At 38.0% G+C, this 72089-nt stretch overlaps 1 protein-coding gene across 1 annotated transcript; it reads right to left on the bottom strand.

Annotated features, from left to right (window-relative positions):
• Nucleotides 1–28440: 28440 nt before the first annotated feature.
• Nucleotides 28441–33356, bottom strand: LOC101731053. Its single transcript, XM_012965297.3, has 2 exons — nucleotides 31829–33356; nucleotides 28441–31486 (listed from the first exon to the last, which is right to left on the bottom strand). The coding sequence occupies exons 1-2, from the start codon at nucleotides 33321–33323 to the stop codon at nucleotides 28539–28541; spliced, it is 4443 nt and encodes a 1480-aa protein (XP_012820751.3). The 5' UTR covers nucleotides 33324–33356; the 3' UTR covers nucleotides 28441–28538.
• Nucleotides 33357–72089: the final 38733 nt, after the last annotated feature.

Genomic DNA, 72089 nt, shown 5'->3' on the forward strand with positions numbered 1-72089 from the left:
CATTTCTGAAAACACTGTCTAAAACATTGTCTAAAACCCATATTTAACCATTTAAGTACCATGCATCATAATAAATATTCAGCACTGGTGTGAAAGTACCATCACGCCTTCAGTATATTTAATGTTTCCTGTTTCCCATTAGATCTATGCCACCCCCTTCCCTTTTGTTTGCTGGCAACATCCAGTGTATCTATTGTAGATCAAAGAACCTGTGGAATTAAAATCACAATACTTGACTCTATTTTGTACCTGGTGATATCTAATAATACTGAATTAATCTCTAACATTTGTGTGGGTGAGCATTTGGGGAACAGTGATCCCAACATGGTCTCCTTTGAAATAATGCTGCAGAGACAGCTCTATAAGGGATTAACTTCAACACTCAATTTTAGTGCAAACTTTGCCAGTATAAGGGCATCTCTGCAATGTGTCAACTGGGAAAGGCTTTTCATAATGTTAGACACAGAAGGAAAGTGGAACATCTTTAAAACATTGCTTAGCAAGTATACGGATCAGTATGTTTCCCTTGTAAGCAAGGAGAAGCAATCAAAAAGCAAAACCTTTATGGCTGAATTAAAGTGTTAGTGTCGAGTTTTGTAAGAAAAATGTGGTTTTATGTCATTTAAGTTTAAAATAGAGATGGAAAGGGGTATTACAGCTAGGAGTAAAAATATTTCAAAATTATTTTTTTATTATGTGAATAGTAAAAAAATGAGGCAAGAAGGTGTGGGAACCTTATTATCACGGAGGAAAGGGGGGTGGGTAAGTTGGTTGATGAGAACAGGGAATATTATTATTTATTATTTTTAATCTGTCTATACATCTGAGGAGCCGGCTAATGAAGGTTTTCCTTTTATTATACCCACTTCTAGTAATATAGCTACTGACTCATGGGTCACTCGGGAGAAAAGAGATTTGAACATGTAAAGGTAAACAAAGGTCCAGGACTGGATGGTATTCATCCCAGGGTATTAAATGAGCTTAACGTTGTGATTGCCAAACTTCTTAATTTTTCAGGATTCATTGAGGTCTGGCATGGTGCCGAGAGACTGGCGAATTGCTAATGTGGTGCCGTTATTTAAAAAAGAGATCCCGTTCTCAGCCTGAAAACTATAGACCTGTTAGTCTGACATCAGTCGTAGGAAAGCTTTTGGAAGGGGTAATAAGGGATAGGGTAATTGAATACATTTCAGTTCAAAATACTATAAGTTTGTGCCAGCATGGTTTTAAGCGTAACAGATCTTACCAGACAAATTTAGTCAACTTTTATGAGGAGGTGAGCAGGAACCTTGATGCTGGAATGGCAGTTGATGTCATCTACTTGGACTTTGCTAAAGTGTTTGATACAGTACCTCACAGGTTAATGATAAAATTGAGAAATATTGACCTAGAACATAATATTTATAACTAGACAGAGAACTGGCTGAAGGATATATTACAAAGAGTGGTGGTAAATGGAACATTTTCTAATTGGGCCAGTGTTGTTAGCGGAGTACCGCAGGGGTCAGTCCTTGGTCCTTTGCTTTTTAACTTGTTTATTTATTTTTTTTGCCTGGAAGGGGGCATAGAAAGTGATTTCTATGTACAAGTACATTAGAGGGGATTATAGGCAGATAAGGGATGTTCTTTTTTTCCCATAAAAACAATCAACGCACCAGAGGCCACCCCTTTAGATTAGAGGAACGGAGCTTCCAATTGAAGCAGCGTAGGTGGTTTTTCACGGTGAGGGCAGTGAGGTTGTGGCATGCCCTTCCTAGTAATGTGGTATAATGGCAGATTCTGGTAATGCCTTTAAGAGGGACCTGGATGAGTTCTTGAACAAGCATAGTATCCAAGGCTATTGTGATACTAATATCTACAGTTAGTATTAATGCCTGTATACAATCATGCCGAAGGAATATTTAATGTTTCCTGTTTGTCATTAGACCTTTGCCACCCCTTTCCCACCCCTTTCCCTTTTATTTGCTGGCAACATCCAGTGTATCTACTGTAGATCAAAAGCCTGAGGAATTACAATCACAATACTTGTAAAATCTACTGACATAACAAATAAAATCAGGGATGCATATATTTAAATCACAAGGAGGCTGTGATGATGTCTTTTAGTCCTTTACCCAAGATCATGTTTGAAATATTAAACATATTACTGTTACGTGTATAACTGAGTGTAACTTACAATTGATTAGTAACAAGCAGGGATCCCTAGGGTTGGCAATAATTTGGAATCACATGGGAAGTTTCGATCATAGACCCTGTTAGAGAGGGAAAATTAGCCTCTTTGGCCTAACCAAAGACCTTAGAATTCTTTATGATCAACTAGGTCAAAGGGAGCTCAAATTGTTTTTCACTAGAGGAAATTTGTACAGAACCGAAATGGTAAATATAAACTAAAAAAGCAGTTCTGCCTGGAAAACAAAGTTCCTGTAAATCTCAATCTGATTTCAAAGCAGTTTTTCTTGAAAATCCCTTTATTGTAATAGTCACCTGAAATTGTCCATTGCAAAGTTTTCGCAATTAAATAATATGTTGTGTTATTTAACAGACTGCAGTATGAAACAGTGCAAATAGCTTGAGTGTTTCATGAATCAATATGGTGTGCCTCTGGCTGGCATTGATTTTTATTTTGTTTTTTTAACTACAAACAGAATTCTTGGGATGATAACTATTTCTGATAACATATATTTGAACAGCAGTTTCACTGTAGCCATGCCTCCTGTAATCACTGAGACAATTGTGATGAAAAAATGTTATTTTGAAAAAAAAAATACTCCATGGATTATTTTATGTAACAAAATACAGTACAAGAATGGGATCTATTATCCAGACAACCTGAGTTTTTTCCAAATAACAGATCTTTATATAATTTGGATCACTATACCTTAAGTCTACTAAAAATAATTTAAGCATTAATTAAATGCAATAGGATTTGTTTGCCTCCAATTTGGATTAATTATATCTCAATGTGGATTGCATAAAAGCTTCTGTTCTAATATTACAGAGAAATCATTTTTAAAAATCATTATAATGGATATAATGGAGTCTATGGGAGATGTCCTTCGTGTAATTTGGTGCTTTCTGGATAATGCATCCCCATACCTGTACTGTATGATTAGGCAACTCCAAATTTTCCAACTCCAAATATCAAATTAATCAACCTTTGGTACAGCTAGAAATTATTTTTTATCATTGGACCAGGAAAGAGTGATATTTGGCTCAAACTTGCCATGAGGATTATTATTAATATAGCACCATCAATTAGTGCAGCACTTCAGGGTAAACAACATATACAGACAAACATTTCCCTAAAAATGATTCACAGTTACATTTGGATTTTGTTAGGAGACAATAGAGGGAGAGTGTGGTGGTAGAGTTCCTGTTGGTATGTAAAGTGATGGTAAGTGCAAAGTAAGAGGTTGTGGTATCTGCATGTTTAAGTTATGTACCTTTAAGGCAGAGAGGCAGACTGGGTAAGAAGGCAGGAACAGGAAGTGAGAGCACTAACTAACATAAGAGAGAAAGCAGAGGAAAAAATTGGAACTGTACAAAAAATCAAGTTGGAGCTCCACTGCAGGCTGTATGTGTAATACATGCTTTAAGCACCCACTGAATGATGCAGACATAACAGAAGTGAATAACAGAGGTGAATACGAGTGGTTAGTGAGCGTGTGAGCAAAGAGTAGGGGGGTTAAGTTGGTAATCAAGTTGCTGAGGGCCTAAGTTATCGTTTAAATGTAAAGGTGAGTTTTAAGTGACCATTTAAAAGCTTAGAGATTGAGAGTGTCTTATGGGTTGGGGCAGAGTGTTCCAGAGGATGGGTGCAGCATGTGAGAAGTCATGGATGCGAGAGTAAGTGCAAGTAGTTAGTGAGGAGGAGAGAAGGAGGTCATGTGCAGTGAAGGTTACGTCTAGGGGTGTACTTGGGTATTAGGGTGGTTATATATAGTGGTGTGGCACTGGTGCATGCTTTGTAGGTAAGTGCAAGAACCTTAAATTGAATCCTGAATATAACAGGTAGCCAGTGTAGGTGCTGGCAGAGAGGGGCAGCGCTTATGAAGCAGTAGGAGAGGTGTATGCAGCACTGTTCATGATGGATTGGAGTTTGGTCAGTTAAGACAGGGGAAGCCCACAGAGCAGTAAGCTACAGTAGTCTAAACGAGATATGACAAGGACATGGGTGAGAATTGACAGTCTTTTGTATGAGGAAGGGTCGAATGCAAAAGATGTTTTTGCGGCGAAAGTGACAGGTTTAAGTGAGTGTTTGAGTGGGAAATGAATGAGAGAGCCAAATGTGAGTCCTACACAGAGAACTTGCAGAACTATTATTATATTTCACACTGTGGATTTCAGTGATGTCAGGCAAATATGGAATAACAGAACTTTGTAGGAATATGTGTGAGGCCTATGCATGCATACATGCAAGTGCAAGATATTAATAAAAATTAATGTATGTGCAGACTTGACAAAGCATGAATACTAACCATCCACAGCTGTAAAAGTTTATTTACAAATGTTTCTAACAGAAATTAATATCCTCTGTTTTTAATCAAATGTTATCTAGTCTGAAATGCTCTGAAGAGCCCTTTGCGATGGCTAAATTGGCTATTTCCCCTAATTTCCTCATCTTGCAGCTGGTACAGTTTTGTAGTGATATTGCGGCTTCACCAGCAGCTTTTTTTTTTTCACAAAAGCGAACTTTTTCCAGGCAGAACGCTGATCCGCACCTCTCTGTGTGCGCACACTTAGGCTGTTGCCATTGCTTCTAGTGCACGCACACAGAGCAGTGTACCGAATCGGATCTGCTTCTCTCAGTCAGGCCAAAAAGTGCGGGGCTGAGAGAAGCAGAGATACGCTTCGTCTGACCATGCCCTAAGATGCAAAAATTGATTAAGTGTCTATGATGTGAAGAGGTTGCTTGTAAGATAGTATTGGCAGCACAGCCTTTAGTTTTTTTATAAAGAGATGTTGCTATTTCAGGTCCCGTACCCTCCAAATCTTAATACAGGTAGTCTGGAACTTGAAGGTGAACCTCAAATTGTATTAGTTAGTATTAATGTATTCCACAAATTTCTCAAATTTTGATCCCCCTTCCAAATGAAAAGGAGATCATCAATATAGGGTCCATAATATTGAATGCATTTCTTAAAAGGGTTACCATCACTGTACACTGTGTCTATATATATATATATATATATATAACAAGAACAAACGGAGCACACCCTATTGAAATTCAAATGCCCAGGGTGCTAGCTAAAAAATATAAAGCAAGAAAATGAGCTGCACTCACCAGGACTTGGCAAAAATATAATAAGTTTATTTAAGAAAAGAGATCCAACGTTTCGAGCACTAACTGTGCTCTTCCTCAGGGAGAAAAACCATATATATATAGTACACAGAGAGGAGCACACCCAAAAGTCCAAATGCCCTTGGTGCAGGTCAAAAACACAAATATAAAAGAAAGAGTGCCGCACACACAGGGACTTGATGCAAAAGAAAAAGTGTTTTGATTAAATTTAAAGATTTCATGGAAATTTTTTCAATAAAAACACTTTTTCTTTTGCATCAAGTCCCTGTGTGTGTGGCACTCTTTCTATTATATATATATATATATATATATATATATATATATATATATAGGAACAGGTCAAAGCAGGCACTCACGTATAATGAAGTAATATTTTGCCTGGGTGCAGTATAAAGTGAGCATACAAAATTAGAAAGAATATGCTGCACACTCAGGTCTTAGATGCAAAAAACACAAATTTTTTTTATTTGGATAAAGGACTGACGTTTCGGCCACACAAGCAGCCTTTCTCAAAGTGAGAAAGGCTGCTTGTGTGGCCGAAACGTCAGTCCTTGATCCAAATAAAAAAAATTTGTGTTTTTTGCATCTAAGACCTGAGTGTGCGGCATATTCTTTCTAATTTTTTATATATATATATACAGTATATATATGTTCCCACCATGCCATATACAAGTTGGCATAGGATGAAGCAAATTTGGCCCCCATGATGGTCCCCAGTTGGTGGTAATAATAACTTATTATTGAAAAGAAAAAAAAAGGTGTGTCAAAAAATCTATGGCATCATGTAGAAAATCTTTAAATGGGCGTTCATAGTTGCTATATAGTTCAAGATGAAGTTCAATTGCTTTAATACCCAAATGATGTAGTATGCAAAAATAAAGAGCACAAACATCTACAGTAGCCCATTTATAAGTGAAATGCCATTCCATTGTACGGTTGGAGATAAAAGTTTGGAGATAAAAATCGATTCGATCAAAAAGGGGTTCGCCAAGGGAATCAATACCCACAACTATTGCTCTACCCAAAGGAGGTTTCTCCAATTTGTATACCTTAATCTGCCTGTTGGCAGCTATTATCGGCCCATGTATCTTAAGGCTTAAGCCACAAAGGGCTGATTTTCTGCCTGGAATAAACACAGCTACTCCAATAGCCTACTAAATAATGATTGTTTGTGGCATTTTATGGTAGTCCCCTGATTAGCAGTCCAGATCTGTAAAGTCTATAAAAAATGTGGAGCACTAAAAAAGAACTGTAATAAAAACAATCCTTTTATGCAGTCATTTTAAAAATTATAAAAGTGACGAGAGGCCACGAAACACGTTATGTGTAAGGTCACATCTAGTGCTGAATTCGGTAACTGCTCCCGTGATTTACTATTGGCTTACTATTTTTCAGTCCAGATCTGTGCCAGGGGCAGGAACATGGAAAGGTTGTTCAGAGTGTATTGGCTGATTCCCAGCCTTTATTTATCCAGAGGCTCAGAATCAGCCCCATGTGCCCGGAGCCCAAGGAAACTGCTGGTACAGCTGTTTCTATTAAAAATTCTTCTAAAGAAATGACCTAAATAACTAAAACAACAAGATTTTGTTGTCAGTAGTGATGGGCGAAATAATTCAGCAGACATGGATTTGCTGCAAATTTTCATGTTTCGCTATTGGCGGATTATTGCACAAAACGGATGACAAAATTCATCATGTCAAAACAAATTGTTGGGTGCATCATTTTTTGTTGAACGCATCATTTTTTAGTCGCATGCACAAAAAAATGACACCCACAACAATTTTTTTTTCTGCGTGACATTTTCATTGTTTCGCAAATTTTTTGCAAGATTCACAGATTTTTCGGCAAAGTGAAACCAGAAAGATTCGCTCATCACTAGTTGTCAGCCAATCGTCACTGGAGAAAGGTTCCAAGAAAACTATAAATCAAGGAAGGTTTTCTTGAAGAAGGACCTTACTGTGAGGGCCTTAGGAAAAAGACATCTGATGTTTGTACCATATCCAGTATAATAACCTAAGGGCCCATTTTGAAAGACCTGTCATCACTTGCTGTGTTAGACCTTTAAAATTTGAAACTAATATTTTAGTCATATTTATCTTCTATTTTACTCACCTCACAACATAACAGTTTTGTTTTAAATTTGGTTTGTTTTGCCTGCCAAGCTTTGGTTTTGTTATATGAATTCATTTCTTGAATGTTTAGGAGTCTATATGTGTTACCATTTCCCTGTATCAGCTACTGTATTTACAATGTTGTTTTGATATTTTGTAAATGTTGTGTTTTGTATTCTGATTTTGTTAGATTTTATAATTGGGTAATTTTATGATATATGTTTGCTGCTCATCAGTGTGCCCACTATACTGGTCAATTTACTGAGAATTTCTCAAGAGCAGCCCATTTCTCTTGGGTTGATTACAATGTGATTACACTCAGGCAGCTCAGCACTTAAAAGAAACAAACAAATTCATCCAGTAAGTGGAAAAAGACCTGGAAAGAATTTCTTTCTTTCTCTATGTCTCTCTATTTTCACTCAGCAGTTTTAAAACTCTTGATCCATAATGCAATTATCTACACCTTTCTAAACTGATTAATGGTCAAAACAAACTAAAGTTCAACCATTTTATTCTTATTAAAAAAAGAAACAACAACCATATAGATCTGAATTAAGTTAACGGCCACAAAATTTCCCCACGCAAAATTCGTGGTTCCATCAATTTTTTGCCCTTTTGAGAATTTTTCCAAAGTTTCACAAACTTTTTGCAAAGCGGGAAATGGAACAGATTCGCTCATCACTACCATTGAGTATTAGACTGCCTCTACTTACAGAGGAGGATGGCCCCAAACTTTGCTACCAGCAGGTGCTGCATCACCAACCATGAGAGAAGTTCAGCAGCCCTGCTGCCGGTCCTGAATATGCTGTGTTTCAATGATAGGAAATCTAAGCAGGCTGTCACCTAGCACAAGAAGTAGTTGCCATTTGATATCAGCCATGTAGCCTTCCATGTTGGTCTTCCATAAAGCTGAAGTCTGGTATGAAAAAAGACAGTAGCAACTGCTGCTGCCATGTAGTCCCTGGAAAGATTACCATTGCATCTCAAAAGAATTATGAAAGTCTCATAATCTTAGAAAAGCTGCTCCATAAGGCTCTTGTATAGAGCAATGAGTTGTGTTCCCTTTATGCCAAGCTAAAGTTGTAACAAAAATATATTCAGCAATTTTTGGAACAATTTCTTTGAACTTTGAATTGAAAATAAGTAATTAATTGCAGCCTAGAGGCATTTTACCAATGTTTTACAAAATGTCCCTAAAGCCATGACAATACATTAATTGATAGCACATTAATTGATGTTTAATTTGTTTTTAGGGAGCTTTTTGGATTTTTACCGAGGTTCCCAAATGTTTAAATTCTAGATGCAGTGACGTTTAAATAATAAATATAACTAACATATAATTTAGTGCCTTAAGTCCTAAACTAATTGCAAAAAATTTCTTTCATATTTTTATAAAATTTTTGTATGAAGCTGATTTAAAATGAGTATCACCTCAACACCTAGTAAAAAAAAAGTACTGAGCCTTTCATGTTTTACAATTTTAATTTAAAATAAATGCTTACAATTTACAGCAGTGATTATCAAATTAGAGGATGCTGAACTCTAACACCCTGAATCATTTTGCAGAACTGACACTTCCATCTTCATCCAAAATCTGTTAACTCATTAAGCCACTTTCCTGACTGTCAGGGAAATGTCTTTGCAAGTTAAGAAAGTGTTAATAAATTGAGAAAAGATCAAACTCTTGGGAATCCCTCTGGATTCTCTAGTTTGATATTGTGCTACATGACATTCTTTAACATTCTTTTCTTTCCAAAACTAACTTTGAAACAATATTGTTTCTGTGCATATTATGGAGATAAGTTTAAATGTATATTTGGCTTTTTTAATGAATTTTTCATGTTTCCGATCTAATCATTTAATCACAAAATTTTAATTAACAATTCACATATGGTATGTTTAAACACAGGAAATTAGTTTGCTCACTGCAGTTTGGGTAGCACTATCATGTAGCCAATCTAGTTTCTTGAAATAAAGCAATGTCTATTGTTTATATTTCTTCTGTCACTAATTAATTCCAAATAGTGTTCCCTTGAATGTAATGTATTGTGTGGCAGAATTTACTTCACTCTTCAGATGCTGTAGAAAACCTAATCAATATGAGTGTAAATTAGTTATTTGTAATGTACTATAGCCTCTACAGTACATCTTATCACATTAAAGTACACAGGTTTCTATTATACAGACACAGTATATGGAATTGTTAAATTAATGATATACAGTATATATTTCTTACCTTACAGTTGTTTTTTTTTTAACTAAATCGTACTATTACTAATTTTGATTATTAAAAACAAGGAAATTAGCTAAAGTAGGAATAACAGGAAAGGGGAGTGCACAGTGCATTTGAATGACAGTTACAATGACTGCCAGTAAGAAGCTATTAGAGCTGTTTGGGTTTGTAAGAAAATGCCAAAATGGGGTATTCTCCAGAACTGCAGACTTGAGCAAAGCTGTGGCACAATGGATAGGTCTGAAACCCATTTTTAAAAAAGTTAGAAAAACACCTCAGAATCAATCTGAAAGAGTGAACATGGGACAGAAACAAGTGGAATGTTCAGAAGGAAACACCAGCAATGCAGTGCATGGGCATAGCGATGGTGTTGCTGGTGCTGAATAATACTATATTTTAAAATACTGCAGGTGTGTTCATAACAGATCCTTCCTGGGGTCCTAAAAAGAATTTCCTTAGGGGCAGATAAAGTGAATGTTGGCAAAAGTTGGGTATTTAATGCTCCAAAATATGTGTGTGTTTGTTTTTTTTTTTTATCTTAAATCAATGGCAATCACTAGCTTGTTTTCCTACATTTCTGAAAGTATGAAAAAAGCAAGAAATACATATACCGTTACAGTAAAATTATAGTGAAGGTAATGCTACTCTCCTTGAATTTGAAAGCTGCCCAGAAGGGCTTCAGGCTATTGAATCTACGATCTTTATTACCTGCGACATTAAAAGGCTTAATGTAACATAATTATTATCTATTTAACTAAACTTATTCAGTGGGCTACAACTTTACACAAAAAATAATTGGCAATCATTTTAATTCTGATTAATTAACATTTGCTTTGTAAATGTGATTTTTGATAAATTTGTTAAAAAAACCATTACCAGATGTCAGTAAATTTCCCCAACACTCAGGAAAGTTTTAGTAACTTTGATAAAATTCTAACTACTGGATTTCCATAAATCTCCCCTCTTGTTATTATGAATGTCAGAAAATGACCTTTAATGTACGTGCCATTCAAGTTCTTTTTTTCCTGTTCCTTTAATAATATCTTACCACTTCTCCAACAAAGAGAACATAGTTCACAAGCATTCCAGTAGTGATAGCCCTCAAGGCAATGACTGACCTGCATTTTTCAACACCACATAAAAAAGAATTCATTGAGTTTTTCTATAGATACATACAAGATTTCACTTCTAATTGTGTCAGCCTGTCATCTTTTATTTTCTATACCCTCATTGCCTTGCTACAAATAAATTGTTTATGCTATGCAATCTACAGCTGTTTTAAGATTATTAATACATTGATGTTTTTTCAACAAGCTAAATAAATAAAAGACTTTATTCCAATATTATAGCCTTTTAACTGCCAGATGATTATAAAAAACTGGCAAATGACAGTTTTAATATGTTGTGCTTACTTACTATAGTTGCATTTCCTACGAGGAAATCTTTGTTTTACCTAGGAATACTATATATTGTTTTTCTCAGGACAACATACAACATAAATTGCCTGAACTGCCTGGTGCGTAACTCTAAGGGGCCTATTTATTATGCTGTAACGCAGTAACGGTGAAAAATCTGCGATATGCGTTTGTCAACCAAATTTTGTGTCGCACATTGGTTTTTTTTGTCGCATTTCTTCTTTTGCCAGAACCGCACCAATTTTTTTAGAAGACCACGCTCCATTTTTATGTGAACGCACCAATTTTGCATGAGTGCAACTTTTTTTGACACACAACAAATTTTTTTCAAGGCAAATTTTTGATGACGTTTCGCTAAACAATTCACCAATGCCGATATGCAGCAATTCGCTGTGAATCCATGCCTGGTGAAAAAATTTGCTCATTACTAAAAATATACTTAAATATTTCAATTTAAAGCATAATATCAACTTGGATACAACTGCTCCACAAGAAAAGCATATGCATTGAGGAGACTATCTACTCATTTGTATGCAAAAATATTCTGGGAAGGAAACTCTGTATCCCTCATAAAAAATTTTCATGGCATACCCGAGTCTAGGATATAACATAAGATATGCTGTGAATACAATATCGATGTTAAAATTTCCATAATTATGACCCTATAGAATTGTGTGTAAAATTTACACACAAGAAACCAGCATCAAAAATCCGAAACCTCTAAGGTTTTGAAGTAAAAGAAAGAACCTCCAGGGAAGGGAAGGGACATCTGCCATTGACTTCTACATGATGTAAGGTAGTTTTAACTGGCGAATTGACAGATTTTGAATTTAGCCACTTTTTGTTTTCTGAGAAAAAAAATCAGAATAAAAAAAAAAAATTAGAGCATTAGTAAATGGACCCATTATTGTATATAAAAATGCTAAACTACAAAAAATTGTCATGTTCACTCAGAATAGTTTGATGCCTCATATACTTACTTAATAAATGTGTTATTTATTGACACAAAATCTAGGTAGTGCACATAAATCTACACTCTGAATGATTCAAACTGGATGACTTTGTACAACAAGATGCAAATCTCTGCTAAAAGTTTCTGAAAAGTTAACACAAAATGCAGCATTTTATCTCCCACGTGCTCTATGATAGAGACACAAAACTTCATAAATACAAATAGCAAGGCTCTTCTGAATTGTTTTAGATCACATACGCATAGAACTGCTAAAACTACATGACTCGAAGACCCTAAAATAAGAATAGAGCTTTATGTGTTAAATTAATAATGCTTTGCCACTTGCAAATCAAATGCAGTAAGATTGTTTTATATATGAATAAATTGTCCATATGTTGGGATAACCCACAAATACATTATATCTGGAAAATGTGAGTGTATAATCTTAAAAGCCAAACCATATGACATATGTGTTCCAATTAGTTTTTGTTATGTGCAATACATTTTTAATTATTATTATGAATTTGCATTCTATGCATTAAATATTGATGTGAGGAGATACTGACAATACATTTATTGTTTTCTATAGGCCATGTCCAATAGCACAAATCCAAACATTAGAGTCTCTACTCTAATGTTTGGATATGGTTTGGCTTATAAGATTATATTATAATTTTTATTAGTAGAGTATTATAATTTTTATTACAGCTGACCATTGCAGCTTATTTGACCTGGTAACCTTTGTCTTTCCTTAAAAAATGCACTTTACATGGTCCTGCAAACTCTTAGATAAAGATCATTATATAAACAGTTTTTCTGCACCATGGCGTGTTTCACAAATGATATACCTATTTTATTTTTCTGTAATTGGTTAGCTACATTAACTACTGCTTTGGCTCTGGCTAGTATCTCTAGAGAGCTTTGTCCTTTCTTAACTGGGTACAAAGACAAGCAAAGGAGTTTACATTTAATATAACTTTTAATCTCTCAAAATAAATACATCATGCGTTAAATCTCTACTATTGCCTTTTTAATGCTTGATATAAAGAGAATACCTGTTATAAAATTCCTTCAATGTTTTATATTCAGAGCAGCAGAGAAAATACTGATGCTGATACTGATGGATAGATATATAGATTAACTTTGTTTGACCCCTCTTAACTAGGTTCTAGTTATGTTAATGCTTATGTCATTGTCTATATCCATCTGTCTTCCCTCAAAAGTTATTGGTGCCAGCTAAAGACTAAAGAGGGACTAATTATACTTATCATTTATATATAGGATCACCAGTAGAGCTTAAAATTACACTTTATAGATATTGCAAGAAAAATACCAGTTTATCTAGTTAGAATAGGCATTGGTACAGATATTTTTCAGCAGCTGCAGACCTTTTTTGGGCATCAAATCAACTTAATGAAGCAATACATAGATTGACAGTTCTACCAGCGACACAAATCATTTAGCTAAACCAGCCTGTGGAGCGACCAAGGTCACTCTGCATCTTATGACAAGGAACATTTTTCTCTGTTTCCAATGCAAATGCATAATATATTTTTCAGTTACAGTTCATTCATTGTATGTAAAGTTATATGAAATCAGAACCCATATATGCCGTATTTGGTATGACTAAAATATTCTCATACATAAAAATATGCTATTCCAGCATTCCGAAGAGTGATCATTGAGTCTGTCAGCATAACAATGAGCAATCATTATGCAGCATAGAGAATCCACCCAAGTGAATCCTTTTAAGTCAGGTTAAGGTACATATTTACAAAAGACAAGTATTATTGTTATTTTCATCTCTTGCCCTTAAATTTTACAAAACATAAATAGAAGCTTTGATTGTTTAAATTTAAAATGGGTACAGTGCAATTCTGTTTTACTTTATATTATAACCCTTTATTGGCCCATTTTATGTTTTTGTCTCCTCCCTGGTAAAACACAGTTACATTTGTGATATTCTTTCTCAGCTGTGCCCTAACATTTGTGATTGGAGGAAAAGGATGGTGTTGTTTAGTGCAATTATCCGTATGAGGCAGTTGTAGTATAGTGATGTTCATATGAAATGTGCAAGCGCACACAGGTATTTTATAGAATACCTGCTAATGATTCAGTTTCCATCCAGTGGAAATGCCAGAGACAAGATACTAACTAATCACTTTCCAGCTGATTGTCCCTTTACTTTTGGTGAGTATTTCCTGGGAGAGAAACCTCAAGTCTATCAATCCTTGTTGGAGCCAATGCTGTTGTTTCCTTCTAAGCTGTGCTTACTATGTATATAATGATGAGCTTTTCTATCACTATTTAATACCTTTTTCTTAGGGTCTCTGTTACACAATTTCAGTAAGGGGGTTGTCCTTTAGAGCACACTTCTTTACTGGGATCTTCTGTTCCAGGCTTTCTAGCAGCATCCATGCCTGAGAACAGATGAATCCAAAGAGGACAAAGTGGAGCTTGACTACCTAAAGCATTATCCTTCGCGCTCTGTGGCCAATATAAATGGGTTAAACACCTAATAATAACAATGTGTAGCTTCTAATTAGTTCTGAATGTCAAAGAGGAAGAGCCATATGTTTCTTCCCATTATATCAACAGGATTTGGCCAATTAAATAAGGAAGTGTGCCCTAAGGAAAATAACCCCTTTATTAAAGTCCGGTTGCAGGGACCCCTTAGGAGAGGTATAAGATAGTGATAGAAAAGCTCCTGTCATTACACACCTTCTTTAAGGAGACTTTCTTCTCCATGATCTCCAACAGCATCCATAGTTACATAGTTACATAGGGTTGAAAAAAGACCAGTGTCCATCAAGTTCAACCCATCCAAGTAAACCCAGCACACTTAACCCACACCTACCAATCTATACACTCACATACATACACTATATATACAACCACTAGTACTAACTGTAGATATTAGTATCACAATAGCCTTGGATATTCTGATTGATCAAGAACTCATCCAGGCCCCTCTTAAAGGCATTAACAGAATCTGCCATTACCACATCACTAGGAAGGGCATTCCATAACCTCACTGCCCTCACCGTGAAAAACCACCTACGCTGCTTCAAATGGAAACTCCTTTCCTCTAATCTAAAGGGGTGACCTCTGGTGCGCTGATTGTTTTTATGGGAAAAAAGAACATCCCCCATCTGCCTATAATCCCCTCTAATGTACTTGTACAGAGTAATCATGTCCCCTCGCAAGCGCCTCTTTTCCAGAGAAAACAACCCCAACCTCGACAGTCTCACCTCATAGTTTAAATCTTCCATCCCCTTAACCAGTTTAGTTGCACGTCTCTGCACTTTCTCCAGCTCATTAATATCCTTCTTAAGGACTGGAGCCCAAAACTGCACTGCATACTCAAGGTGAGGCCTTACCAGGGACCTATAAAGGGGCAAAATTATGTTCTCATCCCTTGAGTCAATGCCCTTTTTTATACAAGACAGCACTTTATTTGCTTTAGTAGCCACAGAATGACACTGCCTGGCATTAGACAACTTGTTATCAACAAAAACCCCTAGATCCTTCTCCATTAAGGAAACCCCCAACACACTACCATTCAGTAGATAGTTTGCGTTTATATTATTTCTACCAAAGTGCATAACTTTGCACTTATCAACATTGAACCTCATTTTCCAGTTTGCTGCCCAGTTATCTAATTTTGTCAAATCGCTCTGCAAAGCGGCAGCATCCTGCATGGAACTTATAGTTTTGCACAATTTAGTGTCATCAGCAAAAATAGAAACAGTACTGTCTATGCCCACCTCCAGGTCATTAATAAACAAGTTAAAAAGCAAAGGCCCAAGGACTGACCCCTGCGGTACTCCACTAACCACACTGGTCCAATTAGAAAATGTTCCATTTACAACCACTCTTTGTACTCTATCCTTCAGCCAGTTCTCTATCCAATTACAAATATTATGTTCTAGGCCAATATTCCTTAATTTGATCATTAACCTTCTGTGAGGTACTGTATCAAACGCTTTAGCAAAGTCCAAGTAGATGACATCAACTGCCATTCCAGCATCAAGGTTCCTGCTCACCTCCTCATAAAAGGCGACTAAATTAGTCTGGCAAGATCTGTTACGCATAAAACCATGCTGGCACAAACTAATAGTATTGTGAACTGCAATGTATTCAAGTACCCTATCCCTTATTACCCCTTCCAAAAGTTTTCCTACTACTGATGTCCATGCCTGAGAACAGGTGGGTCCTAAGAGGAAGAGCCATGTGTTTTCTCCCATTTTGTCAAATAAGGATAGGAATTTGTTATAACACATTTGGGTCAATTATGGAAGCTTCCCTGCTAAAAGCATTGGAGATAGTAAGTTAATTTTGAGCTGTTGAAGATGGCATTCCTGTAATTGGATCTTCTGGATAATGGATTTCCAGACAAGGCATCCAATACCTGTATAAATATAGTTTTGGTTCTTATGCTAATGAATGTATTAAAAAGGAAAAAAAAATACTAGCATACAGACTGCTCTACTTTAGTGATGAGCGAAATTTTTTCGGCAGGCATGGCTCCGTTTCGAAATTCCGCATTTTGACATTGGTGGATTTTTTGGCAGCAAAAATTTGTTGGAAAAAATTAGCTGAGTGAGGAAAAAGTCACTGTCGCATTGTTAAAAGTCAGTCACATTAAAATAAAAGCTGTGGTCCTGTCAAAAAAGTTGCAGTCACATCAAATACATCACGGTTGCGTAAAAAAAAGTTGCAGTAGTTTAAAAAAAAGTTGTGCGCACAAAAAGTCATGTGGTAGACAAGTTTTGTGAATTTTTCAATGTTTTGTGAATTTTTCCTCAGTTTTCGCTAATTTTTTTTATCACTACTCAACATCTTTCTGCAGCATTTTATGGTGATAAATAGGTCCTATTTTGGTCATTGGAACTAATATGTTTTTATGTAAAGCATCACTCCATTAGCCTAGCTGCAGCTACCCCACCATCCCCACTGTTGTGACCCAGACATGTTCCTCTTCTGCCTACCCCAAGTTTTTACTCTGTATCTGATATTGTGTGTAAGAATAAATATGATAATGGTTTCATCTAAAAATTCAGGGACAGTGTATGTAGAAAGTGGATGAGTACAAGAGGCATTGTGAATTATGCTTTTAAAGTTTCATGGAATAAAGTAGAGAAAGCCTGGCAGGCAGGTGTAAGTTATGGGAGTTTTAGAATCTTCCATTTGGGGTACCTGAACCTCTTCTTAAAATAAAATAATGAAGTGGGTGCTTAAATTCCCTAATGTAAAGGTGAAGGAAAATAATAAAACACTAATAAATAGTGTGTCTACCAAGACTGAAAAAAGGGACCACTGTAGGGGACACTGAAGAAGTTACCCTTCAGTCAAATACTTGTGATCTTTGTCAAAGTGCTTCATAAACTTTCTTAAAATTTTTTAAAACCTTTTGACAAAGCTGAGAGGTCATATAGAGAGGAAGCCCTCATTTATTAGATTGCATTTTGGGATACCAATTGACCTCGGAAGCTGCTGTCACCTAAAAGTTGCTCTTAAAGAATCACATTCTAATAATGCCTTAATTTTACTCACTTGAAGCAATATGATTTAAGGCAGATATAAGACATATGAAGCTGTACATTTATGGATTTTATTATTATATTATTACTATTATTTTTATAAATACGTGTTGTATTTATTATTAGTTGTATGTGCATGAGTGGATACGTAGCCCTCTTTGGCCCTATACAATTTAATTACTAATATATTTCTAACTATAAAGGTGTACAGTATATTAGAAACACTATACAGAAAAAAGTAGGCTTAAACTGAAACAAAGAAGATCAAAGTCTTGTATCTACCTATGTGATATTTTAACTCTTCATTTATTCTCCAGAGGAGTTTTATATCTGTTATCCATCAATGGTGATTTCAGTCTAAATTACAACTTTGACTTTACTGATGTGTTAGACACAGGCTATTATTAGAGGTGCCTAAAAACCATTAATAATTTGCAGGAATCAGTTTTTTTTCCTCTATGTAGCAGTGCTTTTTCACTCATTACACTTATTGGATTGTGACCAGTTAGAAAGGGTGAAGAGGTCATTTTCTCACATTATTAAATTCTGGACTGGTTACTAGTATATAAAATCTACACAAATCTTATAAAAAGCCATGTGAATCTGTCAGCGAAGAGCAGAAAATCCAATAAGAAAGGAAATAAAAAAAAGAGAGCAAATTTTTTTTTATATTTGACCACAATTGCTTTCGTAGATTCAAAGGTATATTCCACTTTTACTGTTTTCATTTCATATCGGTTTCAACATGCCTTGCACAGTGGAACTGCTCTTTCTAATCAAGCATGGAGGGAAGTGCTACATTAAGATTCAGTAGTGTTTGTCTCCGCAGTTGAACTGTTCCGATGACCTATTTGTACAGTATCTGTTGGTGCTGAAGGGAGGCTATAAATGCTGGATGTTGACAGGTAATAAAAAGCTAATGGGTTTTACCACCTACAGTACTGTTGGTGCTGAACATTTGTTGTTTTAACTCTTTCTCTGAAAATATAAATTAAAATTTATTTCAACAAAAACTAACCATTGTGTTTAAACAGGCTTTCAAGTTCTATTATAGAATTTCTTAACTTCTGCAGCGCAAATAATTATTCATTGTCTTCTTATAAAAAGGCTTTTGCTATGTTTGGCTGTTTGTTATGCATGGCCTTTTTTATGCAGAGCAAATGGGTATATCTGTAAGATTTTTCCCATTGGTCAGATGAATTTTCTTGGCACTGAAACTCCACTCTTGAGAGATCTGCTTAATATTTGATGTGGCTTCTACATTGGACTCACGAGAGACAGAGCAGACACATCAGGTACAGTATATGTAGCATGAATGAAAATGAGAAGACCCAGCATGAACTGTAACATTCCACTGCCTCTAATTATGAATCTCATTGTTGTAGCCAACTTAATTAAGACTGGACATAATTTTTTTTCCCCGCGTACAACTTGCAGATTAGGAAAATAATGTGTTTACAGAGATTTCTACTGAAATATATTAGATACCCTAGTGTGCTGTACACTTTAAAATCAATAGTTAACTACAGGAAAATTACTTACATTTTGATGTGTTGCTGGGGCATGTCATAGCGTATGCTTGTTGTGACCATTTCTTTTAAAAAGTGTTCAATTAGTTTGCCTCTGGGCATTAAGCAACTAGTTAACTGCTTACAGTGACCCATTTCTCAAGGATTATTGCTTTAATAACAACTAAATTGCCAACATAAAGTAATGATGGTAAAGGTTCCATCCTTTGCCTTTCAACATTCTTGCCCTCAAACTGATTACTTATATTACTGCACAGCAACTTTCTTTGACTACACTTTCATTTACCAAGGACAGACCATTCTTAGTAAAAACACAGTAACTACTATGCTATTCATATTTTTTAACCTTTTCATGACACAAAAAAACTGCAAGCAGCACGGAATAAGTATAGGTTGATGTAGAATACAATGCATTTTAAATAATTTCACAAAAGAAAATTGAAACTATTTAAATGGTTATACATTATAGGTATTATTTACTAATGGTATTTACATTATAGTTACAATGGTATTCCCTTAGGGGTACATTCAGCAAAGTACAATTGATTCCCAATACAAAAAAACATATTTTTTTGTAAGTTTTAGAACTGTGCATTTTTTTTGCGTTTTTTTGTTTTCGTTAATGTGCGCAATTTTTTCGTACTTTGCGTAAATTTGTGCAACAAAATCGTATTTGTTGCAACGAGTACGAAAGTTTTGGATTCATTCAAGCTTCAGTATTGTGACTTTCCTTAGGCCAGGTTGGAGCTGCCGAGTGCCATTGAGTGCTATGGGAGACTTCCAAAATCATGCACTGAAGGTTCAAAGTCAGAAAGGTTTTCGGGTCGTTTACAATCATTAGGATATGATCATTTTGTAACTATCGCGAAGGATTGTTTCAAAACCAAAATTTCGGATCGGAAGTACGAATTTTTTGCATTCAAACGGAAAGAATTTTCAAGACATTTGCAATCATCAGAAATGATCGGTTTTCGTGATTCGGATTCGTACCTTAGTGAATCTGGCCCTTAGTGTCTAAGACAATGAGCCTTTATGTCCACAGATGCAGTGAGCAAAGTGCACTTTTGGACGCAGTCGCCATGTTTTCTTCCCAGAATGTATTGAATTGGATTCAATTGCTCTGCTTCCTGACTTGTGCGCATCGTGCCAAATATTTAAGTCTGTCTGGGATCAGTTTTGGTGTTTGCTCACCTCAGTTCCATTGGTTGGCATGCAAATGACATATGCACCCAATTCTTTAGCCAGAAGTGTGTTGTGTCTATTGATGCAGGGTGCTGAGGGGACCCTGGGGCCACCACCTTGTCAGGCAACCCCGGATTTGCACTGCACAGCAGTGGTCAAATTGGAATGTAAGGCAGAAAAAGGCTGCTAACCGCTGAACACAACAGTACAGACTATACACACTAATGAAAGATGTTACAAAATCAAAACCTTGGTATACTTTGCTTATAGTTAAGATCAGACTATATACTGCATATTTTTTGGATACCAATTAAAAGTTGAACAACTGTTTGTATAGATTTCCAATATTATTTAAAAAAAATAATGGCAGTCCAAAGTTTCTTGTTACAGCTGTGGCCACAGATCTGCTTGACCATGGGCTTGCCCCTGGCTTAAACAAAAAAAAAGCACATTTCTTTTCAAAAGAGGGAATATATTTGTTAGAATTGTTTTTGATTTTTGTTGCATGTCCATAGTGTTATTAGTGCTGTTTTATTTGCTAACGTAAGAGGTGCAAAAGTCATTTATTTATGCATTAAAGAGCTATGGCACATGATGAGATTCTGGGCATTTTGTCAATTAATTTGCAATGAATAGCTCCTTAGGGAGGTGAAAAAAATTAAAATGCACTCCTGTTGATTTCACATAAATCCATCAAAGCATCAAAAATGTTGAATGTTAACAGCAAACCAAAAAAATAAGCCTGTTTTTCCATGACTAAACCATTCATTTGCCTAAGAGAATATTTTCACATTTGAAGTGAGGAAATGCCAATCATTAAGTGACTTGACTGATCATCTTTGAGAAAAAGCCAATGCACCATTCTGAAGATGGCAAAAACTGTTCATGTTTTGTTTATGGTGGCATTTAATTCTAAACCTGGGACCAAAACAGTTTATGTTATAGATTTGATAAATAATTCAAATACATTCCAAAAATAAGTAAAAACATTCCAATACAAATTGGAGTCTTTTCCAATTACTTACATGTTACATGAATACTACTGTAGATTTGGATAAGAACGGGATCTGGATGGAAGGCACAAAAACATAAACTCTATTAATTGTATTTTTTATTTTACATTTATTATTTAATGAAATAACTCTTTTGTTATTAGTTACTGTAAATCAGAATATGGTAGTTATAGGTCTCCCTGCATGCTCAGCGAGGATCACAGACCAGGCCTTGCTTGTTGTAAAGGATCCCAATATGCAAGACCTGTAGAATGCCCCCGCTTGTCAAGCATTGACATACTAACATCATGTAAAAATAAATAAATCAATATTGGGCTCAGTTCTTCAAGCTCTATCCCTTCAGCAAAAGAAAACAAAGCTGAATTTTTAATTAGCAACACATACTAGTACAAGTATCAGACCTCTTATCCGGAAACCCATTATACAGAAAGTTCAGAATTACGGAAAGGCCATCTCCCATTGACTCCATTTTAATCAAATAATTCACATTTTTAAAAGTGATTTCCTTTTTCTCTGTGATTATAAAACAGTACCTTGTACTTGATTCCAACTAAGATATAATGAATCCTTATAGTAGGCAAAATAATCCTATTGAGTTTAATTACTTTTTAAATAATTTTTTTAGCAAACTTTAGGTAGGAGATCTGAATTACAGAAAGATCCCTTATCCAGAAAACCCCAGGTCCCGGGAATTCTGTATAATGGGTCCCATACCTGCACAATATTTATTTCCAAAGCCACATCATAAACAGGTTCAGTCAATCAGTCAAACAGCCATACAATAGCATGCAAATTATTATACAGAACCAGAAATTGGCCTTCATACTTGTTTCAAAATGGAAATGGTTTCTAGTTTGTTTTTTCTAGAAGCAAAATTCCAATTTATTATTTTATAGATGAGCAGGACAAGAGTTTTATGAAGTTATAAACAGCATTCTTTCATATCTAAGTTTTTATTTTTTCTCATTTTAGTTGGAATGCATTTTCTATCTTAAAGCGTTGACCTGTCAGATCTTTGCAAAATTGATACTGATACCCGCTACATCCTTTGGGTCTAGTTGTTGGAACATTGTCTGCTCATTCATTGCATTCTTCCTTCCAGACCCTACTTGACAGTTGTTTGGATGGATTCCAGCTGACAGCTCTTCAGCTGTCCTCCTTTCCTAATTTTTATAAAATCCATTTGTAATTTATGCAGACATTAAGAAGACCAGTGGAGTTTATTGCTCAGTTTAAGTATATATGAATATGTCTCTTCATAAAAAGGGGTTTGATTTTTATCATCTAAATAATTAAAGGACAATGCAATATACAGTATTAAACATCCTCTAGATCTGAACTCCTGCTTGGAAAAGATCCATGGCACTTGCAGGTCTACATTGAAAGTAGTTGAAAGTGCCTAATGTAAACACAGCTTAAACACTATAATGGAACATTTTAAGTTGTTGCTATTAAAGGAAAACTATGCCATCAGAATGAATACTTAACCAATAGATAGTTTATACCATCTTTTCCCTTGAGCCACCATTTTATGGTGGTCTGTGTGCTCCCTCAGAGATCACCTAACAGTAAATAGTGCAGCTCTAACTGTAACAGGAAAAGTGTGTAAAACACAGAATTTAATTGGCTGATGTGACTTAACATATATGTGTGCCCTTGGAATGTTTGTGTGCACCGTAAATCATATGATACCCGGGGATGGCCCTTAGTACTTAAAATGGTAAGTTTTTATTAGGATTAACCAGTGGCACATACTACTAAAAAAGTATATTTTATGAAAATGGTTTACTTAGATGGAGTAGGGTTTTACATATATGCTGTTTTATGCAATATATTTTTATAGAGACCTATATTGTGTGAGAGTATAGTTTTCCTTCAAATTAGTTCTAACAGAACTAGATCCATAAAGAGGCTATTTAGTACATGTGAAAGACTGAATATATCATGATCAGTTTTGAAGCTTTAGGGTTTGCTCATTGTATACCTGTATAGTTATAAACAGAGAAAATATTTGATCAGAATCAGTATTTTTGTTTTAATCAAATAATCTTACTTTTGACAAATTTACACATACTGTATACAGGTATATCCAGCATGTCATGTCTCTGGGTGCCCCATTGAAAGTAGTGTGACAACAAATTAAATGCCTGTCAATGTTAGAGTTTAATTTATATAAGACATAACTGCTAAGTGAGAACTATTACATTAGATACTATTAGTTATTACTGTGTATGTGTGGGACAAGCAATTTCATGAAAAACAAAAAATCAAATAACATGAATTATGCAATTTAAATATATTATGGCTCTTAGGAAAATAAGCCTTTCTATGTGCACTAAAGCAGATCTTTACATATAAGACATAGTTGATTTTTCAAAATCAGTCTGTATTAGCAAACAAAGGCATCACATAAACCACAATTTCAGACTGCTTCTTCAAGGATAGCTCTGGTGTTTGTAGGTCTAGTCTATACCTTGAAGCTAGTTTGTCCTGTACATTTCCAGCTTTGTTTATTTGAAATCATGATATATATCCTTCCACATCTTGTTGCTGAAAGCTGTTGTCAAGAATAATTTTTCTTCTGTGGTTTCCCTACCAGACACCATTCCTGTAAAAGGCCAATGTGGATCTTAAGTGTTTTAGATTTTTGATTCCTTAGTTTTTATTGGCAAGCTTCAATTTCGAGAATACTACAGGATATGGCACAAAGGAAAGTTCAAAAGGACATTCATGCCCCCAGACAGCTTCATGTTTTCCTTGCAATGATTTCAAAACAGACATTTATAGGAGTTTGGCCAACCTACAAGGGTATTGTAAGAAATACTTAAACTCTGTATTCTTCATCCTATAATGTTTCTGGACTTAAAAGGTCATTTGAGAGTGATACTGTTGGACAAATACCAGGTCTTGTAACTTGAGCATACTCTAATTTTTGCAGCCAATATCATATACTAAGACTTTATTGTCAGGTTTTTATTCTAACCTTTGCTAATATTGCTAATCATATTTTTGTATTTGTTTGTAGGAATACAGGTATTGGATCCCTTATCCGAAAACCCATTATCCAGAAAGTTCTGAATTATGGAAAGGCCATCTGCCATAGACCCCATGGTAATCAAATAATTCACATTTTTAAAAATGATTTCATTTTTTTTCTCTAATAATAAAAAAGTAGCTTGTACTTGATCCCTACCAAGATATAATTAATCCTTACTGGAGCCTAAACAATCCTGTTAGGTTTAATTACTGTTTAAATAATTTTATTAGCAGACTTAAGGTAGGAGATCTGAATTACGGAAAGACCCCTTATCCGGAAAAATTCCAGGTCCCGAGCATTCTGTATAATGGGTCCCATACCTGTATTGTGTTTTATGCATTTTTAGGCCTCCCTGCTGTATTTTTTTAAATTATAAATACAGTTAGTTATGGGCAAGTCAGGCAAGAGAGCTGTCTTTCTTTAAGTAGTCCAGAACTAACTATTAGAGATGAGTGAGTTTTTTCTCCAGGCATGGATTCACAGCAAAAATTTGCGCGGAAACATCCATTGCGCGTCACCAAAAGTCATGGTCATATTAAATTGGGACGGTTGTGTCAAAGTGGGTGCAGCCACTTCAAAATAAGTGTGGTCGCATCAAAAAAAATTGGGTGACAACCACATTTCACAAATTTTTTGCCATTTCATGAATTTTTCTGTAGTTTCAGAAATTTTTCCCTGATTTGCTAAAAGAAACCCCAGTGGTGACAAATGTATTGGTTGTGACAACAGCAGCACAAAAGCAAGATTCTGATATATAAATGTAAATATAAATGTAAAAGTGGTAGGAAACATAGTAATTCAGTGATGAGCTCTGTAATTACAGAAAGAAAGCATGCATATGCATGCTTAACAGAGAATAGGCAGGGACTAGGGAGATAAAGCAAAGGTAAATATGAACATTAAATCATCATAGCAGAAAAGCTAAAACCCATAACTAATGTTAATACATTAGAAAAATATTATTTGTAAGACAAAAAAAAATGCCTATCATGCCCCTTTAAATCCAAGGTTTTTTAAATGTCTTTAATAATGTTTATTGGTAAACATTGTTGCATTGTAAAATTACAAAGAGAACTCATCTTAGCAAGAATCATTTAACAATTGGAAATGACACAAGCTAACTGAATTAAATGCATCTGAATTGAAAAGTAAAATCTTTTCCACATAACGTTTTGGGAAAAGTCAATAATAATGTCCATGCAGTGCCAAAAGCATGCTTTGTAACTTTCCTTGACTGTGGGAGCAGCAGACAAGTCATAGCTCTTGGTACTGCATGTTTTATATTCACGTTTTGGCAAGAGCCCTTATTTAGACAAGAAATCACTGCTTGCTATGACTTCCCCTGTCAGCGGGAAACTCTAATCGAATAAGTCATGAAGAGCTTTTCTAAGCACAAGTGTAGCCCTTTATCTTAGAATGTCTGCAAGCTTTGAGGTGATTTTCTTCTAAGAATGATAGGTTACAGCACTCTGCCAGCAATAATCAGGTCCCTAAAGATTTTGTGTAAAAGCAGATAGAAACTGCAGGGATTAATCACACTTTGCTTTACGTTGGTGGACAGCAGATTCCCTTTTAGAGTTCTGAAAGTGACAACATTGTTTCAGCAGGGGTCTTATTCTCAATAAATGACCTCATTCTACAAGAACTGTTCTTTTTGACCAAGACGCTTCTGTGCATGCTTTGTTGTAGTTAGTATCCTTCTTTATCTCCTTTGGGATGTTTCCTTGCTCAGCTGCCTAACCCACAAAATTAAATCCAGTTACTGATAGCTTCACCTGTTATTGTAAATCGGAACAGTCAAGCATAATGTATTAAGAAGATACAATTGAGAGATTTTTTTTGCACTTCAGCAAACACTTACTAGATATAATTATCTATGTTGCAAGTCAGAAGAAAAAATAACTATATTTCACCTCATTGGCCATTTTTTATTTAAAGTAAAAATGCTGGAGACCTTAGACATTTTTCTGACATATAGGAATGGATACCCTCTTTACATAAGATGGAAGGTGTGTTGACACATGATAATAAAATCCTAAAGTACTGGGTGCCAAAATGGACCTTGGACCTGAGCTCCTCCATCTTTAAAAATGAAATGGCCAAGGGTAATGAAATTTGCATCTGCTATATTATTCAAAGTGACCCCCACCACTGCACTGTGTGGGCACATGCAAAGTACAGAGCTGTGGCAATTTCTGTTCTGTGCATTCACACACTTTCATTTGGCCCAGGCTATAGAAGTTAGTGACTAGATTTACTGTGCTTTTATTGGTAAGTGTATATAGCCACTAGAAGTTGCCTAAAACAATTTAGAAGTGAAAGTATTGCCTAAAACTACATTATTAAATGTGCTATTAATGCAGATTCTCAAAAAGTAGTATAATCATAATCCTAATCAGCCTCAGGAAATCTGCTGTACCAAGGCAACAAATCTCCTAAAATTGACTTTTTCTTCACTAACGGTTGAATTGCTGCATGTAAAATAGATGACATTTATGCAAAAGATGGTATTTTGCCATGATTCTTTGATTCTGTCTCTGTATTCTCTCTTCATGCTGAAGTCAGGGCCAGATTTTGATGTACAGGTATGTCTAAAACATCTTTTAGGAGAGTCTCCCTTTCCAAGCAGATGTATTAGAGGTAATTCAAATAACCAAATCCAGGACAAACAAATTTGACTCCAGCACGAATCCTGCATGTATTGTAGAGAGTATTTCTGGTTGTTTTGAAAGAGTGAGCTCTATTGCAAATAGATTGCTAACAGTTGGGATATGGAAGAGTAACTACACTATTTCAGAAACAGTTCAGAATTTTCAATTGCTCATATGAGTCTAATTTCATCGATTTGAAGCATCAAATTTGAAGCACGTCATTTTTTGGACACGCAACAATTTTTGCCGTTTTCCGCTCATCACTACTAGAAACTTAAGTAACTTGCATATCAAGCAAAAGACAATGCAAAGAAGCTTTGCAAGGACAAACTTCACTGACAACCAATGAATTAAAAAAATTCCACTACCCCTAATGAACTGACTGATTTATTAGCACACAAATTATTCATTTTAACTATTTTTATGAACTGCTTATTATAGAGTAACATCAGCTGTTTATATTGGGATCTGTTTACTGAATTATATCTGTGTCTTCTACGTGAACTTTCCAGCAAGGAAATGACTGGTTATTGGGCCCCTACACTTACACAAAAAACCTTTACTGTCTAAGAAACTTACGTAACTTGCGTATAAACTCCACTGACCCCTCAATTAAAATACTGACTTATTAGCACATTAATTCTTACTACTCTACTTACTACTGACTAGTTACTGGGCCGCTGTGCTTATGCAGTTTATGTAACTTATGCAACAGCTTACATTACTTTCAAAGAAACTTACATAAGTTATGTATAAAATCCACTGACCCACATCCCCCCCAATTAAAATACTAGTTATTAACGAGTTTACGAGTCATTAACGCATTTATTATTGTTACTATTTTTATGAACTACTTCTGACTAGTTATTGGGCCCACTGTAATATCATTGGGCCCCTAAACTCACTTATCTAATGCAAAAACTTACATAACTTCTGTTCTGTCCTCCCTACGTATTACCCTGGGGCAGTGTGTAGTTCGACATACAGTTAAACTCCTCCCTTCATCAAGTCAATGAGACAGGTTGGTAGGCTTCATTTTATTAACAAAGGGGAAGGTGTGAAACTGGGGAAACAGAAATATGACAGCATTTACTATACAGCATGATAAGTACAGTAAACAAACATTATGGTTTATACATGTACAAACACATAAAAGATGAGAGGCATCTGAGTGGGGGTTAAGGCCTAGATACCTGGGTAAGAACAGATGTGCCCTGAAGTGACTGCACATAAACAATTATAAACCACATTAAGGTATAAACATGGAAGATATATGTTTGTATTATTAACCTAGGGGTTGGGGATGGATGATACCTACCAACGATGCTTCCACGGGGCTGGATTGGGTAGGATTATGCAGGATTGCTATTGCACTGTTAATGCTGCTAAGATGGCAGCTATACTGAACCTTTTCCTGTATTACCCATGGTCACATGGTAAAGTACGGTAGGCTGAAAAGGACATTTCTTTAAACAATCAAAACATATACCTCAAGAAACCACAAGGTGGTGCAATAAAACAATAAAACAGTGCTGGAGGCATAACACTCCCCGTCTGATACTGTAAGATATCACCCATTTGAAAGTTCTGTGGAAGAAAGCAATAGGATTAGTTCAGATATAGGTCTAAGGAAAAGTTTAGTCTCATTCTGCCTTACAACCTTGACCTCCACTTTCCGGACTTTTCCATCCTCACTTGGGAAAACTCTGGTGATAAGTCCTAGAGGCCACTCATTTCTCTTGATCTGAGAGTCTTTCATGAGAACAATGTTGCCAGGTTCAATGTTCTGTTTGTCAGACTGCCACTTATTCCTAGACTGTAAGGTGAAGATGTACTGCTTCTTCCATTTGTCCCAAAAGGTATTAGCAAGACTTTGAACTTGTCTCCACTGGCGCTTATATAAGTCTTTGGTATCAAACTCACCAGGAGGAGCTTTGATGGTACTGACCTTTTGAGTAAGCAAGGTGGATGGAGTAAGTATGAAGGGATCCTCAGGGTCATTGGATACAGAGGTCAAAGGTCTGGCATTCATAATGGCTGCTACTTCTGCCATGAAAGTAGTGAGAGTCTCATGAGTAAGCCTTGTTGACCCTTCCTGTAAGAACATAGAATCAAGAATTCTGCGTGCTATTCCTATCATCCTTTCCCAAGCACCTCCCATGTGGGAAGAATGAGGAGGGTTGAATGTCCATGCACAACCTTGGTCAGACAAGTATTTTTCAACAAGATTTTTGTCAATGTTTGAAGGAATGTTTAGCTCTTTACAGGCTCCCACAAAATTAGTCCCTCTATCAGAGTAAATGTTTTTCACTGGCCCTCGAATTGATATGAATCTCCTGAGAGCATTGACAAAACTGGAAGTATCCATAGATTCAATAACCTCTATGTGTACTGCCCGGATACTCAAACAAGTAAACATTACTGCCCAGCGTTTGCTATTAGCGTGACCCCCTCTAGTATGGCGTGAAGTCACAGACCAGGGGCCAAATACATCAAGGCCAACATTTGTAAATGGAGGTTCAGTACTAAGTCTGTCTGCTGGCAGATTAGCCATTTTCTGAGTCTGAAACATGCCACGAAGTTTCCTGCAAGTGACACATTTGAAGATAACACTACTTACAAGTTTCTTTGCTCCAACTATCCAGAATCCTGCTGCACGCAGGGCACCTTCTGTAAACAGACGTCCTTGGTGTCTTGTCTGTTGGTGATAATGTAGAACAAGTAAAGATGCAATGTGATGATTGCTGGGAATTATCAGTGGGTTTTTCTCTTCTTGTTCAAGTGTAGCTTTCATGATGCGACCACCAACTCTCAGTAAGCCATTTTCATCAATAAATGGGTCAAGTTTCTTTAACACACTGTCTTTGGAAATAGCCTTTTTGCTTTTGATACACTCAAGCTCTTTAGCATATGTTTCCTGCTGTACACTTAGAAGACTGATGTTTCTGGCTTGCTCAAGTTCATCAACGGTATGTGCCCTTTGACAGTAGTGCCAGCCTTTGCAGTTGGATGTTGAAGGGAAACCCTTCTTGAAGAACTTCACTATATGAAGCAGACAGGTAATAGATCTGACTAGAGACTTCCAAGTGGAGAACCTCTTGAAGCGATGAGACCCAAGGTGCATACTTGAAGTATCAGTGCAGAGTGTAGATACTTGTGGACGAATCTCTGGATCAGATGTTGTATCAATTAGTTCATACCCATCAGCAGGGTCATTCTGTTCAGATGAATACAGGAAAGAAGGCCCTGTAAACCAGGAGGTTTGTTTTAAACAAGCTGCGGGTACAGCTCTTGTTGCATGATCTGCTGGATTTTTCTCAGAAGGTACATAGTGCCATTGTTTTGGGTGTGTTGATCTCCGTATGCGCAGAATTCTGTTGCTTACATAGACATAGAATCGTCTGGTCTCATTGCAGATGTAGCCCAACACTACCTTGCTATCTGTGTAGAATTCAGCCTCACTTAGTTGAAGATCAATTTCTGAAGTGATGAGTTCAGCCATTTCCACTGCTAACACAGCTGCACATAGCTCTAATCTGGGTATAGTGTGCTCAGGTTGTGGAGTTAGTTTTGCTTTACCCATAATGAATCCAATGTGGCACTGTCCTTTGCAATCTACAGTCTTAAGGTAGGCAACAGCAGCTATTGCTTTGGTTGAAGCATCGGAAAATATACAAAGCTTCCTTTCTTTTATTCCTGCAGCAGGAGTACAAGTGTATTGCCTTGGAATTTGAATGCTAGACAATGCTCCTAAAGAGTCTCTCCATTCTATCCAGACTTGTTCCTTTGCTGCTGGGAGTGGGGAATCCCAGTCACAAGATTCCACAGTTAGTTCTCGTAGTAGAGCTTTGCCTTGAACAGTCACTGGAGCTGCAAATCCTAGAGGGTCATACAAACTATTTACTGTAGATAAGACTCCTCTGCGAGTGAAGGGTTTCTCATCCTTGTTCACTTGAAATGTAAATGTGTCAGATTTCAAGTCCCAGTTTAGGCCAAGGCTGCGTTGTACAGGTAATGTGTCTGTACCCAAATCTAGGTCTCTTAAATCATTAGCATGGTCTTGGGAAGGGAAGGCTTTCATTACCTCTATGCTGTTGGAGGCTATTTTGTGCAGTCTGAGGTTGGAACAGGCTAGCATGTCTTGTGTTCTCTTAAGCAGACTGATTGCTGTCTCCTCAGAGGGTGATGATTTCAGACCATCATCTACATAAAAGTCTCTCTCAACAAATTGTGTGACATCTCTGCCATAGTCAACTTCTCCTTCCTGGGCAGACCGTCTGAGCCCATATATGGCCACTGCAGGGGAAGGGCTGTTTCCAAACACATGCACTTTCATGCGGTACTCTAGGACATCTTTCGCTGGATCATTGTCTCTGAACCAGAAGAATCTCAAGAAGTTCCTATGATCTTCTCTCACAAGAAAGCTGTGGAACATTTGCTGGATGTCTGCTATAAAGGCAATAGGGTCTTTGCGGAAACGTATGAGTACCCCCAAGAGTTTGTTGTTGAGGTCTGGACCTGTTAAAAGTACATCATTTAGGGAAACACCGTCATATTTGGAACTGGAATCAAACACAACTCTGATCTGACCTGGCTTCTTTGGGTGGTATACTCCAAAGATTGGCAAGTACCAGCATTCTTCTTTCCTTGTAATACTAGGAGCAGTTTCTGCATGACCATTCTCAAATATTTTTCCCATGAATGTAAAGAAATGTTCTCTCATCTCTGGTTTCCTTTGGAATGTGCGAGTGAGGGAAGTGAAACGTTTGAATGCCTCTTCTCTGTTATTAGGAAGGGAACGTCTATGTGGTTTGAAAGGAAGTGGGGCTACCCAGCTGTTAGCATTGTCTTTACACATACCTTGATCCATGATTTCCAGGAAGATTTTGTCCTCTATGGAAAGGGAAAGTTGATTGTCATTTTTGGATCTCTGGAACACGTTGCAACCCAAATGATCATCATCCTTAGCGCAGGGATAGCTCTCTCCTAAGAGGTTGGTTAGATAAGCGTTATTCTGAATCTCTTTAATCAGAAAGCGATTTGGACATGGTTGAAAAAGAGAAGGGCGGCCATTCTCTAATGTGTTAGTATACAGAGTGTTGATGTTGGTTGGCCTGTGTACATCTCCCAGGCATACATCACCTATGATGACCCATCCAAGGTCTAGCTTCTGAGCATAAGGTGCATTGTGAGGACCATTTATCTGGTCCCTTGCTTTGTGGACCCGTAGGATATCTCTTCCAAGAAGAAGCATTATCTGGGCCTTAGGGTCAAGTTCAGGGATTAAGTGCGTTATACATTTCAAGTGTGCATGGTGCAGTGCTGCATCTGGTGTAGGGATCTCAGTCCTATTATCTGGTATCCGACTGCACTCAGTTATAGGTGGCAAAGGCAAGCATATTTGTCCATCTATGGACTCTACTTGGTAGCCAGATGCCTTCCTCCCTGCTGTCTCAATAACTCCTGCACAAGTCTTTAAGGAGTAAGGAATGCTTGGGCCTTTGATATTGAATAAATCAAAGAAGGCTGGACAGGCTAGAGATCCATTACTCTGATCGTCCATGATTGCATAAAGTCTAATAGCTTTATCCCTTTGGCCTTTCGGGTATACTTTGACTAAGCAGATTTTGGAGCAGGATCTGCCACCTATGGCTCCTTTGCAGACTTCTGTACATTGTGAAGTGACCTCTGGTGTAGTTGTAGCAGTGTCACCTTCCTCCCCGCCATGCTCGCTAGTACCCTTGTTGTGAGGTAATGTCCACGGGGCTGGCCCAGGGTGTAATGCTGTGTTGTGGTGTGTGCTGTCACATTCTGTGCATTTTACACTGACCTTACAGTCCTTGGCAAGGTGAGATGTTGATGAGCAGCACTTGTAGCAGATGTGGTTTTCCTTTAGGAAGGCTTTGCGGTCATCTATGGACTTTCCTCTGAAGGCTCTGCATTTCAGAAGAGGGTGAGGCCTTTGGTGTAGGGGACACTGCTTACCAGGGTCTTTGTTGTTTGTCTCCTCCTGAGAGCTGTCAGCAGACCTGTGGAAAGAACCTAAAGAGGAAACATTAGTTTTGTGAACTGTTACTGCTTTGCGAGTATTAGGTACTGAAGGGGTGGCATGTGGCAGAGTGAGATCAAAACTGGGGTCATTTCTCATCTTGGCTTGCTGGTATACAAAGTCCACAAACACAGTGAAGGGGGGAAATGTGACATTGTATGTTTGTTTGAATTTAGACCCATGTACCATCCACCGTTCTTGCAAGTTGTAGGGTAGCTTTTGCACTATGGGGTTAACACCTCTGGCTGTGTCCAGGAATGCAAGTCCTGGTAAGTCTCCTTCGGCTTTAGCAACCTGAAGTTCCATTAACAGGTCACTTAGTTCCCTAAGTTTTTGGTAACCTTTAGTGGATATTTTAGGGAAATCATCAATTCTTTTGAAGAGGGCATTCTCTACTACCTCTGCTGAGCCATAACACTCATTAAGTCTGTGCCAGATCATTTTGAGACCAGTCTCTGGGTGGTTTATGTTGATCACCCTGATCCTTTTGGCATGCTCTGCAGACTCAGTGCCTAAGTATTTGATAAGTAGGTCTATCTCCTCACTGTATGATAGGTCTAAGTCTCTGATCGTGTTTTGAAAGGAGGATCGCCAGGCTCTGAAGCCTTCTGGGCGGTCGTTAAACTTTACAAGTCCTTTGGTGATTAACTCACGCCGGGCAAAGAACTTGGCAAAGTCCATTGTGGCCTGGTTGGCACCATGGTAGGTAGGTGGATGAGTGTTATAGTGAGAAGGTGTTGTGTAATCATACCTGTCTGGAGGTTCTTCTTTAGGCTGACTTGTGACATACCGCCTTAACATATCAGAGGAAGTAGTTGTAGGGTTACCCGTAGGCTTGGGTACCCAGCTGATGTGGGTGCCATAAGCAGGATCATTTTGCTCTGCGTTACCTCTCTGGTGCACTTGTGACTTGCTGCTGACTTCTTGAGTCGTATAGCGTTGTTGGTCTGGCTCTCGGGTAGCGTGTTGACCTGGTTCTTGTGCTGAAAGAGAATCTGTGTTTTGTTTGGAGTGCTGCTGGACATACTCAGAGGTGCGCTGCAGTGGGTCTTGACCTTCAATCTCTAGATCTGGTGCCCTGCTGTGTCTTTCGCTGTCAGGGTATATGATTGCCTCTAGAGCTTCTGCTTCAGCTATGGCTGCTGCAGCTTCCCTCTCTATGGCCAGCTTTTCTAGAGACGCTTCTAAGCGTGCATTCTCTGCTTCTAGGCGTGCTTTTTCTGTTTTTGCCTCCATCTCCCTTTCTGCAAAGGAGACTCGGGCCTTGGCTGCTTCTGCCTTTGCGCGGGCAATTGCGGCTGCATTGATGACAGATGAGCGCTGGGAGGAACCCGAGACTTGGGACCTTGTTGTTAGTGAGGGTGCCCGTTTCTGTGACATTATACAATAATGGAGAAGTCTTCAGCCTGCTGTAGCTGCTGTGGCTTCTCTGGGCTACCGTGACTTAGTAGCAATGGCTGAATTTAAAGATTGCCTGCACTTGCAGTGTAGCTCCTAACTTGTCCTGCCTGCTGTGCAGCCGTTGTTTCACTGTTCTGTCCTCCCTACGTATTACCCTGGGGCAGTGTGTAGTTCGACATACAGTTAAACTCCTCCCTTCATCAAGTCAATGAGACAGGTTGGTAGGCTTCATTTTATTAACAAAGGGGAAGGTGTGAAACTGGGGAAACAGAAATATGACAGCATTTACTATACAGCATGATAAGTACAGTAAACAAACATTATGGTTTATACATGTACAAACACATAAAAGATGAGAGGCATCTGAGTGGGGGTTAAGGCCTAGATACCTGGGTAAGAACAGATGTGCCCTGAAGTGACTGCACATAAACAATTATAAACCACATTAAGGTATAAACATGGAAGATATATGTTTGTATTATTAACCTAGGGGTTGGGGATGGATGATACCTACCAACGATGCTTCCACGGGGCTGGATTGGGTAGGATTATGCAGGATTGCTATTGCACTGTTAATGCTGCTAAGATGGCAGCTATACTGAACCTTTTCCTGTATTACCCATGGTCACATGGTAAAGTACGGTAGGCTGAAAAGGACATTTCTTTAAACAATCAAAACATATACCTCAAGAAACCACAAGGTGGTGCAATAAAACAATAAAACAGTGCTGGAGGCATAACAACTTCCTTATCAAGCAATGACAGCACAGAACAGGTGTAGGTATGTGAGAAGGGGTTAAACTGAGGACAAACTCCACTGACCCCAATGAACTGACTGTTAATTATCACATTAATCAATTGAACTCTTTATATAAACTGCTTATTATAATGTAATATCAGCTGTTTATATTGCACACACAAGTGGCATGAGCAAAATTTTGATACTGCACGCTTGTTTTCATGGGGGACCCCATTTAAATAACTTGTGTGGGGCATCAAAGTTTCTGATGGCAGCCCTGTCTGTAGCATTTGAAAAGCTTTAACTATATTTAATTCAGAGAGGTTTTTTGCTTCTTTTTGCCCACCCCAACCTCCCAACTCCCAATAATTGTTTTAACTGCAATTTAACTGCTCTACATTTGCTCTTTCCAACTTGGAAAAGAAATTCTGGGAACTAGACCCAAAGAGCTTCAAGAAAATCCCATTTATATTGGTTTATCTTATAGGCTAAAGCTCACCCACTGGGTTTTTAAAGCAAAAGTCAGATCAGCTATTATCCTGGCTTCTGCTTTAAAAACCCATTTGGTGAGTTTTAGCCTATAAGATAAACCCATATAAATGGGATTTTCTTGGAGCTCTTTGGGACTAGTTCCCAGAATTCTTCATGTTTATTTGCATACATTTGAGGCGGTCTCCTCAACCATTTTAATTTATCTGTGGATGAACTTTAATATGTTTTCATATATTATAACATATTAAAACACATAAAGGTTCCCTTCCCAGACAAGTTATACTACTGTTTAAATTTAATGCTAAATAGCTAAATCTCTAGTTTACCTTTTTAATTAAAATTAACACAGTATTATTTTCAGATCAATTTTAATAAAGGAGAAGCTCACACTTCATGCTGACTCTGACACATTTAAGTGATTTTCCTCTTCGCAAACTGGAAGCTTAACATTTACATAAAATTGGGCTTATAAACTGTGACAGGAAAAACACCTTCAGCCATCAGCCTACGCTGTAACTGGAGGACATCCATATGCTTGAATGAGAAATATTTAGGATAACAACTGGCATTTGAAGATTTTTTTTTTTTACCGTGTAAATGGTGCAAATGTAAAATGAAAGTAGGTTAGCACTGGGGTTCTTTTACCTCCAGGCTTCTAAGAAAGGAAAAAAAGATTGCTGATGTTTCCCCATTGAGTCTGATTCTCTAGATAGTTGATATCCGAAGAAGAGTAAAAATAAAGACAAGCCAATTTCATAATTCAATCACTTCTGTTTGAGAGGTGAGAAAGCATAAATAGAAACAAGCTGTGCTTCCACACGATTTGCAGGTTACTGCATCAAACTCTTCATGCAGGTCTGTTTAATAAAGTGCTACATAACACGTTTTGAAGGAAAACAGTGACCTAGAAGCACAGGGAAATTAGTTATGTCCTTTTCAGAGTAAGTCAATTACATATCTGTGGGAAACACAGAAAAATATATTTTGGTAATCATTTTTCTGGCAATAATAACAGACACATTCCTATTACACAAATGTATAGACAATTAGGACATATAGAGCATGAACGCACAGCCTCACATCTCTCCTGAAAATAATCAGGGGACATCCATGAAAGTGCAAGTCTGCATAGAGTACAGCGTAAGAGAAGAGTTTTATGGTTTCCAATGTGCATGTGTAGTTAGAACTTAGGTCCAAAGGCAACATGTATGCTTTGTGATGTACAATGTCTGGCATAGTAAGTAATGTGAGAAAGTGTGACAGAGAAACAGCTGTTGTCAATACTCACATATATTTTCTTTTTTCATCTGTAGGTGCCATTCTCCAGCTGTAATATTTGAAAGCTTGACCTTGACCTACAAAGGCAGAATATAATTAAAACTGTTATGTCACTCGGTAGACCATTAGTTAATTTGTCACCGTTTCACAAATTTTTCGGGGAACCGGAACGAGGCAGATTTGCTTATCACTACTCATTAGTAATGGCACAGATGCAACTGCTAGAACATCCCAAAGGGACCATGTAGGGAGCACATAAATTTATGGCATTGGTCAGGCATTCAGGGCTGTAACAGGGCATAAGTAGAGTAGGCACCTGCTTTGGACACAGTAGTGCATGAGATGCTCCTTTGCTTTATTAAAAACACCACTGAAGATCACTTTCCTTTTTTGCTGGAAGCAGAAACGTTCCTGCATTTGGAATGAGTAGGGGGTGAGAAAAAAGCAGTTCAGCTTTATTGGTCATATGTGGAGTGGGGAAACTGATCACATGATCTTCCTTTACAGTGTAAATAGGGAGCTGTCACACTTCCCTTACTCTGACTGCACTGAGTTATGATGTTATGCCCCTCAGCCCTTCTTCCCACCTGAAACAGTTAGTTGAAAATAGATACCAAATAGATCTAATGCTGAATAAGTAGCCCTCTTTTTATTTACATATTGATTACTTTGTTTGTTTGGAGTTGTCAGTCTGTGTCAATGTGTGAGTAAATCTTTGAGTTTGTCAGGGTCTATGTGTCCTTTCATTATTATCTCTGGCCTAGGGGTGGGGTGTGCTGTACTGAAACCATTTTGGCACATTATCAGTCCCCCGACAGTTGTCTTTTTCTGTATTGAAGTGTATGGAAACATGCAAAAGCTGTAAAACTTTCTTACACAGTTCATTCCTTATATCCTAAAATGTTTAAAACTGGTGTGACAAAAAGTTGACACCTACACTATAAACATAGGTTTATAGTGTAGACATAAGTCTAACTTTCCATTTCTTAAAGTTTTCAGTAGATTGCTCCCAAACACCAGCAGATTCTACACTGTATTTACATATATTACCTGCCAAAGGTTTGTTTACTCAGTTAAAGATATCATAGTTTCCTGGTAAGCTTAGTTAAGCCTTTCCTTTGTTATATTAGTCACAACATAACTCTGCTTTCAATAAATCTTGATCGTGTTCAAACTATAACCTTTGTAAAATTTGTGAAACATGTTGTGTCCTTTAAACTACTTTAGCTTTTCATCTTAATCAGTATTATTTATAAGGTGTACATTCTGAACAGAATTTGGTTTTGTGACAAATTTTGTTGTCTGCTCTAGTGACAGATAGTATTCATAACTCTAAACAAGGTACATAGAGTTTGAAGGGCAGCACTTCATAAGAGACGCTAGTCCCTTGGGACAGATAATAAAAATATAGCATTTTAGTTCAGCTATCAGTGAATTTTCTGCAGCCTTGCTTATAGCCAGTTTATTTTTATAATATCAAGAAAAGTGACAAAAGAGAAGGAAATATTTTTATATTTGTGTAATATAGGATATTACTGCTGCATTGCCAAATAAAAATAACTGTTCTTAAAGTTGTATGTTTATATATGATATATATGCCATGCAGTTTGTTTTACCTAAACTTGACATTTTAATAAATGTGAATGTTTACTCATTTATAAAAAAATGTAAATATAAAAAACTCGAGTTAAACTTTGAAAGAAAAATGCAAATAAGTCAAATTTGTATTGTGCTCATTATCAATAGCAATAGAACTGTCTGCCAAAGCAGCTTGAGGCAACCAACCAGTCCGCTATTCAGGTATGGGATCTGTTATCCATAATTCTTAGGACCTGGGGTCCTCCGGAAAGGGGATATAGATAAAGTAAATAATTTCTAAAAATTAGAATGATTTCTCTAAAATGGAGTCTATGGGAGATGGCCTTTCTTTAATTCGGAACTTTCTGGATAATGGGTTTCTGGATAACAGATCCCATACCTGTACATAGGAACAACACATGGAATGAGTTTTATTAGTATGCATTATTCCTCACCAATAAAACACATTGATTTTTTTTACATTTTACATTGTTTGAAACAGTGCATGATGTATATTTTGGCTTGAGATCTCTAAACATTTATTTTAACATCAATATATATATAAAAAAAATACAGAAAAATATTGTTCATTTGAGTCAAACCATAGACATAATGTACACAGTTTCCTTGAAATATGCTTCTTTTATAGCATTTCTTTCTGATACTGTCATTATTTAATCTCACACAACCAGATATTCAGATGATGTTACAAGATTTGCAATTTGCATACTAAAGAAAAACAGCAAAAAGTATAGTGCATGTTTATGAGATGTAAATGAATGTAAAACCAGATAAAAGTGGTCTCTATAAGTACAGATCTTATAAAATACTACAGGCTTCAGATATTTGCCATACTTCAATTTCATTTACATCATTATCATTGCTGTCATGCAAGTATAGAGCTTCAGTGTGGTTTCCATACAAATAAACTTTAGTTCATGTCAGAGGCTAAAATATGTATAATTTTATTTATAAAGCATACAAGAATATGCAGTGCTGTACAATCTTACAATGCACAAAAGTACACACAAGGAGGACATACAATAAATAGGTACAAATACACAGAATATCCAAGGCTATTGTGATACTAAAATCTACAGTTAGTATTGATGTTGGTATATATGGTTTATGTATGTGAGTGTATACAGTAGATAGGTCAGTATAGGTTTGTGCATGCTGGGTTCACTTGGAAGGGTTGGATGGACTCTGGTCTTTTTTCCAACCCTATGTAACTATGTAAATGCTGTGTGGAAACACAGTAAGAAGGAGGTCCTTCTAAGTGGGTTGATAACATAAAGGCACACATTGTTTGGGGCAAGTGATAATAATGGGGGATTTTAATTACCCTGATATTGACTGGGGCAATAGTACTGCCAGGACAGTAAATGGGAACAAGTTTATAAACTTGCTTCATGACAACTTTATGTCACAAGTTGTTGAGGAGCCAACCAGGAACCATGCTATACTAGATCTAGTGATCTCTAATGACCCAGAACGTATAGCAAATGTGCAAGTGGTTGAACCCCTGGGTAATAGTGACCATAATGTTATTTCATTTAATGTTTGGTGCAGGAAACAAATTTATACGGGGGCAACAAAGACAATGAATTTTAGGAAGGCAAATTTTAGCTCCTTAAGGGCAGCGCTTCAGGACATAGATTGGGGCATTATGTTTTCTGATAAAAACACAGAGCAGAAATGGTTGTCATTTAAAATGATATTAAATCATTACTGTTCTCAATTTATTCCATTAATAAGAAAAAGTAGAAGTGTTAAGAATCACCCTATGTGGCTTAACTCTGAGGTAAAGAAGTTAATAGGGAGAAAAAGGAAAGCTTTTAAGAAATATAAGTCAGAGGGGACAGTAGCTGCGTTTAATGATTATAAACACTATAACAAGTGTTGTAAAACAGCAATCCAGAAGGCAAAGATAGAAAATGAGGAGCACATCGCGGCCGAGGCCAAGACTAACCCCAAAAAGTTTTTTAAGTATATTAATAGTAAAAAGATGCAGGTTGAGGGTGGGGCCCCATTGAGTTATAATAACAATATGGTTACAGCGGATACAGAAAAGGCAGATGTGCTTAACCAGTTCTTTTCTTCTGTGTATACAGTAGAGGAGCCAGTGGGCCAAGTCCCACCCAATAGCTTCACTGTTGCCTCAGCTCCAACTACACAGTGGTTGGCACAGGATATGGTGCTTAAAGGGTTACACACGATAAATGTAAACAAGGCACCTGGGCCAGATGTAATACACCCTCTGAGAGAGCTAGGGGCAGAATTGCAGTGGCCCTTGTTTCTGATATTCTCAGACTCTCTTTCATCAGGTATGGTACCTAGGGATTGGAAGAAGGCGAATGTCATTCCCATATTTAAAAAGGGAGTAAGATCTCAGCCTGGCAATTATAGGCCTGTAAGTTTGACATCCGTGGTGGGCAAGTTATTTGAAGGCTTGTTAAGGGATCACATTCAAAATTATGTAGTGGAGAATGCCATTATGAGCAGTAATCAGCATGGCTTTATGAAGGACAGGTCATGTCAGACCAATTTAATTGCTTTTTATGATGAGGTAAGTAAGAAGCTGGACAGTGGGGATGCAGTAGATATAATCTATTTAGATTTTGCCAAAGCATTTGATACCGTTCCCCACAAACGACTGCTTTCTAAGCTAAGGTCTATTGGTCTTAGTGAAGCCGTTTGCACATGGATAGAAAACTGGCTACAGGATCGGGTACAGAGGGTGGTTGTTAATGGTACATTCTCTACTTGGAATAAGGTCCTCAGTGGGGTCCCTCAGGGTTCTGTACTGGGTCCACTTTTGTTTAATTTGTTCATAAATGACTTAGGGGAGGGTATTATGAGTAATGTATCAGTGTTTGCAGATGACACAAAACTCTGCAGACCAGTCAATTCTATCCAGGATGTGACATCCCTGCAGCAGGATCTTGACCAACTGGCAATCTGGGCAGCTAAGTGGCAGATGAGATTTAATGTGGATAAATGTAAGGTCATGCACCTGGGATGTAAAAATATGCAAGCCCCGTATACCCTTAATGGGACTGCACTAGGCAAATCCATAATGGAGAAGGACCTTGGAGTCCTTGTAGATAATAAACTTGGCTGTAGCAAGCAATGCCAGGCAGCAGCTGCGAGGGCAAACAAGGTTTTGAGCTGTATTAAAAGGGGTATAGATTCACGGGAGGAGGGGGTTATTCTTCCCCTTTACAGAGCGCTGGTAAGGCCCCATCTAGAATATGCTGTTAAGTTTTGGTCTCCAGTGCTCAAACGGGACATTACTGAGTTAGAGAGGGTCCAGAGAAGGGCAACTAAGCTGGTAAAGGGTATGGAAAGTTTCAGTTATGAAGAAAGACTGGCCAAGTTGGGTCTGTTTACACTGGAGAAGAGGCGCTTAAGAGGTGACATGATAACTATGTATAAATATATAAAGGGATCATATAATAACCTTTCTAATGTTTTATTTACCAGTAGGTCCTTCCAACGGACACGAGGGCACCCACTCCGTTTAGAAGAAGGGAGGTTCCATTTAAACATTCGGAAAGGATTTTTTACAGTGAGAGCTGTGAGGTTCTGGAATTCCCTCCCCGAATCAGTCGTGCTGGCTGATACATTATATAACTTTAAGAAGGGGCTGGATGGATTCTTAGCAAGTGAGGGAATACAGGGTTATGGGAGATAGCTCTTAGTACTAGTTGATCCAGGGACTGGTCCGATTGCCATCTTGGAGTCAGGAAGGAATTTTTTCCCCTCTGTGGCAAATTAGAGAGGCTTCAGATGGGGTTTTTTGCCTTCCTCTGGATCAACTAGTAGTTAGGCAGGTTATATATAGGCATTATGGTTGAACTTGATGGACGTATGTCTTTTTTCAACCCAACTTACTATGTTACTATGTATGAAGGGCAAAAGTGTACAAGGTTAGAGCTTTGGCCCTTAAGTGCCAGCACTAGAATAATAATGTTCTAGTGCTCTAAAACGAATTTTTTCATGAACAGATTGAGAGAGTGTTCCTAACGGAGGAATTTGGTAATGGCATTTAAGACAAAAGATGCAGTGGGTGTGGATGGTGTAAAAACATAGTGACTGAGAGGAGCAGAGAAGATGGCCAGGAAACTACAGGGAGACAAGTGAAGAAATATAATGAGAAGAAGAGTGAAGGACTTTGAATGTTGAAGAATAGCATTTCTGATGAGTGAATCCGTTTCGCTGAAAAATACACAAAATGTGGGTGCTACAACACAACTGCACTGTTTTTTTTATGCGACTGCACCTTTTTTAAAAAACACCCGCAAATTTTCGAAGTTGTACAAAACAATTCGCCAATGGCAAAATGCAGGAATTTGCATCAATGCAAATCCATGCCTGTCGAAAACAATTCACTCATCACTAAATAGCATAACAATTTTTTTCTAACAGGCATCCATGCTAAAGATTTCACATGGGGATGAACAGGTTCCCTCTTGGAAGAGAGCAGGAGGATTCTAGCAACAGAGTTTAGGACTGATTGCTGGGGAGAGAATTTGATTCAAATATATTAAGCAATTGCAACATTAATACAATTAAATTTCATTCAAACAGATGTAAGCTTATAGTAAATTAGCCCTTTAATTACCACAAGCTACACCGTATTTTACCCAGGATGAGACTGTATCCTTCAGGGGTGAGCCCTCGCTTTGTATGGAGGCCAGGTGGATATGTGTTGTATTTCTCAATAAATGGGCGCCAGTGGTTCTTAACATTGAAACCATGAACTGTTTATTTACACAGCCACTTAGGAGTAATTACAGAATAGGCAGGCAGTAGCATTTCACAGCATAGGCAGTACTTACAAGGAATAGTCACAATGACCCTTTAGCTGCAGGGCACAATGTGTTAACTCCCAGCTTTCAGGTATATGCTTCCAGTGGAACCTGGGTGATTACTATCTAGCCCTAGGTCTGTCCACTGTTAACCCTACTCTGGGTAGTATTATACCCCGGCTTATAATGCCTCTACAATTCCTGGTTGGAGCGAATGCTGCCAGGCCCGGATTTGTGGAGAGGCCACAAAGGCCTGGGCCTAGGGCGGCAGAAGTTTAGAGGCGGCATGCCGCCCCACCGCAAAATTTTTTTTAAATTTGGCTCCCATACGGAGCAGTCGGGACCTCTCCCCACTGCTCCGTTTGGGAGTTTAAAGGAGCGCATGTGCACTGGTGGGGTCGCTTTCGCGCATGCTATTCTTTCTAAACCTACCTAGATTTCTCTGCCTGCTTCCTCAGAGAGCTTCACAAAATGGCCTCCAGCCTCGTGGCTGCTCAGCCTTTTATAACCACAGTGACACCTAATGGCCAAACTGTGGAACTGCACAATGGGTCATGCTATGACCCAGGAACAAGAGACTTACTTCCCATTACATTAAGGACCCTTATAGCTGTCTAGAGAACTAGGGGACCCAGAGTTAGAAAAGGCACATTTTACCAGTTCCCTACACAGATATAAACAATAAATCAATATTACATCAAAAAAGAAAGTGAACAATCCTCTAAAACATCTTATTTTCCACAGATTGTCTGTCCACGAGTCCATTTGCATCTCATGTGCCAGACATGATTACCATAATATACAAGGTTTCCCTGTCCACACCATTCTCCCTCCCAACACCCACCACCCCATAAGTAAATTCAGAAAAACTGAGGTCTTTAAGCAGTTCAAGGTGTAACATTCTCGCCAGCAAACTTCTCGGGGCTTTTGATACAGGATACTCAATCAGAGTGCCCTTTAATTTTTTTACAAGTTTTTCATGAAAGAAAAGCCAAGCATTATCCAAACATTTTCTTGGAATTCTCTTACTGTTCAGGAACCCTAAGCTCTCCTCCATAACTCTACTAACACAGTCCTGCACTATTGGTGAGGTACAAAAAAAAATCCAAAACCCATAAATACTTTTTCTGGATAAAGAAATGCATCTCTATATTCCTGCATCTCTCTATTCCATTTCCTCAGAATCTTAGCTGCGTGATTTAAAAAAATTGGATGCTGCCTCCTCTCCCTCTAATCTCTTTTACTCTGTCACCGAGTAACCAGTTCCTGATAAGCGGCAATACCCAGTCCTCAACACTGACTTCCCACAGCAATTTCTTTTCTTTGGTCAGATTCCTAAAAAATATATTTCAGGAAAATGACACAAAAAAGCAACTGGACATAATATGCCCAACCCACCTACTTTTCTCTGTAGGAAGATCACACTCCTTTTTACAGGATTGATCTTGCTCCCCCATAGTATCTGGAAGAACAAGCTCTGAATTTGGACATAGAGAGCTTCTGGCAATAAAAAGACATAGGAAAATGAATACCTAACCAACCTATAGTTTATCATGTTATGATCTATTAAAGAATCTTACCAAACTGTAATATATATATATATATATATATATATATATATATATATATATATATATATATATACTGTACATCTTTTCACTTGATACACCATTTACTGATGGGCTGTGTGCTCCCTTGGAGATCACATGACCAGGAATAATGCAGCTTTAACAGTAACAGGAAAAAGTGTAGAAGCAAAAGACAGAACTCTGTCCATTCATTGGCTGATGTGACCTAGCATGTATGTGTGCCTTGGCTTGTTTGTGTGCACTGTGAATCCTATGATTCCAGGAGGCAGCCCTTAATTCTTAAAATGGCAATTTTCTATTTAGGATTACCCAATAGCACATACTACTAAAAAAGTATATTTTTATGAAAATGGTTTGTTAAGATGAAGCAGGGTTTTACATATGAGCTTGTTTATGCAATATAATTTTATAGAGACCTACAATGTTTGGGTGTATAGTATCCTTTAATAATGTTGATTTTTAAGTGGCGTAAGGCAGTGTGTCCATCTAGTGTGGTAGCGAGGGCCAGAATTTTTCTGGCCTTCATTTTGGAGGGCCAATAATGGAAGCATTTTTTGACCACTCCCTTTTTTTAAACTACACCCACTACATCCATGTTATCGCGGTTCTGATAATGCCCACATAAATAGTGGTAGCACACCGAATGCACAAAAAATTTTCACTGCATGGATATTACCTGTCACTTATACAGTATGTGAAAGAAGTGGACAGCACAGCCACCCCAGCACGTAATTAAAATACCATCTAACATCTATTTCCAAATGCTGACAAACCCCAGGACAGGCACTTGTATGTATGTGTGTATGTATATCTTTATTTATAAAGTGCTACTTATGTACGCAGCGCTGTACAGTAGAATACATTAATACAAACAGGGGGTTATTAAGATAATAATAGATAAATACAAAGTATAACAATAAATACAAATAAATACAAGATACAGTTGCAATAAGTTAAGAGTCAAAGACACAAGAGGATGGAGGTCCCTACCCCGTAGAGATTACAATCTATATGGGAGGGTAATTTACAGACCCAAATAGGCAAATATAAGTGCTGTAGGCCACAGTGGGTGACACTACAATATAAGTGCTGGTTCCCAGATCAGGTGCTGGGTGAGTGCTCCAAAAGGTAGTCTTTAAGTTTAGTTTTAAAAAGACTGAGGAAGGATTCTCTCTAGAGGAAATCAGGGAGGGCATTCCAAATGTAAGGGGCAGCAAGGCAGAAAGGTTTAAGGCGGAAAACTGCAGTAGTAGTGGGGGGCGCAACCAAACAGTTGCTTTGCAAGGAACGAAGGAGTCAGCCAGGAATGTACGGAGACACAAGAGAAGAGATGTAGTGAGGAGCAGAGGAATGGAGGGCTTTGAAGGTTAAGAGAAGGTGTTTGTAAGATATTCTTTGTTTAATAGGAAGCCACGATAAGGGGAAGGGCCTGAACTCTCCTGGATGAGAGGAGGAGAATTCTGGCAGCAGTATTTAATATAGACTGTAGAGGGGAGTTAGGGAGGCTGGTTAGTAGCAGGTAACAGTAGTCAAGTCGGATAGGATGAGAGCATGCATGAGCAGCCTAGCTGTTGCAGTAGAAAGAAAGGAACATATTTTGGCAATATTGTGCAAGAAAAAGTGAGAAGGAGAGACAGGAGTCAAAGATCACCCCCAAACAGCGCGCCAAATCATCAGGGTCGATGAGGGTGCCATCAATAGAGTTAATAAAGGAGGGGGTAGGACCATTAGTTCAGGTTTGGTTAGGTTCAGTTTGAGGTGGCATTGGTTCATCCAATTGGAGATAGCTAGGAGGCAGTTAGAGATTTAGTTTCAGTTTCATGTGTTAATGAAGGGGTTGAAAAGTAAATTTAGATATTATCAGTGTAGAGATGATATTTAAATGAATCTCCCAAAGACAGGGTGTAGAGGGAGAACAACAATGGCCCAAGTACAGAGCCTTGGAGTACCCCAACATTAAGAGGAACTGGAGATGAGGTTTTGTTAGCATAGGAGACAGTGAATGAACGGTTAGAGAGGTAAGAAGAGATCCAGAATGCAGCCTGACTACGGAGACCAATCAAATGCGTAATTTGCATCAGGAAGGAGTGGTCGACCATATCAAACGCAGCCGATAGATTGAGGAGGATTGGTATAGAAAAGTGGCCTTTGGCTTTGGCAAACTGAAGATCATTTTTAACTCTACACAGTGCAGTTTCAGTAGAGTGCACAGGCCGAAAACCAGATTGCAGCGGGTCCAATAAATTATGGGCGTTAAGAAAGTTAGTAATACAGGAGAAGACAATACACTCTAAGATTTTGGAGGCAAGCAGTAGAAGTGAGACAGGGCGGTAGTTAGAAAGACAGGACAGGTCCAGTGTGGCCTTTTTAAGGATAGGCTTGACACAGGCCTGTTTGAAAGAAGAGGGGAAACTTGCAGAAGTCAGAGAAGAGTTGAAGATGTGAGTAAGAACTGGAGTTAGTTCAGGAGCACAGTGTTTAAGCAGAGAAGAAGGCATAGGGTCAAGAGGGATGCAGAAGGGTATTGAATATAGAAAACAGGCATCACAGGTTGGATTTATTATTGTTTATAAGGTAATTGTAGTATTCCTGTTTAGCCTTCAACAAGGCAGAGCTGAGGCAGGCCAATAGGAATTTATAATGGATATATGAATGTGGTGAGTATGCTTAGGCTGAAGGGGTGCAAAAGAGTCAATGGTGGAGGCTAGTATACTGTTGTATACTGTTGTACTCGCTAACCAGGGTATCAGGGTCAGACATCTCGTTAAAGAAGGAGAGACTGGACTTGAAAGAGCGAGCTAAGGCCAGGAGGTCTACGTCACGTGTATTTCTAGTTAGTACAGTGGGGGGGGGGGGGGAAGGAGCAGGTTAGGAAGGAGAGTGAGAGACAGAAAATGTAACTAGGTGATGGTCAGAGAAGGGGAAGGGGACACTGTTAAAATCAGAAAGGGACAGATTTTTGGTAAAGACTAAATCCAGAAAGTGGCCATCCTTATGAGTCCACTGCTGGAGTTCAAAGGAATAGGTTAGACGGAGAAAACATGAGGGCCAAGGTTGCGAGGGATCATCAATGTGGGAGTTGAAATCCCCAAGGATGATTGCAGGGCCATCAGTACAGAGGAAAAAAGAGAGCCAGGTTTCAAATTCAGAAATGAAGGTACCAGAGGAGGAGGCTGACAGAGGCCTGTAAATGACAGCCACCCGTACAGAGAAAGGATGAAAGATTTGAAGGGCATGCATTTCAAATGAGTTAAACAAAAAAGCTGGAGGAATAGGAATAGATGCGAACCGGCAATGGGAGAAGAGGAGAATTCCAACTCCCCCACCACATCCAGTGATCCGGGGGGTGTGAGAGAAGGACAGACCTCCATGAGAGAGTGCAGCTTCAGTGGCAGTGTCATTCTGCAAAAGCCAGGTTTCTGTTAGGAGATGAAATGATTTAGAGCAGAACAGATCGTAGCTTTGTTAGTTAAGGACTTGCCAAGTTTACTTCCCACAGGGAGCATAGGGCAGAGTATGGCACACACAGGCAGCATAGGGCAGGCAGAATATGGCACACACAGGCAGCATAGGACAGGCAGAGTATGGCACACACAAGCAGAGTAAAGCAGGGCAAGCAAAGTAGGGAAGGAGACAGGGAAACCTACGCAAGTAACTAATTATGATGATTCCAAGAAAAACAGTTTGTACTGCAGTATATACAGTGACACAATTCTGCCACAATGGTGCTGCCCCTACAGTCTGTCTGAGGTGCAAACAGGTGAACAATGAGGGGTCTAACAGGTGTGAATAATGCAGGGGCAAATTAATCTCAGTACTGGTACCATTTAAAGGTAACACAAGGAGGTCCTGACAAAGGAGCAGGAACTTGTAAGGAAAGGTGCCTTACCGGCACGGCGGGGACGCCCGCCGCACTGCCATCGGCGGGGACGCCCGCCGCGCCGTCTGCTCCCTGTTCCGGCTCCTTCCTAAGTGCGCCGACGTCAGCGCGCAAAGGCGCGAAATTCAAAATATTTAAAGGGCCATTTGTATTAGATTGATTGCCCGTGATAGGAATTCATTCCTGGTGCCTTTCTGAGCCTTGTGTATTTTGTTCCTGTATCCTGCTTGTTGCCTTCCTGTGTTTTTGACCCGGCTTGCTCCTGACTATCCTGATTATCCATATCTGACCTCGGCTTGTACTTCGACTACGATTTCGTCTCATCCTGCTGTATTGATTATTCCGGTTTGACCCTTGCCTGTCTGACTATCCTTGATTGCTGCCCGCCCCGACCTAGCCTGCCTGACGACGACCTTGGTTAACCCTATTTGTACCGTGATCTTCGGCCTAACTGACTTTATCTACAGTCGTGCCCCTTTGCTTGCCAGAACTCCTGCCTCGTTCCCCTCGTTAAGTCCAGGTGGCATCTGAGTAGCTGAGGGCTCCTCCCGAAGCCAAAGGCGGTCACAATACTGGTGAAGCCGAGCCGAGACAAGGGAACTTGGCATCTGTTCTGGTTTAGGGTGCCGACCGTGACATTATCACGGGCCTTGGAGGACCAAGATCACGTTGAGTCCGCTGCTGCTCCTTCCACTACATCTGCTACCACTGAAGCGCTTCTTACTGCCCTGCTACAGCGCTTGGAGGATCAGGAGCAAAAGCAGAATTATCTCCTGCAGGGTTTCCACAATCTAACCCGCCAGCTGGAGACTACGCAATCTTCGCAGCAGCAACCTGTTCCTAGTTCTTCCCCTTCTGTGGGGGCATCTGCTATGGGAGGTAACACCTATAGGCCCCAGGAGCCTAAGATTGCATTTCCCGAGAAATTTTCTGGGGACAGGTCGAAGTTTTTCGTCTTCAAAGAGGCGTGTAAATTATATCTTAGCTTTTTCCCTCATTCATTCCCTTCTGGTGAGGAGAAAGTAAGATTTGTTATGACCCTTCTTCTGGGAGATCCCCAAGTTTGGGCCCTTAGGCTGCCTCCCTCTGATCCAGCCCGCTTTTCCCTTGATGTATTCTTTCATTCCATGGCAATCCTTTATGATGACCCGGATCATGCATCATCTGCCGATTCGGCGATTCGAAAACTGCGCCAAGGGAGACGGGATGCAGAGGTGTATTGCACAGAGTTCCGCCGGTGGGCAGGAGAAACTGAGTGGAACGATGCAGCCCTGCGCAGTCAGTTCCGTATCGGGCTATCCGACTCTATTAAAGATAGCCTGGTGAATTACCCCTTGTCGTCCAGTCTGGATGATCTCATGTCCCTAGCCATCCAGATTGATAGGAGACAAAGGGAAAGAAGGAGTGAGAGGAGTCATACTAATTTTTCTGGGGTTACTTCTATGAGGCCTGACTTAGTGACCAATATTAAGTCTTCGGCTTCCCCGGTGTCTCCACCTCAGGAGGAGCCTATGCAACTAGGCCTATTCCATCTCTCTCCTGAGGAAAAGACACGCAGGCGGACCCTTGGGTTATGTTTATATTGTGGGGACAAGGGTCACTTTCTCAAACAATGCACCAAGAGGCCGGGAAATGCCCAAGCCTAAATGAAGAAGGGGAGCTTCATTTGGGTGCAGGCGTTTCCTCTCCCCAATTTGCCTCCAAGGTTCAGCTACCGGTCAAACTGTCCTGGCCTACGGGCTCCGTTAACCTGTCCGCTTTCGTGGACTCTGGGGCAGAGGGTAACTTTATTGAGGCCAGATTTGCTGCTAAACATGGCATTCCTGTAGTCCCTCTCAGTGTTCCCATGAGGTTATTAACGGTGGACAAAAGACCTTTAGGGTCTGGTGTAGTAAATAAGAAAACTGTATCTTTATCCTTATGTGTGAACGATTTCCATGTTGAAGAGATAGTCCTTTTTCTTATTGAAGGTGCCTCTTCTCCACTCATTTTGGGTTTACCCTGGCTCCAGGTTCATAACCCCCAGATTAATTGGGTTACTGGGGAGGTTTCTCAATGGGGTTCTTGTTGTAGGGGTATCTGTATTCCCTCAACTATAGCAGCCACCTCACTTGAGGGGTTACCTGCAGCCTATTCGGCTTATGCCGATGTCTTTTCCAAAAAGGCGGCCGAGACCTTACCCCCACACAGACAGTATGACTGTCCCATTGATCTGGTTCCAGGTTCCTCTCTCCCTCGTGGTCGTACATACCCTCTTTCCCTACCTGAGTCCCAATCCATGAAGGAATATATCCAGGAAAACCTCGAAAGAGGTTTTATCCGGCCTTCTAATTCTCCTGCAGGAGCTGGGTTTTTCTTTGTGGGTAAGAAGGATGGGGGTCTCCGTCCTTGTATAGATTACAGGGGCTTAAACAAAGTCACTATTAAAAATCGCTACCCTCTCCCTCTAATTTCTGAGTTATTTGACCAGGTTAAAACAGCCAAGATCTATACCAAGATTGATCTTAGAGGTGCATACAATCTCATCCGCATTAGAGAGGGGGACGAGTGGAAAACTGCTTTTAACACCAGGGACGGCCACTACGAGTATTTAGTAATGCCCTTTGGGCTCTGCAACGCCCCCGCAGTTTTTCAAGAATTTGTCAACGACATCTTTCGTGACCTACTGGGGGTATTCGTAGTGGTCTACCTCGACGATATTCTTATTTTCTCTTCTAATCTAAATGAACATCGTAAACATGTGTGTGAGGTCTTAAAAAGGCTAAGGGAGAATAACCTGTATGCAAAACTAGAGAAATGTACCTTTGAAGTTTCTACTGTTCAGTTTTTGGGTTTTATTATTTCCGGCAAGGGTCTAGAGATGGATCCAGGTAAAGTGAGAGCTGTCCTAGATTGGGCCCAACCCTTTTCGTTACGCGCTATACAAAGGTTTCTTGGTTTTGCCAATTATTATCGTCAATTTATTAAGAATTTTTCTCTAATTGTAGCTCCCATCCCAGAGAAACCATGGTCTCACATTTCCATGGATTTTGTTGTAGAGTTGCCCTCTTCTCAGGGTAAAACAGTGATTTGGGTGGTGGTTGATAGGTTCAGTAAAATGGCTCATTTTATTCCTCTTCCACATCTCCCTTCTGCTAAGACCCTGGCTGATTTATTTATTATGCATATTTTCAAGTTTCATGGATTTCCTGAAAATATTGTTTCTGACAGGGGGGTTCAATTTGTTTCTAAATTTTGGCGTGCTTTCTGTACTTTGGTTGGGACGGAATTATCTTTTTCCTCTGCCTATCACCCCCAAACTAACGGTCAAACTGAAAGGGTGAACCAGTCCCTTGAACAGTATCTCAGGTGCTATGTATCCGATAACCAGTCCACATGGTCTGAACTGCTTCCCTGGGCAGAATTTGCATACAATAATGCTACCCATTCCTCCTCAGGGAGGTCTCCTTTCTTTGTCGTTTATGGGTTACACCCCAAAGCATTTTCTTTTTCTGGCTCTAATTCCCCTGTACCCTCTGCTAATTCCTCTGTCTTAAGATTTTCTGAAGTCTGGTCGCTAGTTCATGATTCACTATCTGCAGCTTCCCTAGCCCAGAAAAAAGCTGCTGACAAATCCCGTAGGGAGGCTCCCCAGTACAAGGTGGGGGATTTAGTGTGGTTATCAACCAAGAATATTAAGTTAAAGATTCCCTCTCCCAAACTGGGTCCCAGATTTATTGGTCCATATCCCATCATTGCAATAATTAACCCATCTTCTGTCCGTCTTCAGTTACCTCCTAATTTTAGAATTTCTAATACTTTTCATGTTTCTCTCCTTAAACCTGCTGCTAACACTCGCCATCAGTCTGTTCCTCCCCCGGTGTTGATTGAAGGTCAGCCTGAGTATGAGATCCAAGAGTTCCTCGATTCCCGCCGTGTGAGAGGTAAACTTCAATATCTTACTAGGTGGAGAGGCTTCAGTCCTGAGGAGAACTCTTGGGTCTCAGTTGATGACATCAAGGCTGATCGCCTCAGGAAACAATTCCATTTAAAGTTTCCTGAGAAGCCTGGGGGTCCAGTGGCCCCCCCTAGAGAGGGGGGTAATGTAAGGAAAGGTGCCTTACCGGCACGGCGGGGACGCCCGCCGCACTGCCATCGGCGGGGACGCCCGCCGCGCCGTCTGCTCCCTGTGCCGGCTCCTTCCTAAGTGCGCGCGCGCGCGCACTTCCGCGTCTTAAAGGCGCATGCGCGCTGACGTCATGACGTCAGCGCGCAAAGGCGCGAAATTCAAAATATTTAAAGGGCCATTTGTATTAGATTGATTGCCCGTGATAGGAATTCATTCCTGGTGCCTTTCTGAGCCTTGTGTATTTTGTTCCTGTATCCTGCTTGTTGCCTTCCTGTGTTTTTGACCCGGCTTGCTCCTGACTATCCTGATTATCCATATCTGACCTCGGCTTGTACTTCGACTACGATTTCGTCTCATCCTGCTGTATTGATTATTCCGGTTTGACCCTTGCCTGTCTGACTATCCTTGATTGCTGCCCGCCCCGACCTAGCCTGCCTGACGACGACCTTGGTTAACCCTATTTGTACCGTGATCTTCGGCCTAACTGACTTTATCTACAGTCGTGCCCCTTTGCTTGCCAGAACTCCTGCCTCGTTCCCCTCGTTAAGTCCAGGTGGCATCTGAGTAGCTGAGGGCTCCTCCCGAAGCCAAAGGCGGTCACAATACTGGTGAAGCCGAGCCGAGACAAGGGAACTTGGCATCTGTTCTGGTTTAGGGTGCCGACCGTGACAGAACTTCAGATTAATCAGCAATGGAGGTAATTTGGCTCTTCTTAATCATGCACTATTACAATGGAAACCCTCAACAATCAGAAGTAATTACAGGTATGGGATCCTTTGTCCAGAAACCCATTATACAAAAAGCTTAAAATTACAATGATAGTCATCTCCCATAGACTCCATTATAAGTAAATAATTCTCATTTTCTAGTTATCTACAACTGAATAGGTTGGTAAAATTTAGAATTTTATATTTTACTTGTAGGTGTAGGTGAGAGTAGGGTTTCCCTCAATGCTAAAGTGGTTAAAGTAACCCATACCAATTTATCAAATGCCATCAAAATCTTCTCCAAGTCCAAAATTGTTGATATAAAAAAAAAACATCTTGCTGTCTGGTTAGAAAGAGCTTATTTATCCCTCAGTCTATCCCATATCTTTAAGGTCTTCTGGAAGGGGCCAGGATCTGTTATATCAAATATTCCTGAAAACTGTTGAGGGATCTGAACTCAACAGTACTATGGTTTAAAACAAGCTTTTGCTGCTGTGATTGTTTATTTAAAAAAAAAAAAAGTCACTGCTGATCCTGTATTTGAATTTGAGTCTCACTGCATTAGCTATGTGTTATGAAGGCTCAATACCAAAATGAATAGGAATGGAACAAGTCTAAATGCATTAGAGTACATATATTTTAGACAATAGAGCTGAAGAATGCAAATTTTTGAGTACTAGCCTGAAGCTTTCCTTAAGCATTTCCTATAGATTCCCTGTGGATTTGATTGGCAATACTTCATTGCTGTTATATACTGTACTTGCAGATGCAGTAGAGCAAACTTAATAAACTTTGCTCATGTTCACTTCTCTTTGTCTATATTTATTAAAACCCTACAAACTTATGCCATGGCTCAGTTAGCAGCTTATGTTTGTGCTGGAAAACATGGCTAAGATATGCACAACTAATTAAAATCTATTCCCTTCTTCTTTGCATTGCTAACAAAAATCCAATCACAGATTTAAGGATTTCATCTCAACAGAATTTCAAATTACCTTTCAGACTTAAGACACTCAAAATAAATTGAATACTTTCCCCGTGAACCCATATTTCCAAAAGGTTATCGCGCAACATAAAGACACTTCATCAAAGATTTAGCACTTACCATCCACAATTCATAAATCAGAAGGTGTCATGCTCCTTTTAGCCTGAATTCATTTTACTGACTGTCTTCTACAACATCCCTGTCAAGTATGCTGTTTGCATCATTACACATAATTATATTTTAATGCAGATGTTCTACGGAATGTCACTGCATCTAAGAATCTAAACCAGTTTGTCATGTCCTATTGCTTTGATATGCCACTTGATAAAGGTACGTGTAGATAAGAGAGACTAGGTGAAGAATTTCCTTTTAAATATTTATAGAGTTGCCAACTTTTATTTAACAGAAGCGCTAAATTAACAGGAATGACAACTTTGGGTATTGTCATTTCACCTGAAATCATTGCAGATCATTGTTGAAATTAAAATAATCATATGCAAAGTGGTCATAATTCGACAGGAGTTGCATTGGTCAGATCATTAAAAAGAAAAATGTCAATTTCTTAAAATTCATGGTCAGATCTTTAAAAAAAAAATGGAAATGTGTCAATTTTATACATGTTTCAAATTTAGAATTTATTAATTTATCCCTTCTGATAAAACCTTTCCTTTGTGATTTGACCTTATGTCTTGCTTTCTGATGCAAATAACTCATGGGAAGAAAATATTTGTCCAATTATTTTCTGCACTGGAATGAAACATTTTGATGCAGAAATTTTGTTTAAAATAAAATTCTAAAATGTAGATAACATGTTTCCATATGGTACCACTTGTAATCTCTAGTGGGCAGGGACCTCCTTCCTACTCCTCCTACTCCTCCTTCCTCCTCATACTACATGGCACTTTGTTCTATTTATTATAACACTCACTGTGTGTTATTGTGTATATTGTAAGATTGTACAGTGCTGCATATCCTTGTAGCGCTTTATAAATAAAGGTATACGTACATACATACTCGCTCTGTATAATTTGCTATACAACCCCTTTGTCTCCATGTCTTCAAGGTACACCCACCTATGGTACTCCCTTAGCTTTTGTTCTAGGCTATTGATATTTTATCAACAGTGGTTCTAAGGGGGGGCATTTACTAATGCTTGTTTTGTTTTAGTACTAAGGGTGAGGTCAGACGAAGTGTAGATACGCTTCTTTCAGCCCTGCATTTTTTTGTCAGGCTGAAAGACGCAGATCTGCTTACCTGTGCTACCTGTGTGCCTGCACTGAAGACTACATAATCTGCTTCAGTGCAGCAAAACGCTGTGGAGCAGAACGAAGGTCTGCCCTAAAATATCTGCTTTTGCGTTTTACAGGCAGACCTATGCTCCACATCTGCCAGGTTGGGCCACAGTTAAGTGGCTAATGGGTTGGAGCCTATGTGCTGTATAACCCAGCTAGTAAAAAAGTTGGCTTCATAGCTGGCAGAAGATTATTATTATTTAATAAGAATAATAAGGAACAACATATCAGATACAGAGCAAGGTCAAATATAAAACACAAGTCCAAATACCAGGCCAGAGGTCAGAGGCAGCCAGAAAACAATGAACAAGTTTGTGATACAGGCAAAAGGTCTGGGCCAACAGCAAGCAAGAAGAGTCTGGGCAGGCTGAAGACAAGAAGAAATCTGAAGAACAGGCCAAGGTCAATACCAGGAAATCAAAACACAAACCAGGCAGGGAACAGGACAGGCAGCATCAGGCTAGGAAGCTCAATGATCAAGCAACAACCCATTGCAAGAAGCATGCTTTTAAAGCCCCTTAATTACAAGATTATTGGCACATGCTGTCAATGAGGTAGGCGGTGGAAAACAGAAGCAGGAAAGGATAAGTGATGTACCATGGTAGGAATGACCAGCACTAACTCCAACAGCCCCCAGTGGCTCAGGAGGTTAGTGCAGCTAATGTTTAGCACACAGTCCAGAGTCTGATCCCGTATGGTTCCTGGCAGCTCCAAACCTGTAGCTGCTCAGTAAACCCTGTGTATACAGAAATGGGACCTGTTATCCAGAATGCTCAGAACCTGGGGTTTTCCCTAATTTGTATCTACATGCCTATGTAAGTCTAACATTAAATAAACCCAATAGGATTAAGGATAAGGATTAATTATATCTTAGCTGGATCAAGTACAGGGTAATGTTTTATTATTAGAGAGAAAAAAGGAAATAATTATTAAAAATGTGAATTATTTGATTAAAATGCAGTCTATGGGAGATGGTCTTCCTGTAATTTGGAACTTTCTGGATAACAGGTTTCTGGACAATGCTTCCAATGTCTCTACCACTGAATTTTTTGGGATTGTATGAACTATTTTTTTAATTGCAAGCCATTATTAATATAATTGTTATTATTAAATAATTTGTATATTTTTTTTATTAGTAATTAGGAACCCACTAAAGGCAAACAAGCTCTTCCTTATGCATTTTGGAAAGATAAATAAAGGAATATGTAAGGAAAACTATATATAGCAGGGATCCTTTTATAATCTTTTATACCCGTGAGCCACATTCAAATTGAAAAATTGTTGGGGAGCAACACAAGCATAAGAAAGGTTCCTGGGGGTGCCAATAAGAGCTATGATTGGCTACTTAATAGCCCTTTGTTGACTGGCATCGTACAGAAGTCTTTGTTTGGCATTACACTTGGCTTTTTTGTAACCATAACTTGCCTCCTTACCAGAAATTCAAGAATGAGCATCTGCTTTGAGGCCTCTGGGAGCAACATCCAAGGGGTTGGGGAGCAACATGTTGCTCATGAGCCACTGCTTGGGGATCACTGCTATATAGGATAGTAGTGAAAGGAGGGTTAAGAATATAAGACAATTAGAAGAAACAAACAAAGAATATAGTGCTGGGGAATATGAATTTTTGTACTGTTCGGATATAAAACTACCTGATTCTATTGTGAAATACTACTGTAAAATATAGGCTCTATTTTTGTATTGCATGGGCACTGGGTCAGATGGCTAATTGGGTAGGATATCTGAGTTGTATGAGTGTGTAGGGTGTCTTAAAATGATGAACACTTTCACTGGTCAAAAGTAAGAGTGTTAACACTTCCCCATAGATGCTTAGACCAGAAAGGGAAGCTTTCAAGAATCCCTAAGGGGTGCTCAAAATTTACATCTGGGCCATGGATCTATGGCTACGCCACTGTTCCCCTTTAATGCTTTCACATTACTACATAAAAATAATTAAGGAGCACTGTATTTATAGTGAAGATTTATTTTTAGCTAGTGCCCATAAACTTTCTAAACATAATTATATAATTTTATAAGACTCATCTTATATACTGATACTGCATTCCAGTTCAGTTATAGATACTAGAGACCCACTGCAGCATTTTAAAATGCAGTTACATTTATGCATTGTGTTTCCATGTTTACAATCAAATAAACATTTAATATTTCACACTTTGTTGTTATTCAGAACTGCAGGTAAAGAATTTTTGTTGTCTCACTGCATCAAAAACATCATAGACTGATTCAGTCTCTCTCCATATGAATACTGACTTAAGCAAGCAAAGGGATACAGAGCTTTTTGTAAGAATATAAAAGAGGCAATAAGTTGCAAATCCCAAAGCAACAATGTGAGAGTAGAAGGAACTGCCTTGGGTTTGCAGTAACTATAAATCCTACTTTACTGATCCCATTGGTGCCTGAGGGAAATGAAAAGAAGAAGTAAGTGTTAAAAAGGCAGAAACAGACAGCTCTGGGATGCTGTAGTCGAGAGAACTGTGGATTATTGACAGGTATATTTCAGAGGCATATTGTAATTATATCCTGTGGTAAAACGAACTATGTCGTCTACAAATCTGTCAAGAAATACATTTAAATGTATATCATGCTGTACATGTGTACATATACTCACCCAGCTTCCCTTCTGCTAGCATTTTTTCCTTCAGTTTATATATTTTTTTTCTTTATTTCAGCTATACTGGACTGAAATCACAATCTGACCCAGTCTAACCAAATGCCAATCCAAAACAGTTTCTGTTTTATACGTGATAGAGATGAAGCAACAGTGTCTGCTAAAAACCGGGATACTGTATGGCTATCTTAATAAAAGAGAAAGGCTTGTCTGATCTGTATGACAGTAGTGTTACAACTTACAATAAAAAAAGTTTGTTAGAATAATGTTTATGTGAGTTAGCCAAAAAGTAATTTTTGGTCCTCTAGTAGCAAAAAATAAGAGTTTTAGCTATATTTGAATGCTTACTTGGGGGCTATGAGTTTCCTAAACAACTATTTTATGTTAAACCAGAATGATAGGTAAGGTAATCCTGATCATGATCTTATTGGTATCAAGACAGGAAAATAAATAAATGTTTATTTAAGTGTACAGAGATTTGTTAAATGTGCCCCAAACAGTTACTATAAAGGAAACAAAGAGGGTGTTCTAGCAAAATAAGAGATTGGGGGGTAAAAAATACAATAAAATGCAAGTGACCTTTTCTTTGTTTATTCCAAATAGTCAAATTCATGTTTTTTTCACAAAAAAAAAAGTTGCACACCAGCGAGAATCACATTGTTATTGTTTATTTTTAAAGAGGCTGAATGTTTGAACGAACTGGGAAAATGTAAAAGTATACTGTAAAAATAATTGTTTGAAACGTTTCTTTTTGACTTCTTTTGAACCTTACCATCTTTTAATCAAGTTCTGGCAAGTTATTTTTTTTTTTTTCAGCAAATCGATTTATAAAAAATAGAGTTGGTGCTTTTTTCTTAAATAACCCCCTTTGTATTATACTGGCTGATTTGCAAGTATTTGTCTCCAGTAGGGAAATATGTGCAAAACGTGTTTTTAAGCAGACCTCACCTCCAAAATATTCATTAAAACTCCACTTTTATTTTTGCCTATTAAAATACATTCAGAAGGTCAGGTACAAACTGCCTGAAGAGTTTTGGACCATACTGCATGAAAAGTTGAGTTTTTATGAATTTTTATGGGAGTGTGCTTTCGGCCAATTTGATTGTATGTGGAAGTGCCAGCACTCCATTGCTAGGAATGAACTAAAAGTGGCATTGGCTAAAGTGGTTCCTGCTTTGTAGCACATACTGATAAACTTTTCTTGGTTTTGACTCACTACAACATAATTCCGTAATTCGGAACTTTCTGCATAAAGGGTTTCCGGATAAGGGATCCTGTACCTGTAGTAATGATCCAGGCCTTCAGGAGCTCTCCAATTTTTATTAGTAGTGTTAGTGACACTTCTGATTAAGCTAAGCTTAGGGATTGCCACAAATCCTCAAGAAGAAAATGATGTTCCTCTGTTACATAAGCTGATGAGCGAAATCTTTCGCCAGGTATGACTAAACTGCTGCAAAAATAGTTTGCAAAGTTAGGAAAAAGTCAGTCACGTCAAAAAAGATGAGGTCGCGTAAAAAAAGTCGCAGGCGCATCAAAGTCATGCATCAAATACATTGTAAAAATGTCGGACGGTAGACGCATTTCTCAAATTTTTCAGGACAGATTTGTTTATCACTACTGATTATTAAACTATGATGCTAATTACTCTGGTTGCAGAGCTGCCATGTACTAATACTATGAATTCTTTACTAATCAGCCTTATATTGTGAAATTTTTTATTCTATATTCTGTTCTTTGTTATATTCTATAGTCTTTATATTCTATATATGCAGTATATTGTGCGTCAGCCCCTAACCTCACAGCAGCACAGATAATGTACAGTGGACTAGCAAAAAAAGAAGATGGGGAGCTACTGGGGACATCTTCAGAGGTACAGATCTTCCCTGCTAAAGGGGTTTAGTTGCCTTGGGCTGGTACAGATTCCAAATAGATTTTTGAAGGTAAAGGCTACTTCAGTACACCAAACTAGCAATACATTTTGTGTCTTTGTGTCACCTATAAACTCAGCAAAAAGACCAAAAGCCGTCTGACTCCCACAGTGAGACTGAAGAGCTCCACAGGTACCGTTGTTCATTGTTGGATTTTATTAGGTGTAGTCAAGCAGCCACAGAGTTCACGAAACAATAAACTTTTGCTAACCTACCTAACTTTTGAGCTGAAGGCAATGGCCAGGCAGGTGGCATTTAGCAAAATCTCTTTCTTAATTTATTTAAAGCTGCCACAGTGTGGGTTTTTACTTTCAAGGTAAACAAAATCTGTTCATTTAAGCTTGAACCGCTAGAAGGACATGAAGGTTGCTATGTAGGTCTGCAGTGGGTATGGATTAAGCAGATGGCCACCATATGCCTGGTATCATGGAGAACTTAAAGAACAAATTTGCTATGTATCACTTCATCTACTAAATTATTTTACCATTTATCCTGTATTCTAGACCACACTCAGCCCCTATTAACCCACCTGAAACTTTGAGCAAGGTGTTATTATTATACTTATTAAGCATGAGAAGGCATTACATTTCATTATAAGTTCTGAAAATATAGTGTCAGGACCTGCCTATGCTCTCTGGACTGTATGTTAGGCAGGTTCTGCATTACCTTGCTGAGCCGCTGGAGACCTTGAGCATCCAACCCTAAACATATTGTTAATCCCTCTTCACTTCTTTGTTCAAGCTCACCTCCTCCTCCCTTAGTAAGCCCAGGTGGTTGCAATCTGACATTTAGCAGGCTTTATAAGCCTGTTACATGCAACTCCTGGTTGCTTGATCATTAAGCCTTATTCCGTGATCCAGAGCCCGTACTTGCCTGATTCCTGTCCTGATTTCTGTCCGTGTTTCTGCCTGGTTCCTGCCCCTGTTCCTGCCTGGTTCCTTCCCGTGTTCTTGCCTGATTCCTGTCCGTGTTCCTGCCTGATTCCTGTCCATGTTCCTGCCTGGTTCCTGCCCCTGTTCCTGCCTGGTTCCTGCCCCTGTTCCTGCCTGGTTCCTTCCCGTGTTCTTGCCTGTTATTCAGACCTTCCTTGCTTGCTGCCAGTCCAGACCCTCTGCCTGCTATGAGGACTTGTATTGTTTGCTGCCTGCCTCTGACCACTGGCCTGTTGTAAGGACTTTTGTATTCCTTATTGCTCACTTCTCATTCCAATCCTCATAATAAATCATGTTTCAGCATCACAACATGTTTCCTGCTTATCGACAAGTGAAGTTCTATCCATATTACCCGGCATATAAGCTCCTACCTGCCAGCCACCCACCTGTGGCTGCATAGCTATATATAGCAGGGTGTTTTATATGGCCTATTAGAGTAGGGTGTTTTATATGGCCTATTAGAGTACTTTTTATTCAGCAAAAAGATAGCTGCCATCTTTTTTCCATATCAAATTACCTAATGATATTTGCACTTAGACATGAAATAAAAATGAAACTATCAAAAGCTGCAGTTAACACACTATTAATCCCATTATCTCTATCATGACCTCCCAAACTCACCAAATACAAAGGGTATAGGATATAGGATACAAAAGAAAACCTATCCCTATGAAAAATAAAGGTTGCTTTATTTATTTTTTTATCCATACATGATTATGCGTTATTATAGACTGTACACTGAGCTATGTAGGGACATCAGTCAACTATACATGAAATTAGTTGCTTGTTCAGGTTTAATCGCTCTTCCCTAGAGCACACACAACATGGTGTAAATCAGGATAATACATATGAAAATAGTTTAAAAAACATTGTTCTGACAGCTTGTCAGAGCTGAATAAATGATGTATTTTCTTTATTGTGATATATTGATTTCTTGCTCAATCTGTACTTTTAAATAGACTGATGGCAATGCTTGCATGCAAGTTATAGTACACAGGAGTTTAGAAACCTCAGAGTTATTACAAATTAATATTTCTCAAGTGACAATGTAACTTGGAAAACATTGATTTAACATAGGAAGGCCATAGCCTGATTAATTATTACCTGAAGTAAAATCATTGCGATGTAGTTCTACGAAAATAAAAGCAGAACAGAAACCAATACAAGCTATAGTAAAAATGCAAGTTTCTTTATGATTAAGAGCTATGTGTATCATTCAATACAGATGGGGCTATTTGGGGCACATTTAACAATGGACAAAGGTGTACCAGTTTGGTAACCCATGACCACAATACAATTTTTCATTGCTCTACCTGCAGGTGGCAGAAAATAGCTACTCGCTAATTGGTTGCAACAGGTTACTGCCCAGGTACAAATGATCCCAGTGTTGATAAATAAGCAGCAATAGTGGCCAATTAAAGCCTCCAGTATAGTGTGCAAATTGTAATTTGATAGCAAATCTTCATGGGTTTTTTTTACCCACAATCTGCATTTCCTCAAAAAAATCCAGCTTGCAATTCCTTATTGCAGCCTCACATGGAATTGCATCTGAATCTGTTTTGCCCATTGTGTAAATATAAGGGATTGAAAAATTTGTGAAACCACAGGAAAAATTGCAATATGCATTGCAATCAATGGGTGTTTTTCCCACTACGATTTTCTTACGACAACTTTTTTTTCTGCTACTACTTTTTCCTCAAAATAATACTTTGAAATCAATGGGGTGTTTCTGTGGTGACTTTTTGTGGCAACTTTTCTGACACAAATTCTTGCGGCATTTTTGCAAAAATATTCACCTGCTAAAAATTTTCGCCCATCACTAGTCAAAATGGATACAGTTCTGTTTGCATGTTGATGTAATTAGGGTGTGGTTAAAATATTCATAATGGGAATGGCATAACATCCAGTGCCCTATATTTAAACAGCTTTAGAGTGTTATTCTTCAGATGCAATTGTACTGCACCTATTGATTCAGCACTCTGAGGTAACCCTGGAATTGCTTCCATGTTAAAGTTCCAGGGTACCCAGTATTAACAGATACACTTGCAATTGATTAAATAGAGGGGGTGGGACAGACGGACTGGCACCAAATTATAAAGAAGTAAAGGGAGCAAGTTTGGATAGAAGTACTTTTAATGAACAGTATCTTGCATCCATTTTTGCTCAGGTGCAATTACAGTTGAGTTTATAAATGAGACCTAATGTCATTTGTGCATCTGGAACACTTGACACACACAGCACTACATTTATACAACATGGATGTATGTGTCAGATGTAATGATAAGTTAACCTGTCCCGTTTCACTTCGCCAAAAAATTCACAAAACTTTGAAAACATTTGCAAAAATTAACGAAACATGGAAAAGGGCATGTGTCGAAAAAAATTGTTGCTTCTAATTTCTGCAGCTAATTTTTCACCGCTAATCCATGCCTTACAAAAAATTTTGCTCTTCACTAGTCAGATGCACAAATTATGGTTACTTTTAAAATATTTATTTTTTTCAGTTGCATAATATAAATACTAGCAAACCTATTTTATCAGTTCAAGCCTAATTGTCAAGTTTCATGGAGAGATTAATAAATCAGGGGATCAATATTTTCTCCATTTATCCCTTTTTATACAAAACAGTATAGATTTGTGTCATTCCAGTTGAGAAACATTCAGATTTACAGAAATAGTTATTTGTTCTTTGCAATACAGATTGTGCAGCAGGAGGCAAACTCTAGCTGGCATGGCAATACTGAAGATGCAGTGCCATAGCCAATTGACATGTTACAGTAATATTTGCATATATTTTCATTTATCCCTAATCAGCCAAGAAATAAAAAGGAAAAAAGCACTGTGATCCTTTTAACTGAAGGGTTTGGAATACATCAGGGCACAGGCACTGCATTTATTAGAACGAGTGAATGTTGTCTAGGGTTAAATGCAAAATAAAGTGCAAACACAAAAGCATCTTAAAGCAAAGTAGGAACAAAACAATTGACAAACACTGGACAAACAATAATAAAGGGTGATTTTTTTTGCCTTTTGAAAAAAAGCTTTTAGCGAAAATAAGATGTAATGGCAAAATGGCCAAAGTCTCATTGTGAGTTAATGTCTATAAAGCATGACATGATTGATTTAACATTGTTAAACTTGCGCTCCAGGAGAGCTGCACTCTGCTCCTTGTGCTGGATTAAAAATCAGAGTGCACCGTAAGGAGGTGTAGGTGAAATACCCCTCTTGGATAGATCACTGCCTAATGCAGGCACAGCTCTATGGAAGGGGCTTGCTGAATGCCTATATGCTCCAAAACAGAACACAGAGGCTTGCAGCTATTCTGAAATAGCAGAACACAGTGTGCAGGTACCACCTTTGGAGGAAACTGGCACTATCTATGTAATTTCTATGGAAAACAGTTGTAGCAAAGTGCGAAAAAAAGCTTCTCTAACAATGTAGGGCAATGACTATTTGCAGAGCTATAAATCGCCTTAATTGTAATGTCCTTACGTCTTCCCATTGCGACCAGTGCATTTGTCACCATTTTGGGTTTTGGTCATTACTGCTTATAATTCACAGCAGAACACCAATTTTATTTCTACAAAGAAAAATAGTAATTACCTCAATATGTAATAAAAAGCACACCATTTGCTCAGGTGCAATAACCTATAGGAACCAATAAGATGTTTGCCTTTAAACAAGTGACCACTAAATGCTGCAAGCTGATTGGTTTCTGTGGGTCCTGTACCTGGCAAAGTGCTTACTGCAGGCCCAGACTGGCAATCTTTGGATTCAAAGGCATGCCTGCTGCACATACCTGATTTTAATTGGAGCAGAGGCAGTGAGCATGTCCAGTAGGCACCTTTTTGAGGGCTTCATAGTTGGAGTTAGAAGGAGCTCTCATGAAGCTATTAGTGTGGGGGCTGTTTAGAGTAATTTTAGGGGAAAAACATATTCTTTAAACATGAGATTTTGCTTCTGCTTTAGGGACAGCAAGTGTATGCAATGGTCTACCCGCAATGGACCACATTCATACCACCTAAAATTGCTACACCCTGTACAATGCATTCTCCATATCATTAATTTACAGTAATACATTATAGGGTGGAGCATGCTTATATATCAGAAGAATGTGGATTTTCTGTTACTCAAAGGAGCCTGCATGCATTTCTGTCTCAATATGTGGTTGTAAATGTTTGCCTCTATTATATTAGTAGTAAAGTTAGCTGAGTTGGGAGGTGATGACAGAAGGGATATGTTAGTGCTGTAAGTCAGTGGAAACCCTCTTTATATCTTTTCAAAGGTTCAAAGGTTGGCAAGCAACCCAGCTATTGTGAAGGTACTGTACTGTAGACTTCATAAGAAGATGACTACTAATACCACTGTGTATACATCAATAACTTCTACACTCTGTAATAATCTAACCATTGTCAGATTGCAAAAAAGCGGTACTTTATTGTACAATGACAAATAGTAGCTAAAATGAAAGTATGGGATTTTAAGTTTTGTTATAATTGTTTTTTTTTTTCTCTGATTCACTCATTAACCTCCAGGATGATTTCTACAGACTGTGTTAAAGAACTGTATTTGTTCGATTGCCTTTTCTAAAGAAAAATACTGATTGGTCTGTTCAGAAATTCATTTTCACTACCTTGTGATTTAATTAGACAGAGGAAACCTGCTTTGCCAGGTGCTGTGTAGTGTATTCACAAATTAGTTTTAATGGCTATTATTAAGAAACAATGTAACACTTGCAAATAATTACCCTCATTTTTAGAACAATGAGGCACTATTCCTTTGCCACTCGCAAATGCAATTAGCATACATTTACTAAAAGCAAGGCAAAGAAGCAGTTACATTGGTTTTGCACATTTTGTTCAGGGAAGCAATTCCTGTAATTTGGACAGCGTTATTGTGCTTTCGTATAGAGTCTTACAAGTTAATATATTAACAACATTATTGTTGCCAGTAAGTGACGTGAAAGTGAAAATATTACAAGTGCATCAAAAATTCATTTTTTTATTTGATTCCGTGAATACTAGTTGCCTATAAAAATACATTAAATGCTTTTTTTTTTTTTTAGTATAGTAACTTCGGTGGAGTAAAATGCTAAACATGTTTGTCCATAAAGTTCTTTGCTGTGAAATACAGGGAATTTCCAAAGAGAAAGAGGAGATGTTTGGGGAGAGAACATATATCCATCCAACTTGCCCAAGAGATGTTTAAAGCACATAAAACCCTACATTAAAACTACTTACAGTACAATTTCCTCATACCAGAACATGATAACAGCCATATCCTGTGTCAGCCACAGACATTTTTCATCATCTCTTTTCAGGGTCGGACTGTGGGGTGCAGGGTCACCGGGGCCCACACCCCCCAAATGCCCCCTCCGGCCTCGTCACCCACACCTACGGCAAGGGCACCTGCCCGATGTTCTCCCCTGAGCGGCGAGTAAGTTCAGCTACTAAAACCATTCCTCATTTAAATACCTCGGCTTTCTGCAAGTCTTTTTTTTTTCAGAACATGTTTTTTTTTTAATAAAAAGTTTGGCACCTAAAGCAGCCCCTTAATTGTTGCTTTATGCATATTTTTTAAAATATGTTTTTGCTTGTCTTTTTTGGGAGGGCTATGGTTAAGCTGTTGGGTAGGCTGCTTCTAACAAGAGCCATCACTTTGAAAAATAAATGAACTATAAGTACATTTAACTCCCATATTGGTCATCTAAATTCCAAGTAGTGTACAGTATATGGAGTCTTATGGTGCTTATTAACTCTGTTAGCTAACATTTAGCTAAACTCTACCTATACAGTCTCTTATAAATATTAAAATTAATCTGCACGCAATTTGCTCCCTTTTTTTTTATCTTCTCAAAGATGACACTTGCTAATAATGCAATGTACTGTGCACAATCATCTTCATGACATCAGTGGTGCCACTGATACTTTTCAATTTAATTACTATTGGTTTTTCCACCATCATTGATTTGAATATGTCTCTACCAATGCTAAAAGCTTATTTAACCACAGCAACTTTTGTAGACCCATACCTTATAACTTGTAAATGGTTTTTATACCTCTAGACGATTAAAAATTTTTATATCGTTTTGTCAAGCCATAATGTGTTTTTGATCTATTAGGTTATAAATCTATGTTAAAAATCAGCTTTCAGTGAAGAATTTTTCAATCTTTTGATGCAGATGAAATGCCTCTCTACACTGGTTTTATCATCTTCTAAAATCACAGATTGGCAATTAGTAGTAAGTTTATGGCTGAACATGATTAACTTGTGCCTTTTTTAATAACACAGTCTCTATGTAATTGCATACAAAGATGAAGTAGTACTGAAGGTGGCCTCTCCTTTCTCATTCACCATCCTATTAAGATACCATGCATGAACAGAAGCATAACAATTTAAGTTTTTATTACCATAATGATTATGTATCTACTTCCCCTTTAAAGAGAATTAAATTCAATCAATTTAATTCCTGTATTTTTTTAGGAGCGTATGATTTCTGTACTTCTGTCTAAAAATTATGGAAAAGTTCATTTGTTTAGTAAATCTTATTTGCTACAATGAAAGAGAAAGGACAGCATTTGAAATTAATCTTACCAATATCTACAATATGCTGAATAACACATATGTTTCTGTGTCTTCTATCATTGCACAGTACTGCGTCATTATCTACTCTTATTGTAAACCATTAGGAGGTTTATTTTATTGGGACAACTGCTCAAATGATCTAAACTGACTGGATGTCTGTGATTAAGCAATGTATAGCATAGGAAGTACTTGCTATACTGGTGCAAAGGGAATTACTTTATTGATGCACGTTCAATTCAAACTTTTTCAATGATTAGAGTTTTTTTGCACTAAAAATCCAAAAATTTGAATTAAGGTTCAAAAACTTGAATGGCAATATTTATTAGGATTTTCAAGTTTTTCCTCAAGTTTGTAAACTCACAATATCAAGGGATCCACGTTTTCTTCAATCATTCCAGGTTTTTGTTTTTTTTTAAGGCTTTTTTATTCGAATTAGAAAATTCTCACAAATTCACAAACTTGAAAACCGATAAGTCTATGGGGCACATTTACTAATCCACGAACGTCCGAAAGCGCCCGAATGCGTTTTTTTATAATGATCGGTATTTTTTGCCGCCGTCCCAATTGTTTTGTATTTTGCGCGACTTTTTGTTGCTGTTACGACTTTATTGTATATTTTCCGCGACTTTTTCCTCGGTTTACAATTGCTCAATCCAAAAAAATCGCGACGGCGACAAAAAAGTCGCACAAAATACGATAAAGTCGTGATGGCGACGAAAAAATTGTGCAAAATACGAAAAAAAACACGACAGCGACGAAAAAGTCGCAACATTTTTGTTTCCAATCCAATTTTTTCCCATTCGGGATTCGGAATCGTGGATTAGTAAAGGTGCCCCTAAGTCTAAGTTGGAAAGAATTGTCGTTGGTCCAATTCATGTTTTCATTCATGTCTCCAGTTATCACTTGTTTATCCTTCTTTGAACACAGAAATAACCTTTAAAGCATACCATAGATGATAAGTGAATCTGTCCCATTTCGCTTCGCAAAAAGAAAATTTGTGAAACGGCGAAAATTATGCAAAAATGCATTTGTCGCCCTCATCTTTTTTTTCTCACCTGCATCATTTTTTTGTTGCCCACATCTTATTTTTGTTTCCCACATCTTTTATTTTTGTGTGACTGCGACTTTGCAAATTTTCACGGAAGTTTCGTCAAACCCACGGCAAAGTGCGGAAATTCTCTGTAAAAACATGCCTGGCAAAAAAGTTCACTCATCACTATAGATTAATATTTTAAAATGCAAGTAAGTCCAGGAGGATTTCAACAAGCAATTGTTTATTTTAAGTTTAATTGGTCTATTTCATTCATGCCATTTAATGCAGCTTAATGGAGAGTTAATGCAATATCCCGCTGCTAAAGAAATTATTTTTATTAGAGAGTATGGAATACATTCAGAAATAATTTTTCCCTCTGTATCTAGTTTTTAGCATTTTATATGATCTTTTTATTGTCTCTGATATTTTACTTAATGTTTGATACTATAACAGCAAGAAGATATTTTCCTGTAAAGGACTGCAAATAAAAACTAAGAGCAAAATTGCATGATCTAATCACCTGGTTATTAAACCTAGTTATTAAAGGGTTAGCAACACCTTAAATTGAAAATATACAGCATATACTTTTTATATTTGCTCATGCGTTGAAGAAATCCAAACTCACAGGTCTAATTTTGGTCAAAAATATTAACCTAAAACCCCCCCAAAAAACAAAAAGTTGCCCAAAAAGGCTGTTTACTTGAATGCACTTGGAATGACAAAAAATGTTGTACATGTGAAAAGTTATTGAACGTAAAAAAAAAGTCATCTATTGACTTCAATGCGTTTGACACATTTGTTGTTGTTTCACAAATTTTTTTGCAATTTCTTGAATTTTTCGGCGAAGCAAAATGGGTCAGATTCACTCATCACTAGTTGTATTTCTTTATAATACATTTCCTATGTTATTTGATTAAGGTTTTTATTCAGTTGAGAGCCATTAATTGCATGAAACAAATAGATATTTTTACCAATGCATTGTAGAAGTACTTTATATTTAAATATTCATGTTTTGCATTACTGTTCCTTTAATAAAACATGTTTTGCCCATTTTGTATAATTCTACTAGTTAAAACACCCTAATGACACATCTCAAGCAACTACAAATAAATGGAATGATAATGTTGCAGTAGTTAAACATATTTATAATGATGGATGGAAAGTGTATGTCCCTCACAGAAGTCATGACTTGTTTTTACATGAAAGTATAATGTGTTTAGATCATAGTGACATGCCTTACACTAAGGAAAAAATAGTGACATGCTGAGATATGATTCCACATATAGCATTTTCATTGTCCTTTTTTACATCTGATATAGGCTAGCAAAAAAGTATTTTACATAAGTAAGAACTGTGCAGACAAAGTTTATATTATTTAATCATTAACAACAATGGTAACCTGTTTTGCAGATAAATGTTCAAGATGCATACCAGCCAGCACAAGACACAGGGCCAGATTTATCAAAATGTGAGTTTAGACCTTAATACATAAAAACTCACCCACATTCTATGGGATTTGTAGAAGTGTATTTATCAGTGGATGAAAGAAAGGGGCATATTTATTATGCTGTGTAAAAAACGTCGAGAAAATTCGTAAAAATGGCGTACAAACGGCGTAATTCTTTTACACGTTTTTTCTTCCACCAGAACTTATGGAAAATAATGGCGTAATATCTGGCCTTCAGATGGCGATCTTTTCCATTTATTTTACACAGCTTTTTACTCTGTTTTTCGGCGAATTAGTTTTACACAGCATAATAAATACGCCCCTAAGTGTTTACCATTTGATAAAAATGCATCTGAAAATCCCATAGGAAGGAATAGAATGTGAAATAGAATGTGGGTGAGTTTTTATGTATTTGATAAATCTGCCCCCAAGAGTTAGGAGTCTGTTTAGGGGAGTTCTGAACCTAAATCACAGCAAAGTCTGTCATGCTTTGTATGTAATTAACTTTTATCCCTTCATCTCACTCTTAATTATGGTGTTATATTATTTGCACTAGTAACTGGTTGACATTATGGATACAGTATACACTAAGGAGTAGAATTGTTTAAAATTCAGCACTTATGTTGCTACAAGTATATAAACAACAATAAATGAATTAGGTAAAATTAATGAGGTAAATGGGTCAAATATCCATTCATTTGCACATGAATTATGCAGATACCACAAAAGCTGCCTTGTAATAAAAAACAGAATGCATTCATTCTAACTACAGTATATCTTTAGATTTTATGTTACATAAAAAACCGTGAAACCGTGTAACAATGCTCACAATTTAAAGGTCATTCTTTGTTTTGAGAAATGCTTCAAGACTTTCCTTAAACAAAATGATGCATACTGAATAAAACTTTCATTCATTGTTTTGAACTAATGTCTCAGAAAACTTGCAGTCTTTTAAATACTCTGGAGGAATCAGATGCTAATTGGTGGTACACCACTTAGTTGGTTGGCAGACTTTCCAATTTGCAGCTAGGAAATTGCTTATTTCTTAGTTATTGCACATTCCTCTACAGAGGGACAGTGCAATTCGTATGTCAGGTTACATTGTAAATTTCAATTTATATTTGTTGGGGTTTTTTTAATAGCAAAAAATTACTCTTTCAGCAACTTAGAAATGAAAATAAATAAATAAATACATTTGCATAATGAATTAATGTGCCAATGTGCTTGTGTTGTCAATTAGCCAAATTAGTCAACACTGAATATTTATATTATACACAGGACAAAACAAAAACTAATATGCTAGCTTCACGACACTTGAAATCAGGTTGTGCAAAGATATATGAGTCTTCTGATGATGTCACAAACAATAATCATGAAATGTCTACTCTCTGAATATATTTAATTTGTCAGTGTCATTCCATGTGAACTGCTAAGATTTTCATGCACGACAATGCTAGAGTGAAAAGCTTCTGTAGTACCAAAGACAGAGATCTATTGCATTGCATTCTGTAGTAAATATGTTAACTGAATTTATTTTATCAACAGTGTAATTGAAAGAGACGGTTAGACAGTTGAGAGTACTGTTCAGTTTTATCATTTTCTGTCTGTGACTCATGTCAACCAAACAAACAACATCAGGTTAGACAGCTTTCAGAACA

The sequence above is a fragment of the Xenopus tropicalis genome, chromosome 4 (assembly GCF_000004195.4).
Source record: "Xenopus tropicalis strain Nigerian chromosome 4, UCB_Xtro_10.0, whole genome shotgun sequence".
NCBI lineage: Eukaryota > Metazoa > Chordata > Amphibia > Anura > Pipidae > Xenopus > Xenopus tropicalis.

Bases quoted from the DNA above. Each gene is read 5' to 3' on its own strand.
- LOC101731053 (XM_012965297.3), bottom strand. From the start codon at position 33,323: ATGGAACTTCAGGTTGCTAAAGCCGAAGGAGACTTACCAGGACTTGCA. The intron at 31,487-31,828 runs GTATGTGTAAAG...TACTTTTAACAG, and splicing joins CCTGGAAATCATGGATCAAG to GTCCAGACCTCAACAACAAA.